General features: G+C 36.9%; 4 protein-coding genes across 12 annotated transcripts; 1 reads left to right on the forward strand and 3 right to left on the reverse strand.

Moving 5' to 3' along the window:
* Positions 1–5243: 5243 nt before the first annotated feature.
* On the reverse strand, positions 5244–13044 carry LOC104588997 (putative polygalacturonase). 2 transcript variants are annotated; one of them, XM_019196250.2, is made up of 7 exons: positions 12922–13044; positions 12552–12628; positions 10845–11159; positions 9266–9386; positions 8993–9167; positions 8806–8876; positions 5244–6400 (listed from the first exon to the last, which is right to left on the reverse strand). In XM_019196250.2, exons 2-7 carry the CDS (start codon positions 12561–12563, stop codon positions 5718–5720), a joined length of 1377 nt encoding a protein of 458 aa, XP_019051795.1. In that variant the 5' UTR covers positions 12564–12628; positions 12922–13044; the 3' UTR covers positions 5244–5717. The 2 variants fall into 2 exon arrangements, with proteins under 2 accessions (XP_019051795.1, XP_010245459.1); XM_010247157.3 differs by having other exon boundaries at positions 12898–12937.
* Positions 13045–18215: 5171 nt separating this feature from the next.
* LOC104588998 (topless-related protein 2-like) lies at positions 18216–43285 on the reverse strand. Of its 2 annotated transcripts, none has more exons than XM_010247159.3 (25): positions 42852–43285; positions 42576–42755; positions 42356–42469; positions 42032–42190; positions 41573–41747; positions 41343–41472; positions 38308–38420; positions 38010–38145; positions 37788–37897; positions 37313–37382; positions 37007–37080; positions 36818–36919; positions 36635–36727; positions 27026–27153; positions 26623–26857; positions 26381–26548; positions 25520–25615; positions 25051–25200; positions 24860–24970; positions 24570–24749; positions 24338–24466; positions 24164–24259; positions 19618–19791; positions 19334–19509; positions 18216–18648 (listed from the first exon to the last, which is right to left on the reverse strand). In XM_010247159.3, the coding sequence occupies exons 1-25, from the start codon at positions 42929–42931 to the stop codon at positions 18447–18449; spliced, it is 3381 nt and encodes a 1126-aa protein (XP_010245461.1). In that variant the 5' UTR covers positions 42932–43285; the 3' UTR covers positions 18216–18446. The 2 variants fall into 2 exon arrangements, with proteins under 2 accessions (XP_010245461.1, XP_010245460.1); XM_010247158.3 differs by having other exon boundaries at positions 19609–19791.
* Positions 43286–56175: 12890 nt separating this feature from the next.
* Positions 56176–66584, forward strand: LOC104588999 (pumilio homolog 24-like). 7 transcript variants are annotated; one of them, XM_019196248.2, is made up of 4 exons: positions 56176–58439; positions 58536–58656; positions 59672–59783; positions 65779–66474. In XM_019196248.2, exons 1-4 carry the CDS (start codon positions 58377–58379, stop codon positions 65819–65821), a joined length of 339 nt encoding a protein of 112 aa, XP_019051793.1. In that variant the 5' UTR covers positions 56176–58376; the 3' UTR covers positions 65822–66474. The 7 variants fall into 7 exon arrangements, 2 of the variants coding, with proteins under 2 accessions (XP_019051793.1, XP_088760044.1); XM_088903918.1 differs by having other exon boundaries at positions 66030–66474; XR_733887.3 differs by lacking the exon at positions 58536–58656 and having other exon boundaries at positions 56176–56844; positions 65779–66584.
* A 113-nt stretch (positions 66585–66697) lies between these two features.
* Positions 66698–68408, reverse strand: LOC104589000 (uncharacterized). Its single transcript, XM_010247160.3, has 4 exons — positions 67573–68408; positions 67427–67478; positions 67281–67348; positions 66698–67210 (listed from the first exon to the last, which is right to left on the reverse strand). Exons 1-4 carry the CDS (start codon positions 67699–67701, stop codon positions 66698–66700), a joined length of 762 nt encoding a protein of 253 aa, XP_010245462.1. The 5' UTR covers positions 67702–68408.
* Between the last annotated feature and the right edge of the window lie 3681 nt (positions 68409–72089).

Here is a 72089-nt window from a genome sequence, read left to right on the forward strand (position 1 = left end):
CAACTACTTGAGTTCAATTTCAAGCACGGTCACAGAGATGAAGGATAACGAGATTGTGTCCATGAAAACACTAAGGTCAAGATCATACACCAAACAATCCAGTAGCTCCTAAAGAAGAACATAGTAGATCGGCAAAATCTATCAAAAGTAGCTTGGTCGCAGCCGACAACAATGATGATGATGATGACGATCAGATGTTGCTCTCTATATTTCTTTCCCATGTAACTGCTAATCTCCTTTGTTCACAAAACCTGTGCTTCTCTATTATACACTTCCTTTTTAATCCTTTAGGGGAACCCACAAGCCATACACAGGAACATCCTTTCAATAGTGCCTGCTGGAAAAATATATAAAACCCAATTGAAGATTATTGCTCTAATAGACTCATACATCACTGAAAGAGAGGCTATTGCTATGAAACAGAGAAAGAGAAGCCTTTGCAATCAATTGAAGAAATCTAGTAAAATTGTGTTCATTCAATCTCTAAATTAGTTAAAGAAATAAAGATTCCAGAGAACCCAATTCCAATATCTTACCATTTCAAAGCCCTTACTATCACCAAATGCCAAAGGGTATTTTTTTCGATCATAAAAGGGTAGTTTAGGAATTTTGAAAAAAAATAAAATGTCACGTGGCATCACATGATAGTGGATATTAATGGCAACATGAATAAGGGATAACTTTGTCCATTGTCAGAAATACTAGATACTTTAAGTGATTATGCAAACCATAGGGTAACTTCTTGTCTATTTGCTAAACCATAGGGATAGTTTAAGTAGTTAACCCTATTTTAAAAACAATTTTTCTAGAATGTAGTTGTTGAGACCCAGAGTGGATACACTAAAAAATTTAGGGACTTAGGGTTCCAAGGATATGCAATATACACACCTTGCACGCATAGGAGAAAAGTTGATCATCATTCTCAATCTAAAAGCAAATAAACACTATACTTTGGTTTGATCTTTGGTGATGCAGTCTCTGGGCCCACCAACTTTAGCCTTTATTATGGTCTTCTTCTCTGTAATTATTTCCATGTTCTTATGATACCCTAATTTAACTTCTCTCATATCACTACACAACTCCTGGTTGAAAAAAAAAATTCCAACCTTTGTATCACTCTTTCCTTTCAATGGCCCTTTCTTCTGACTAATTTTGCTTCGAAAGGTAGATAAAAAATAAGAGGAATTTCCATTGTTTTTCATTTTGAAAATTTGAAAAACAATAAAGGGCAAAATCAACTATAAAAGAGTAATTTTGAAATTAAGAAAAATTATATTAGCCATGTGACATCACATGCAATGGGATTGTAACCGTAGGGGAGGATTTTGTCAATTGTCAGAAAACTTAAAATACTTTAAGTAATTTTTTAAAATAGTAGGGTAAGTTTTAGTCTATTGGGGTAGTCTTAAGTATTTTACCCTTAGGCTATGCTTGGTTTGAAGGAAAATGCAGGGAAAGGAAGGAAAAGGTAGGAAAACTTTTACAAACCTTGTATAGGTCCCCCCGTCTTTCCCTTCCTTTCCCTACCTTTTCCTTTAAACCAAGCATAGCCTTAATAGAAACTACAAACTGAACCTATGGTTGCATCCTCAAAAACACGAAGGGAGGAGTGTAATTTGGACTGATCCAACCAAACTCAACCCCAACGAATGACACAACATTAGTCATATGTGGTTTAAGATAGACAACAAAAAGGGGGGAAGAAGAAAAAAAAGGCAATTGATTGACATAATCCCTACCAAAGGACGACATAGCAACAACAACCTTATGCAATTCTCTATGCCGCATTCCATGGAGACGTCTCATCTCATGAACCCCGTACCACTTGCATAAGGTTAGGGGTGCTCACAGTTTGGTTAATCGAATCGTGGGCCTATTTTTGAAATCAAACCTGTATTACCTATTTTTGGAAAATTAGTAATCGAAATTGAACCAAAGCCCATCGGTTAATCAGTTGATCGGATCAATTAACCGTTGTTTTTATTTATTTTTTATATTTATAAAATATATTATAAAAAATATATAAATATATAATACAATATATATATATATATTATACATACAATATATAGAAATATATGTATAGTGGTCAGTTCGATTAACTGCCAGTTTTCTATATTGATTAACTGAGACCAAACCAACTTGTTCAATTAACCAAATTTCAGTTCGATTTTGGTTTTTCTTGCTCACCCCATATAAATTAGATCACATTGGACCAAATTCCATTATAATTTGAATAAAAGCTTCCCTTTGGGCCTAATAGTACTTTAAATATCACCTATAATAATTTCTTCAACCAAGATTGCCTCACAAACTTTCTTTATTTATTTCCAAAATTCTCTCTCTCTCTCTCTACTCAAATTATGAACTTCATAATTTTTCTGTCTCTTAATGGATAGCTATGATCTAGTATATGAATTTAATAATAATAGATTTTGAAGGCTTCAACGTTTTTTCTAGACAAAATTGGGGTGAACAGAAAAGCAGGGTGCAAGCCCAACAACTAGGGATTGAATGTTGGTTAGGACATCAACCAAACGAACCCAGCCAAGTAACCCTATGATTTGGATACTTACCAATTTTCTTTTTGGATGGAACACCACATGAAAGGTTGAGAAGAAGTATTAGGACAAACTTAGCCAAGCAATAATGTGATCAAGGTTCAAAATATTGATATATCTGATACGCAGGTAGGGGTGTATCGATACTTTTTTTTCATTTTTTTATTTTTTTTTCAAAATTGGTTTAGGGGTCAGTTTAAGGCTCCTCTACCCCCTGAACTGGTCAGAACTCTGATACACTTTCTGTAGGGGTGTATCGGAGAGCTCCCGGAACAATACGTATTAGCCAATACGAGTTGATACTTTGAACCTTGACTGTGATTACATTGGTGGGTGGGAAAAACTTGATTTCTTCAAAATCCAGTGCCTCTCAAGAGAGTCTGCAGATGGATAGAATGGGCTTTACTGGAAACAGGTTAGAGACTCTGAAGGCGATGTCTATCCATGTCTGACACGCATAATCCTGTTAATCATCCTATACTAACTACTTGCCCGATGAGCAGAGATGGAGCCTGGAGAAAGTCTTCATGAATTGGGACGAGGAGTTGTTTTGGTGAGTTGTTGGGTATTTCTCTATTGATTGAATCCTTCAAATAAAAGCACACTGGTTCATGGTTGTGATGTAGAAAAGATATGGTATGGGAAGAGTTTTAATTAATCAAAATCCACCCATGAATTTTGATAAATAACACCTAATTGACTATCCCATTTATGATTCCAGTTGATTGATCAGAAATTTTTCAGATATTATATCTTTTCCATATCATAGTCGAACCCACTAAAAAATAGTCCATACATGAATTTGAATACCTGGATGGTCCAACAATAGTGCTGAGAATCTGAGGCCACAGTAAACAAAAGGAAACAGGTAGTGCTGTGAAGCATGGGCACATATTTGAAACTGAACCTGTACTTTTGGTTTCTGGAAAATGTAAAACCAAAACTGAATCGAATCATTCGGTTAATCGGTTGGCCAGTTTGGTATTTTGGTTTTTATATCTATATGTATTATAAATATAGATAATATAAATTAGTGTTTTAAAAAAAAAATGTAGTATAAATTACATTTTACATGTAATATCTTTTATGTTTAATTTATATTTTTATTTTGATTTATAATTTTTTATTTATAAAAATTGCTAAAAATTGGGATTTAAGGCTAAAAAGGTTTTTTTTCCTTTTGCAAAAAATAACAGGACAATGTGCTAAAAGTCCTTAGAACCAAGATTCAAAATATCGATACGCCCGATACACCGGCAGGGGAGTATTGGGCCATATCGGTACCTTTTCTTTTACTTTTTTTTTATTTTTTTTCAAAAGCAGTTCAGGGGGCCGGTTTAAGGCTCCTTCACCCCTGAACCGGTCAGAACCCAACGCACCCCCTGTAGAGGCATATCGGGGAGCTCCCAAAATGATATGTATCAACTGGTACATGTCAATACTTTGAACTTTGCTTAGAACACATAAATGTCAAAAAGTTACCCAAAATTAATATAAAGATCACCCCAATAAATCTAATAAATGAGTGCAAAGTTATGGATTCTAAAAATTTACTTTACATACATACATACATAAAAATTGAATCCAAATACCATATATTTATATTAAACATACTAATCAATTAGGTTAACACCGGTTTTTCTTCTAGGCTAACCGCAACCGAACAAGCAAAACAAGCGACAGTGGCTGAAGCTCATGTCCTAGTGTACCTACCAAGAATGTGAATCCCCCAGCCTCTCAGGTGGCCTACAAAGCAGAAGTCATTCAAGGACAAGCCACCAAGGACCACAACCACAGGGAGGAAGGTGAAGATGACGGGCTTCCGCTTATCCTTTTCGCCTTTATCAGAAATATGCATAAATCGCAACAACCCAATCAATGAACATCGGGCTCTTGTTATGATCGAATAATGGAAAAGGATATTTGCATTGAAGACTAAGGCTCAATTAGGAATAAGTACAAATGCAAATATGTACAGTGTAAATAATACAAAATAATACAAGGTTTTGCACTCTACATATAAGCCTAAGTAAAATAAAACCTGGAGCATTATAAGAAAAATCCAAAGCAAAAGTGAAACAGGATTAACATTTTTGACATTTGCACTCTTACGCATTTCTGATTTTGTATTAGAACAAATAAAATTGCATGCAATCAAATGGAGGTAAAGGGTCAAAGTGAAGGTTTTTTTTAATGCTAGCCAGCTCCATGGATGGCCCCATGAGCCATGAGACAATCACACCACATGAAGGACGAACATGGTTGCCTTGATGGTACCTCTGGAAGGTGGAGAGTAAGAATCTCACAGTTTTGAACGACCATTACCTAGGGGCCACATCACCAATCAGCATTTACAAACTGACATTACAACCAATTTGAGCTGGTCACATCATTCCAGAGCGAACATATTATAATAAGACCGTACAAATAAGAGCTGTAAACCTGACAAAACACACAATGAACTCGATTGGGAACCTATCAACCTACTAAAGGAAAGCAGGACAACCAACGAAGACATTATAAGCTTTGAGTCAAGAAAAACCAAAGCTCCATGCTTACGGCAGGACAGGGTGAATGGGTGATCAGGAAGGCCCGTGGCCTAGGTTGGCGACCTCCATTGCCCCTACTTAATAGAAAAGAGAAAAGAAAAGAAAAAAGACAAAGCTCCTCTTAACTCATCTGTTTCTCTTTTGAATTTCAATGACAGACAGCTCTTTATTCCAATCATATTACTCCATGTAGACACCTCCGTCCCATGTCCAAAACCAATGTCCTCCAGCAAGCCATATTGCTACACATTTACAATATAATGATAAAATGATAAAAACATAAAAAAAAGGCAAATCCTATTGCTACCAATCTCACATTCACTTGGATACCATGATATCAATTCTACCAAAAATTTCCTTACACATGGATGATGAAAATAAGACTGTACATAAGCTGCCAACTGGGGCTGATGCCCAGTTCCTGAGAGTTTCCGTGCATGAAGAGGCTCACAGCATAAATGAGAACTGAAGGCTTGAAGGTTTGAGATCTGGCAATTTTTTATTGAAAAAAGAATCTAGACAAATTCAAGATGGATATGTATGAAGCATTTACCTTCTCTCTCAATTGTACAGGGGATGAAAACAATAACAGTAACAAAGAGGTATCTCACAGGACAACAGCTGCAATTTGACTGCTAGAATATAGGAGAGAAAAGCAGGGTGATGAAGAATTCAAATATGAGTTATGGAGGCTGGGACACGGCTCAGGGAATACTGAATCAGAGAATCCTGAAACATTCGAACATGACCATGAAGTGGAAGGGTCATCAGAAGTAAGTGAGAAGGAGACATTGGAAAGGCAGATAGATGTGAAGGGTGATTCTTGGATTCCAGAAAGTTCTCCAGCAATGGTGATATTTGTACCAACAAAGTTCCTCAAGGTGATCCGATCAACAACGGGGAGTGCATTAGGATCGAAATTGTCGTCTGGATGGGATCCCCATTGACCTGTGGCCCCAATTGCCCTGCGGACTGTTCTCATATCCAAGTCCAACATGAGAATGTCTCTTATGTAACCACCTCTACCTTTGGTAGTCTTAAGATTGATACCAGTAAATGAGTTCTTTAGGCTGAGGTGTTCCACAAGAATGTTGGAGATGCCACCAGACATCTCACTGCCAAATGCAAGTGCAGAACCTGAAAAGGCTTGGAGTTGGACCTTCCTGATGTGGACATTCATTGTAGGCCTACCAAAAGCAATGCCGTACTCATCCCAACCACTCTTGAATGCTATGGCATCATAACCAACATTAATATTGCAGTCCTCAATGCATATGTTATCAGAAGAATCTGAAAATACAATTTGTGCAACATGAATATTATTAGTATACATTTTTAAGTACTTATAATATAATACCCTTGAAAAAAAATCTATCAAAAAAATACCCTTGAAAAAAATCCGGACACATTTCATGAAATGGTAGATTTGATAATATTTGTGCAGTTATCAATTAAATCTAAATTCAATGAGGTCAGCTTTATTTAAGAAAATTGGTGGTAGGTAAAGCATTTGCTTAAAAGCTATGTAAAGTTGCTCTATGTTTGTTCATCAAGCAGCTCATGACTTCCAAGACAAACTAATAAAAGAGATTTTCTGTCAAATATAATAAATTGACAGTTTGTACACAAATGTGGCCAAACTGGCTTGTGATAGCCTTGGGAGTCAAGGGTTCTATGCTTCTGATGTGATGGCTTACATGCATCTACTAAAGAGATTTTGCATCAAGATGTACTCGGTCCTCCCTTTTCTCAAAGTCAGGTAGTGCATCTTTTAGAGGATCTCTAGACACTTTTGTGTATATTTTATGAGCTGGTGATCCCTTTGTATAGCTTTTCAGAGGGGGTAAGGTATTTACATCCCCCCTTCCACGATTAATAAAAATCACTGTGGATGCCCCTCCACTGAGGATATTTGGGGTTCAAAAAAGGTTTGGAGAGAAAGGTCAAATCTTCTTTTGACAAGTACACAGAGGTCAAATCCTTAAAAGCTGAAGTTTGGGCTCTCGGAAATGGTAATGGTTGGATGAATTAAGATGCATGTAGGATAAGAGATTGGTAGAAAGGGTCTAAGGTTATAATACCTGGATACCTTACAAGGGTGCCATTTCATGTCAGATACTTCAATTTTTACTTTATATTTTGTATGCAGCCATATCCGAGTAACATAGGTCTAAAGATAGATTAGAGTATAGAATCTATATATGTTTCATAAAGTATTTGTCTTGTTTGAAGCTACAACTATTTTTGAATGGGAAATAAGGGGCTATACAGAACTGGAGGTATCATTAACATGTTTCTCATGATATCATGATTAACTTGTATAGATTGAGAATATTTCATTCCATTCTACAATCTGTATCCATTTTTATTTATTTTTTATTTTTTTATTATCATGGAGGGGACTGTGACCTCATAACACTACTATTCACAATTCATCTTCTCAGGAGAAACAGATTGGATGTATAATGTACTTTAAATTTATGTACTAAAATAATGGATAGAGTAGCTTGTTTGAAGCTATAACTTGTTTGGTAGAATGAAAATAAGGGGCTACACAAAAGGGAGGTAGCATTAACATGTTTGTCATGATATCATGTTTTTCTAATGACATCATGGTTAATTTGTATAGAATGAGGATATCTCAGTCCCTTCTATAATCTGTATCTATATTTATTTATTTATTTTGGAGGGGACTGTGACGTCAAAGTACTGTTATAAATTCATCTTTTCAGGGTGTCCAGATTAGATGATGTATTTTAAAATTATTTACTAATATAATGGATAGAGTACTATTCCCATCCATGCCTTTCCTGTCTGGTTTTATAATTTCTGAAACTGTACTGTAGAACCATCAAAGTTGTGTTTGCGTAAACTAAAATACAAGTTGGAGGAGATAAAAACAATAAAATGTTGCAAAGTTGTATTGAAAATAAAATTGATTTCTAGCAATCTTCTCACACCTTGCAAAATTGTATTGAAAATAACAATACAATGTTGCTCTCCAATAATGTTTTCGAACTTTTAATGACACTAGAGGACCTAGTTCAAAGATAAAATTACACTTAAAAAATTTCTAAAGGTGCTCGATGCCCCCACCTTGCTCTAAGAGCTGAGATGGTGGCTCAAAGGGCTCCAAACTTTAGCTACCTCATCATCTCCTTATGTGGCAATTTTTAGAACAATAGTGAGTAGTTGTCATTTCTAAGTGGCACAAACAGGACCATTCACCCCATTTATTATTTCAGAGGGTAAAAGATTCACTATCAATCATTCAAGAAGCTTCTGGATTATATATTTAAGTGGATAAAGGTACAACAGACATGGCTAAGCTTCAATGCTTTCCTATTGGATAAACATTCAAAGTTAACCATGTGGTCCTTCTACATGGCAAAAACAAGAGGTCCCAATATATATATGCACTCCCACCGACCCCCCCCCCCCCCACACACACACATACATGCAAGTGGTCCCCATTATCTCATTATGGGGGCATGGCAAAACCACAGGCTTTCCTATTGGATCAATATTCTAAGTTGACTATGTTGTTTTTCCACATGGAAAAACAAAGTTTCTAATATATATACATGAGCATTCTGATACAATAACATTTCCAGAATGCAAATAAAAGCATTGTGGTACAATAAACTCTTTCAGAATTGATTAAAAAGTGGGAAAGTGGATAAATAATCACAAACCTGGGACTATTCCACTGGTATATGGAGATTCTGGTGGAGCATGGACTGTTATATTTTGAACTTGCACATTGCTGCATGGTATCCAAATAAATAAGAATACTCCTTATGTCCAGCATCTTCTTTCATAAGTAATAGAAATTTGAGAAATAGCATGATAATGAACACATAATAAGCGTTTGCTAAATACCTGCAATAGACTGGATGGATGCTCCAGGCAGGGGAATTCAAGAAGGTAATATTTGATACTACAACATTATTGCAGCCTATAAATTCCACAAGATGGGGACGACTGTAGTTCAAAGAATGAGAGTTGAACCACTCCCACCAAATAGAACCCTGGCCATCGATTGTTCCATTATCTCCTAATTAATTATGAAAAGAAAAATGTTATGCAATAGAAGCCAATAAGCATGCACAAATAAATTCCAGAATCAATGGGTTGGGAATTTAAAGTATTTGCCTGTTATCACTACATCTGTCAAGTTATATCCTGTTATCAAGCTTCGATATCTTCCACCTGGGAGTTCAATCCCTCGACCATATGATGGTAAGGGATCAACAACATCCCAGTGAGATGAATCCTGTGAGAACAAGAAATATAAGGCCATAAATCAGAAAATGCCCAATAAATCAGTCCCTAAGATACTATTATCATATCTAAAGATATCAACCTCCCCCACCCTTTAAGACAAGAGTCATCTGAAATGTACATAAGAAGCAAATAGCAAATGCTAGTAACCATCATCAATTACCATCAGGGAAGTCTAAACCTATGCATCTTGCCATACCAATTCAGACTTTATAGGGCTGAAAGTCCTTAACTGTTATCATGCTACCTTGAAACTAGCCCTCTTAGTTGGTCCCCACAAATTCCTAATGTCTTCAATCTGCGCTACTTCTAACTGGGGCCATTATTCATCTTGTTGCATATGATGAAAACATCTTATTGCACCAAATGAATATAGCATAACCTTGGATTGTTTGAACACAAAAAGGACAGATTAACAAGAAATCCATTTTTTTCCTTAGCAAGGTAATGCAACTGGGTTCTTAGATGCAACCTTTGATATCTCAAATTCAGTATCTGCTTAAATCCACACAAATATGCTGCACCAGGAAGGTGTTTGATTTTCCAATTGGGATCATAAACAAGGGTTTGTCTATGATACCAAAAAAATTTATAACCAATCAACCAGTATCATAAAAGTGGTCACCAATCAGGTGGTATTCATCAAAATTCAAGGAGGGTGGGTTGGGTTAATTGGTCATAGCCCTATCATGTCTTTCCAGCAGAATAGCTTTTCTCCTATAAACAATTTAACTCTATGAATTATCAAGGTATAAAAGGAACATATAAAAGCAAAGGAGTAGGAGATTTACTTCGAAGAAATGGTGGGTAAACAAGTTGATAAGTGGGTAACAGTGCTCAATCTAGAATTCAGGACATTGCTCTTGGCTCTTGTCATAGTTCCCATGATGCATTGGAATTTATAGAGAGCTCAGGACTAATGCTTGTTGGAAGTTGATAAGAAAATACAAAAGGAGAATTAATTTTATGGTGAAGCTATATGCTATTTGACTACATGTACCTGATCAATGGAATATATTCTGCAAATGTGAGGAAAATTCTGCATTCTAAACCAAAGGGTCTTTTCAAAGACAGGGTCATGGCCACCAAGATTCAAGAACATGAAGATAGAAGACTGCTTTGGAATGAAAGTGATACATTGGAGAGGACCAAAGAAACTATCCAATTTCCTTTTAAAATTCTATAATCCAATGCAAGGCTTTTATTTTTCCTGATAATCTGATACATCTCCAAGCAGTCTTCTAACATATTATTTATAATCAATTTGCTTAACATTCTAAATACAGAGGAATTTCCATGACCTCAGTTTACCCACCCAAAACAGAAAACTTCTTCCATCTTCTACAATGAGGAATTTCCTCTAACATTTATATCTAATTTCATGACAACCCAAACAAGGGGGACAATAGCCAAGAAAGTAAAGGAAGCCGAGCAAGACATGCATAAATACCTGGGATCCAAGAACGAGGGCACCTCTCTCCAAGAATAGTGTGAGGTGGCTGGTAAGACTGAAGCTTCCAGTAAGCCATCTACCCGGAGGAACATAGAGCTGAGCGCCCCCCTTGTCAGCAAAAGACTTGAGATAAAAGATGGCATTCTGAAAGGCAATTGTGTTCAGTGTCTTTCCATCCCCAACTGCACCAAACTCCAATATAGATACACTATGAGGCCTGGAGTCCAAAGCCCTCTTGTACCTGCACTGCCCCTCAATACTTCCATCAAATTCAATGCCATTGCTCAAAAAGAGAAGCAAAAAAAGTGTCACCTGAGAAAGAGGACAAGAAATAGATCAGAAAAAGGAAAGAGGACAAGGATAATTTATTGTCCACGGAAAAGAGTAGGTCACTAAATTGTGGAAGAAATAATGAAATAAAAAAGTGCAAAAATACTTCAAATGTTACAAAAGCCCAACCAGGAAAAAGAATGAACCAGCAAATTTTTTTTTATCAATAATCAGCAAAGATTAACAACCATAAATTCTACAAAGCTCTAGAAACACAAAACAGAAAAATGAATTCATAGAAAGAGAATATGACAGACAAAAAATCTAGAGGATAGGAACCTTGAATAAAACTCTATGTTCAGTAACTTTAGATACTAAACTGATAACAAGAAGCAGAGGTCCGCTCAGAAAAATTAGTAAAACTCATAAGAAAATTTCACCAGAGTGACTACATTGGAATCAATAGATGATGACATGAAGAAAGTTAATCAATTAGAACGAATAATGAGGCCTTGTCAGGCTTTAAAAAAAAAGAATGAATATTGAGAAACCCCAGGAAATTGAGCACCAGAACAATCTTTTCTTGATAAAACGGAACAATTTAAGCCAAGACTTCCTGGTAACCATATCTGGAATCGGAAAGTCAACTACCTAGTCCCTACTTCGGTAAAGCAGAAATTTTGATCCCAACAGAAATAGGACATGTGACTTAAAATTAAAAAGCAATAAAAACAAAAGAAAGCAATAGGATTAAGAAGAACGAGACATGACAACACCTGTAACCCAAAGTTAAAAATTTGGAGACTGATGATACATTCTCATTATTGCAGAAATAGGAAAACAATGCCACAGACAAAACAAACCACTAAAAGTAAGATTTCGATTACCAGTATGTAGGAACATGAAAACAAAACCTTGAAAAACCTCTGATTCCTAAACAAAGCAGCACAAAAGAGAAACAAGTGAACAGTCACAAAGAACAAAAGAGGAGAAAAACAAAACACAGACAAACACGATTAAAGCCAGAACACTCATCTTGAGACTCCATCTAACTGGAAGCTGAAGAATACATTATTACAATGCCCACTTTGTAAAAGCATTCCCGAGATAGCGAAAAAAGTACATTCAACCCATATCATGATTTAGAACTCAATAACCGCTACGAAAACCACAATAAATTCTGAATTGCAGAAGATCCACGAAGAAAACTCAAAAACATGATCTCAAGTAGATTTAGAAAAAGACAATAAAAAAGCAAGATTTAAAGTCCTTGGAGCTCATTGTCATCTTCAAAGGTCACTCCAATAGAAAATTATACACTAGCCACAATAAAATAAATGAAAAAAGAAACGAAAATCTGAGTCACCCCAAGTTTTGAAATTTCGTGATCAGACGACAAAAGATCTACGAAAAGAAACTAAAAAACGTACTTACTAGCCTCTTCATGAGCCTCTGCTCCTGGAACACACCAACCCAGAAAAGGCAACAGGAAACAATAATAGCAACAGGTTCTGCAACTCAGAGAAGAAGAAGAAGAAGAAGAAGAAGAAGAAAGAAAGAAAGAAACAAGTCTCAGTGTATATACATGAAGCAAGAGGTTTACAAAATTGAGGGAAACAAAAGGATGATAACAGGACCAATACTGAATGCTCTGCTAATAATAATGAGGGGAAAAAAAAAAGGAAAAAATAAAAGAAGGCAAAACTTCATGCATATATGACGCAAATCAAAATTAGAAGGTGCAAAGGGAATAATTAAAGCAATAATTATGAGTAATTACTCTCCCGTCTCTGTAGATTATTACTTAAAACGTTCCTTTTCGCCGACAATAAATACGCATGAAAACGGCTTCATCACATTCGCAGGTGGTAGGTTTTATCTAAGCATTTGTTAATTATAATTAGTGATAGATAATCGCGATTGTTCAACTTCGACGGATGGATTGGACAGTAAGATAGATAATAAAAATAATAAAGACTATAAAAACAAAAAAAAGTATATATGTGTAAATATAAGCTCTGTGTGTGTTGTATGAGCAATTGTGCATGGGGTTTCGAGTCGCATGTGGTCGCCAGGACGGGCGTGGGATCCACTCCAATCATGTCCCCAATGCCAGGCTGGCTTCATCATCTTGACAGAACAGAAGTCGTTTTGCCGTCACTCATGCCCCACCCGGCCCCACCATAAAGAAAAGAAAAGAAAAAAGAAAGGAAAGAACTCTCCGCTCTCGACTCTTCTCCCTTCTTCCAGTCAGGAATTTCAGGCCAAGCTGTGGCCTGTGGATGTGGGGGAGAGTTGAAATGACGAAAATTTCCTTATTGACAGCAATGTAAGTGTCTAAGTTTGAACTGCAATAGTAACGCTAACGAAGTAGGAAGAGAAAGCTGCTTTTCCTTTTAATTTTTTCTATTGACCGCCTCTCACCGTCACCGGCTGGGGTCGCTTCATGGGAAAATGACCAATCAGCCCAGATCAAAATTTTATAGTCCCATATTATAGGTGAAATGCATCCTGATCGTGATTTGATATCAAATTTACGGATAGAATGTGGTTTATACGGGTAGTAAAGAGATTGAAATTCAAAATTCTGCATTGGGTGTATCCGTATTTCTTCATTTATTTATTCGATTCAAAAATGACAAAGATTGCCATTGTGGAAAATTGAGTGACGGAAGTGTTCTTGGGACGGACAACAAACACAACTGCTGTGTGCAGAGTGTAGAGAATAGAATAGACTATAGAGTGTTAGGGTTAGGCCAGAGAATGATTTGTTTGGCCTTGTTTGTTGCCGGTGATTGAGATTCAATGTTGAATGTAAATTATTGGGATGCAATTCGAATCAGAGTATATTTAAATCCTATCCAATATTGTTTATATCCAATCTGATCTGAAGATTCGATCAGATTTAATATGACTTTATTTGATTTCGAATTTTATCGGTAAGTCGAATCTTCGAATTATATTCTATACAACTTGTTTTCTTTAAAAAATAATAAATTATTAAAAAAAATAAAATATACTAATTTAAATAAATTAAAAACAAAAAATACAAATATTTTTTAATTATTTTCATCATATATATACATGTTTTTTATAGAAAATAAATAATATACCAATTTTATAAAAATATAATATAAAAAATATATTTATAAATAAATAAATAATATATATGTGTATTATATATGTATTGGATCGGATCTTTTCAAATCAAATAAGAGTAATATTAAACGTGTGAGTCGGATAATTTGGGTTGATGGGTGGCTCATCTCTTAAAATTTGATTTTTGGGAGCGAGATGATGATGATGAATAAACTAATAATATAATACATACTGTAGACTAGTAAAAGCAAGAGACGCGATGGTGGGTGAAAGATAAGACAACTCTCGTATGGTCTCTAGAGACTCTTGTAAAGTGTTTACCCAAACCCAATTGGACAGGAGTCCCATCATGGGACTCTTTGCCTACATTACATAATTTAGATTCTAAGGCCCGTACCTAAACCTTTATATACGATATGTGTCAGCATCTATTCCATATCATTCCATGGTGGCTTGGGCAGTCCACAAAATCTACGTCCAGAATGACTTGGGTTACTTTACTTTTGTGTCAGAATCCTCTACGGGACCTGACGATACAGGGCCAATCACGACATGACATATCCACCTGCCATGTGGAATGTGCGGTGTGAGATCCATATTTACACAGCTGGCGTGGTATCTTTTTTATGATTTGCCGAGTATAACACGAGTACTGTGTAAAAGCTATTGTATGTGTTTTTGTTTCATTCAATTGCTTGCAAAATTGAGAAGGATAATAATTACAATCATTTATGAAACCACATCATCATAACAGTAGAAAAACACCTAACCGTGGGGAGGACTTTAAAAAATAACTTTAGCATTGCTAAGATGAATGGTGTCACATAAGCGTCATTTCAACAGTTTCCCTCTCTTGCTCTTCGGTATGAATCAAGAATGGCAAGAGTGAACTTCAATTTTTATGCACACCTATCCTTTGGAAAATTTATTTTTTAAAGCGTATACAAACGGTTAGACGTTTTTTCATTGTTAAGATGATATAGTGCCTAGTGGTTCCTAGTTGCCATAAACAATTTATAATTATTACCTTTCTCAATTTAGAGCCAATTTCCTCTCAAAATGGAATTGAAAAACCAACGATTCTTAAGCCTTCTTCAACCCATGCATTTCTTGGGATTTTAAAATTCATAGCTGAGCTAATAGTTTAAATTTATTAGTATTTGAAAAACAAAAAAAAAAATTATTAGTATTTCCTTCAAAGTTTTCTTTGTTCGACTGCACAACCATACCCGAGAGATGAATGGTGTTGATTGCTTAATCTAAACAATGCTCTTTTCACTGCATTTCTTTGGACTTTTTTTATTCTTTTCACAGTAACATGATTTTTTTCCATGTTTGTTTTGAAGGAAAAAGTAGGGAAAGCTACACAAACCATAGTTTTCAAAACCAGACTGGAAAAAACCGGGAACCAGTTCAATTTCACTCCAAAACTGCTTTTGGGCCAAAAACCGTTGGTTTGGTCAGCAAACTGTTAACCCAAGAGGTCAAACCATCAAACTGTTGACCCAAACAACGGTTTTTGGCTGTTTTTATTTTTTTATTTGTTTAAATTAAAACGGGCCATCCATTTGAACCAGATGATCAGACCATTCAACCCAAGAACCGGTCCCTAGAATGATTCCGTTTCCCTACCTTTTCCCTACTTTTTTCCTTCAAACCAAATATTCAGTATATAAAATTGATTAATATGAAAAAGACTCAAATATTTCAGTACTTAAAATTCTGTCCGATAAATTTTACCTTAAATAAATGGAGCTTTAGTACTGCTGAAGACAAACTATCACCTTTTCTTTCATTCACAGTATTCATTGTATTCAGAGTAATGAATCGCCAATGCTTGATTCTTTGGGTTATAAAAATAGCTGTTACCCATTCTAGGTTCTTTTTTCATCTTCATGGGGCTACCCATCCCCTCCCCTTAACCCCACTAACCCTGGTGGCAGTGGGATTTGATCCCAGGTTTCCACTCCAACCAGTCAGAGATCCTACCAACTGAACCACCAATATTACCTATTCTAGCTGTGCATCATTTTTGGAAACAGCGTATCCATATATTTGCATCTCTGTGTATTTGCAGGGGCAAGGCTGCACATCTATCCTCTCTCCGGACACGCATTGGCGAGTCTCATGAACTGGACTGCCCTTTAACTGCAAGGGCAAAGGACTGGTTGTGCCTCATTTTGCAGGGAAGGTCAAGATGAGATTGTTAGAGATATCCAATGATTTTTTTATTTTTTGGTAGCATTATAAATCTACAAAAAGGATTCAAAATTAAATGCTTTAAAATGATTACTGGGTTGCTCCAGGTAGACATCCAACTGTCCAAGAGAGCGTTATTCAATTACAAGTAAATTTAGAAACATCAGCTTCTCTGAACAAATGTCTTCTTCCTAGTTCTTTTTTTTCCTAAATAATCATCTTTAAGACTTCCTCAACATCATTTATAGCCTTAGCTATCTATTTCTCATAATCATTGTCCAAAAACTGAGTATATCAAAACCCAAATTGGTTATCTACATGACTACATTTCCGGTTTGACTAATTGACTAATTGACTAATTGACTTGTATATTAGTTCTTAAATTCAATTGGTATTTAATTCATGTTAAATGACCCAGAAGAATTTGTTAACTACTTAAAAATTAATAAAAAATGGTTATACACATGCCTACTGTTTTTAACTATTCCATCATGTAAAGCTCCTCCACTCAGTTGAATATGTAAATATAATGTGTTTCAATTAGCTTAAAAAATAAAAACCATGTCTCTAGGATGGTTCAAAGCATTGATACACAACGCAAAAATTGGGTTTCATGAGTTTTCAAACAGTGATAATTTATTTTTTCAGTCCAGTATTTCAAAGATAAACGCTGATCCAGAGTAGCTTGCTGCTGTGCACGATGCTGATCATTCTTCTGTTGAGTTGGGAGATGCTCCCTAGCTTGGTTTCTGTTATTTTGTTTTAGTAGTGAGTAGGTGTTTTTCTTTCTGCTGTTTGTTTCTGTGTTTTCTGTATGCTGGGTGTATTCCCTTCGGGAGTTTGTTTGCTTCCGTAATGAATCTTCTTTACACCAAAAAACTAAGTATTTCAAAGATAAATATGTTGGGAGGGGTTCTAAGAAAACCTTTATATCCTACTATATAGAGTTTTGGTGACCCTGAAAAACAATACATATCATACGATATGGTACAGGTACAATACACATTGATACTTTGAACATGGTCTCTAGTTCTCCAAAAAGATAAATTAATCCAAGACCATGATTTCTCAAATAATGAGAGAAAATGTAAAGTAAGATTAATGCATACGCATTATGACATTACACATCCATTTGTATGCGAATGTGAAGAACATCAAAAGATTCCCTTTCCTTTCTCTTTTCACTGACTATTAGTCAATGTTAAGTTTTTCAGTATAATGAAATAGGAAATTAAACTAAAATTTCAAGTCTTAACCCATCAAGGACTTAATTTTGTTTGTGCGACACAATAATTGGTTTCACCTAACATATAAAAGGACTATTACCTAATGTTGTCCCTGTTATCTGAGGTCTTAGGAGAGATGCACACCTCTGGCATTTTTTTTCATACCAAGTGGCCAATCTCTGTCAACACATGTTCTCAACTTGTCAGCCCAAGGTTTTTTGTCATTGCACTCAATATGTAACTCTGTGGCTCAAAATTTCAACAACCAATTGGAATCAAGCTTAACCCTGGTTTATTGCTTATTTTATTAACAGGTTGACTTTTTGAGAAGTGGCTCAAATTTTCTATAGCAACAGTATATAGTTTAAAATAAAGTTACAAAATCCTCATTCAGACTGAATAAAAATATCAATCATTCAGCAATACAATTAACCCAACCAGAAGAAGATTTTGATTCATTATTTTCTGCTGTTTTACATAGTTTCCAGATTCAAGATTTTTGGGGTACATATAGTAGCTTCACCCTTTTCCACTGATTATCAAGACCAAACATATTTACATATGAAATCATAAGTGATAACAAAACTTGATGATTAAATAAAAGTTGTTTTGAAAAGATGTTTGATAGAGCAGAAAAAACATACAGTATGCAAGGAAAAAAATAGATATAATATGGAGGATTTATCTTGCTTTAATGATTTCTATGATTATCTTTGAGGTACATATTTAAGTACAGGGAGAAACTACTGTACAATGCCTAAAAAGGAATTTGGGTAACATACATGAGCATTAATCTTTGGAGCTGCTAAGGTGCCTGATTGCTGGTGGTTGATCCTGCTGCTGTCCTGCCATTGGGTATCCCATCATCAACAGGTGCTGCCACTCCCCACTTCCCCTCAGACTCTGAGGGTTCTATCACCTTAACAGAACCATCTGTCAACCCAATGGCCAATTGATTTGGCTCCTGTGGGTGTGCCGCAACAACAAGTGGATACACAGCATGATTGCTACAAAAAAAGAATTTACAGGTATTGAAGGTGAAGTTTCACCGAAAAAATGGTCCTAAAGGTGAAGATATAATTCCACAGAAATAAAATATGTGAGGCGATGTAGTTCAACAAAGAAAAAATTGCAAGGTCAACCATGATAGGTCTCAAGGGTAGAGAACAGATTGAGAGCTATCATCAACTTCTAAACTATTAGTGCTTTTACGGCTTTGACATTTCATTCCAAAAGGAGTATATTTACTCAACTGAAAGACAACAAAAAAAAAAAAAAAAGACAATGTAAGAGAGAACAAATAGAACATGAATAGCAAGAGATACAAAGTATGCTAGTTGGGAGAAAGACACTCCAGCCTGACCAGTGAAAGAAGGATGATAAAGTAAACAAGACATTTTTGATGATATTAAACAAACAAATCAAATTACTGATAACAAGAAAAAAAACTCTAAAAAAACAAACCAATCAAAATTGACTTTGGAATAACTATGGTAAATATCAACAAAGAGATTGATAACATCGATACTAAGGAGAAAGTAAAAAAAAATTATTCTGTCAACCATGATTATACTTGAAGAAAGATGGTCCCTGTGCAATAATGGTGGGGGAAAATGAACCATCGGGAACTAGATTAAGTATGAAAAGGTTATAAAACCTGTGCACTAATGAGGCATAAGAGTGATGAAGTACCTATTTGACACTGCCTGGGGCAGATATGCTGATGGAGCTATCTGGCATCTAAGTCTGAGGTTATCGGCATCAAACACACCAATATTACCATCAGAAAAAGAAGCATAAACCAGTTGGCTATTGCAGGAATATGCTGCACAGGATATAGATGCAGACAATGCACCTTGAGGCACCCACTGCAATGGTAGAATACAGAAGAGAGATGTTGATACTTTATAGTCATATATATGAAGACGAATTATTTTTTTACCAGATTCTGGGGAATATATTTGAACCTGCCGTACGTGGTCCATCTTTGAGGCATCATATGTTGCTAGCTGTGTTTCATGGAATACCAACAACCGTATTTGATCAGAATGAAACTGTACTCTTGTGTCACCACCAGGTCCCTTCCCAGCAGGCAGTTGGATAGCAACTGATTTTCGCTTCTCCCATGTATCAGTGTTCCATAAGCAAATCTGTAGAGAACAACTTTATGTTGATACTAACAGAAGCAAATTTATTGTGCATGCAAATGTAAGGATACATCATTTTGTGTCATTTTTAATTGTTTTAAGAAAAAACCAAATCAACATGAATTGATGTAAAACCAGGGATGCTGAAGAATAGCAAACAAACACAAAATGGAACTTAAATAAGTAAAAATATCTCAGCATGATCTGGTCAAGGATTAAATTTCAAAAAAAAAACATAAATAAAAAGATTAAACTTCAAAGAAAAATGGAAAATGCTAACACAGAATTTCCATTCTCAGGGACCAGCACATGATGCTTAAGATCCAATTTGAATGGTTGAGGGTTTAGGGTAATTTTCTTTTTTCATTCTTCCTTTCCTTTTCCTTTCTCATTAATAAGATGAACTGCATAGTTCATGAAAAGGCACACAGACAATGAGAATAAATATGTGAATACAACATATTGAACACATGTAAAGACAACAAGGACTAAATATATACACATGCATCAGCATCATCTTCTTCTTTAGTCCCACTTAACAAACTGTTAAGCAGCATAAACTTGTAATAAAGAAAATGTAATCCAATTTTTTTCTCGTTAACAGATCCAAGATTTTTTTTGTTAACATTCATCTTGTCCTCTCATAAGTCATAACCTTCATATTGCAAATCCTTCTCCTACCAGTATGTTCTTCCACCCCCCCCCCCCCCCCCCCTTCTTTCAATTTGTTGGTTTTCTTTTTTCTGGTGGAGAGCCTCCAATTTTCCAGGTCCTTTTGGAGCAACCTCATGTCTAGAACACTCAAAAATTGCCCCATCACACCCCCTCTTACAGCATGCTCTCCCGTTCTACCCTACAATATTCCACCCAAACCTTGTTTTTCACATCAAGAGTTTAGCTGGTTTTGAAGTCTTTTCATCTAAAGGTATGATGCCTTTTTTTTTACTTTTTTAAGGTATGATGTTAAGAGTCTTTTAGAGTCTTGGAATTAGGAAAAGAGTCCATGTAAGGTCCATAATGTGGCTAAGTGGATCATGAACTGCAGAATTACATTGAGACTTCACTAACAAAAGGCAACTTTCATTTAACAAAAATGACACAAAAAGAGGGAAGGATATACAAGATGTATAAGAGATACACCTCACCAGAACCGCTAAAAAAACCAAAAGAATCCTCCCAATCATTTACAAAGGAATCATGTCACTATACAAAAATTCCCTGCACACCCCAGATTTAGCTAGAGCATCTGCCACAGTATTCAACTCTCTAGGGATCCACCTGAAGGTACAGAGCACCCAAGACAGAATTTCCCTGATTTTGTTGAACTGATGAGAGTATCTCCAAGGCCCCTCCTGCTGGATTAGCATCCAACTGATAACCACCTTTGAGTCTCCTTCTACCACCACAGAAGAGATATTCAGAGACATCACAATCCTCAGACCCGCCAGCAAAGCCTGCACCTCAGGTTCAATTGCTTCAGCCTCCTCAATGGGCCCACTGAAGACCCAAACCAGATTTCCAGAGGAGGTTAGAATTCTGCCTCCTATTCCTGCCTGACCCCTGTGAGTTAGCCTGCTCAGACAGCTGCCATCAAACTGGAGACTACTCAGAAAAGGGTCCTGTGAGTTAGCCTGCCCACTGAACAGTAGCCAGGCACGAAAAACTTAAAACCTGCCCCAGGTTTCTTTCTAAATCTCCCATAGAGATGCCTCTAAAAAGTTTTGTAACCTTCACCAAGGAGTTGACACAGAAAACCACCCTCACTTTTTCCAAAGAGGAACACTTGTCTTCAATGATTCTTCTGTTGCATTCCTCCCAAATGCACCACCACACCGCATGGATGACAGCCTTCCATACAGAAAACCTCTTTTACTCAAGTTACAACCTGGCCATTGAATAACGAAATCAGACACAGTGTTGGGAGGAACCCAGTAGAAGCTGCAGCTGTAGAAGGTATCCAGGAAAAATTGCCAAAGGATTTGGCTGATCTTATTCCACAATAACGAAAGCACTTTTTCACTCCTTCATTTACTAGGGGATTTCACTTGGAAAGAAAATGTTCCATACTAATGGATTCAGGTCCATAACCATGGGTTCCAATGCACAAGTTTCACAATTTATAAGAAGATGGCCACATGACTACCCTTCAAATACATAACACGAGCATGAGGAGCAACATAAAGATGCCCCTTCCTCTTCCTCAAGATCATGTCAAAAGTGTTGAAGCTGACACAAGAAGCCTCCCACACAAAAAACAGACTCTAGGAGGGATTGCTGAAAGCCATATCTTTTTATGGGGAGGAGAGTTAGTTGACCCTGCCACCAACTTACAGAAAAGGGATTTGATGGAAAACTGACCATCCGCAGAAGGCCACCAAATTATCTTATCCCGAGCCAGGGAGGTAGGGAAAATAGAAGAGAGGGAGGACAGAAGAGAAGAGATATCTTGAGATTCTACATCAGATATAATCCTACCCTCTTCAGCAACATGTATTAAGCATGATACCATTTCAGTATCTCTACTATCTGTTTTTGACTCCACAAAGTTATTACTTAAGCAGAACTTGTGCACTCATGTAACATAATACAATGCAAGTCGTTATCATCCTTATAATAATAGGTCAGTATATTAAATAATATAACTATTTTACACTTAATGCTATAATCTGAAAGAAATAATATTACTCTTCACCAAAATCAAGTAATTTTTCCTACACATAAACACATAATTATTTATCCCATAAATGTATAGATACCACACACCACTTGGCTGCCAAGCATTAGCACAACTAAGGCGGGATAAAGAAGGGAGGAAGAACAAGTATGTCCATTGTCTAGTTTTTTAATGCATTAACCTTCCAATGAATTGATGCTAACAAAAAGCTCGTTGCTTCATACATCCTGACAGATGTACAGGTTGAAGGTGACTATAAAGTGATCATAAAATGGACGAGGCTTCATGATAAAGTCCCTTGAACCTTCAGAGTGTTAGTTAAAAGAGACTGGAGCTTTGGTTGCTACCCTGAAGCGCTCATTCAGGTACCCAGAGCTGCTAATAGCCTGGCAGACTCACTTGAAAGAAATTGAGTCTCAAGAGATCAACTCTGTTGGGGATCAACTTGTAAATCACTTCTTGTGAATTTTGGGGTGGGCGAGCACTGCTAATTTCTGTACTTCATAACTGTTTCTTTGCTGTTATACTTCAACAGCATTTTTGCATCAATAAAATCACAGTTTAGTGTTTCTTATCAAAAAAATACCATCATAAATTATCTTTATTCCATCAAAATATCTTATGATATGTGCATTACCATCTCTAGACATTCATCAAAACAATTTCAATGTCATCATTATCATCATCATCTAATCCTTGTCCCAACTATATGAGGTCAGCTACATGAATCCTGTTTTGCCATTCTGTTCTGTTCAGTGCCATATCCATGGTTAAATTATGGGTGCTTAAATCACATCTTCTGTCTAAGTTCCTTTTTGGTCTGCCCCTAGATCTCATTTCCCCTTCAACTTGTAACAGATCACTCATCATATCTCAGTTTAATGTTCCTTATAAAAAAAATACCATAAAAAATTACCTTTATTTCATTGAAATATATGCAATTACCATGTCTAAGCATTCATCAAAATAATTTCAATATTTGAGTGTGAAATGGTGTAAGATTGTCTGTTATTGTAATTCTTAGGGTATTCTCAACGTTGAAAAAAGAAATTGCTTTTAAGCCAATAATCTAATTCTTTTAAAATGTATACTTAGTATAAACACAATATACACATGCACAGGATTACTTTTCTGGTGTTATTTTCCATTGAAACTACCTCAACTCAACTAAACATGGCCCCAACTACATGGAATCAGCTTACATGGGTCCTGTTCCACCATTCCACTTTGTTCAGTGCCATATTCATTGTTAAATTATGGTCCCTCAAATCATTTCTCACTACTTCAACCCATGTCCTCAGTATTTTCCATCAAGAATACCTAGGCTCAATAAATCATCTGTTAGCATTACAGTGTACTGAATGTTTCCCACTACATATTCCAATTCAAGATTGAGTAGCATATGGTTGAAAGAGGCCCTCTAACAGATCAAGTACATTTAACTAATTCTATATCAGAATAATGAAATCTCAAGCAGTTGAGAAATACTGAACTTATAAAAGCATATAAGCTTGGTCATACATCACATTTCCATATAGACATGAAGCTAGGTCAATTTCCCATCCATAAGGAATAGAAATAGAAAGGGAAGTTCAAAGCAATAGGCTAAAAGGTTCAAATAAGACCATCATGAATTAGATGATTAGATACTATATACAACAGGACAAAAAAATATGCAAGGGAGCCATGAGCAATACTTACCTGAGCATCAGACCCAGAAGAAACTAGAATGTTAAGGTAGGTGGAAAAGGCTAAACCAGTTATGCGTTTCTGATGACCCTTCAATTTTGTTTTCACCTGAAAAATAGTAGTACATGTTACTCCCACTGCTGGAACTAAAGATCCCAGGATGAGACTTCACATAGAAGTATTTACCTCATCCACCCTAACATTGTAAATGTGGATGGATGAATCCTCCATTCCAATTGCTATTATGTTATTGTCTTGTGGATGAAAGGCTAGGAAGGTTGAAGCAGGTGGAGGTGGCATGAATGTTGTCATTACCTGTGTATAGATGCATTTTAGTTCCCAACAATACAGTCAACACTGAAAAGTTTGAAGGGAATACACAAACATAATTACCTAACTTATGCATAATTCAAGTTACCTTAAAGGTCATCATGTTGAATAGTGAAACCTTTCCACCACAGGCAGACATTACATATGAATCATTCTTTGAAAGTGCGATGCATGGTACCGCTTCTTCAAGAGTCACATCTGAGACATCATTAGTCATGAGAAGACCACTGTTTGGTTGCCAATGCTGTGGAGCAACACTGGCAGTGGCCTTTAACCCTCACTTGAATCAGATGTTTCTTCTTCAAATGAAAAGTTTTATGTAAATATTCGACATGAATCACAAAGAGTAAATAAACTAAATTCTATGTCAATCATTACCTTGCCACTGGGATTTTGTTCATTGCGGCTCCATTTCCACAGCCTTTGGATCCCATTTGACCCAAGAGCCAAAATGCCAACACCAGAGTTTGTGTAAAGAAGACGAACAACCTGGATCATTCAATTATTAAAAAAAAATGCTGAAATGTTTTATATAGGACAAAATTGAGAAAAACTAAACAGTGAGACACCTTGCTGGAAGGATCTGCACTGTCACCCAGGCTTACTGCTCGACACTGAGCAGGTTCCAAGATCTCGGTTAGTTCCCATGGTTTGGTTTTGTCAGATAAATCTTCCAAAGGTCTCTTTTCAATGCTTCTAGCCATAGAATCGACTCCATTCTACAAATAAATAAATAAAGAACAAAATTAGATACATCCACATAAAAAAAAAAATATATTGACTAGATGAATTAACAACTTAGCCTAGCCATAGATGTAGGAGCTGCTAAAGAAAAGCTTAGCCTAAGAAGCAAGGAGATATTCTAATAAAAACTAATCCTACTAATTCCCCGACGTGCTCATGATGGAAATGCCTGGACCCAACATTCAGGAATCAGAGCATGGCACCCTTCCTGCTTCTGATATGCCAGTATGTCAGGTTAAGCAGTACTCAAAATAATATAGCTCTGCAGATTTACATTCCATCTATCTGACATACAAGAACTGCAGAAGGTCTTTTCGGAGAGCTTGTCTCCAAGCGTTCTACTTTGCTAATGCTTGGACTGATGTTTGCAGCTGTAGCAGCAGTAGTAGCCTGATTGGAAAGAGCAAAATAAAATCATGTAAGAATCTAAGTAAAATCCTATAAGGTTATAACATATAAACAATGATGAAGATGGTGAAAGTGACAGTTATCGTGAATTCATGATGGGTTAGGACCAGGTTGGGCTCATCATCATGAATCCTTAGATTCAAAATTAGCAGATTAAGGTTAACTCACCTTAGCCTGGGGTGAAGCACAAGGCGCACCAGGCGCACACCTTTTTGAAAGTGCTGCACCTGGGACCTAGGTGAGGCGCATATGAATGCGCCTAGGTGCGCCTTTTAAATCACTGATGTATACACACACACAAGCATGCATATATAAATATCTATATCATTATATGATATTATACATATAAAATAAAGACATGGTCGGGTTGATATGTATATATAGATATATACATTAATGGATGCTCAGTTACATAAATACATAAAACATACACACACATGCATGTGTACATACATACACATTTATATCATTATATGATATTTATACATACAAATATAAAGACATGTCAAGTTTCATGTTGGCCACGAGATCAACCCTAACTCAACCAACAGTTAAGCCAGATTCATATTTTTCAACCCTAACCTTAACTTCAACCCAACCCAAAACAGACTTTTTATGTTAGGTTCAGGCTAACCCAGCCCAATTTGCAGCCCTAGGCAATGGTGATGATATGGTTAGCAGTGCTGGTGAATGGTGATGGTGATGATGATAAATGATAATGATGACAATGACCACAAGAATCTCTACCTTAATTGCAGTAGGTTCAATGGGTGCTTTTAATGCTTCAAAGGATCGGCTTTCAATTGCTCTTAGTGATCTGAGACCATCAGAATTTGCAAGGATCTTGAAACCATTATCCACAGTGGTAACAGCAAGAAGATTTCCGTCCTTGTTGAATTTCAGGCGAGGAAGATTCTGAAATAGTCAAAGCAGTGACTCAATGATCTGATTTAACACAAAGACATTAAAAACTTAAATATAATACTCACTGGGAGTCCACCCTCAGCATCTGTGGTTGTGAGAATGTTCACATTGTCCATATGCCAAAATTTTATCTGGCTATCTTCACCAGCTGCCAAGAAGTGATTCCGTGTAGTGTCAAACTGAACAACCCCAGCTGACTTCTTTCTAAACCCAGAATATGTCCTTTTTATTGCTCCCTCACTTTCATTCCATTCAACCAGAAAAGAGTCCCCATCCTTACTTGTCCCACAAGAGAATAATCTGAGAGATGGAAGGATCTTAAGTCATGCATCATTTATGTGTCTGTATGTCAGAATATTATCAAAACAGAGTTCCTGACTCACTTAATTCAATACGGTTTTTGACTTTTTTCTTTACACATAAAATATGCCAACATATAACAACAACATAAAGTTGGATTTCACCTACCTATTTCCATCAGCACTGTAAAGCATTGTAGTGCAAGAATGTCCAGGAGCATCATAGTCAACTCTAGAGCCCACATTGTCATACAACCAGGCCTTAATTTTCCCATCAATAGCAGTTGAGAAAGTGAACTGCAAATTTAAAAAGAACCATAGGTTAAGTATTAGAAGTATAATAGACATTTTTTTTGTTAGCCACAACTTTTTTATGGGAGAATAAACAAAACATTATAGAGAAGACCTTTTGTTTTTCTTTCTCTTGGGCAAATAGAAAGAAACAAGATCTTTCCTTACCACTCCATCCCAGTTTTTTTCTTCCAATTGTTAACAGATACTTTTAGAGTAAAGAATGAAGAATACATACAAAGATGCCATGCATCCCCCAGATTAGGCCAAATTTCTCTCACCTGATAACAAAACAACTATCCTCTACTAACTCCTCATTTTGCTATTGCATCAGCCAACTCATTGTCTGATCTGTGGATCCAGCTGAAGCTAACTAGATCCCCTGCCATTAGGGGTGTTCGAATTCGGTTGATAAACCGAAAACCAAACCAAACCAAATAAGCTAATTCAGCTATCGGTTCAGTTCGTTTTTTTTTAATCGGTTTTTGGTTTCAGTTCGGTTTGACTGAAATTTTCAACCGAATCGAAAACCAAATTAATGCTGTTATTTAGTTAAGTATATTAAACATTTATGTTTTATTTAATACTTTATGCTAATTAATTATTATATTTACCAATGAACAATTAATAATAGTTAATTAAAACCTAGACTCATTATTAATTGTTTATTAGTCATTAATTGTTCATTAATCATTAATTACTTTTGAAAATGGTCAATTCGCCAATTCCCCATTGGCATAGGGCTTTGGGCCTATTTTAGCTTTTAATTAATAATAGCTAATTAATTAAAACCATTGGGCTTTGGGATCATTCTAACTTTTAATTAATAATAGTTAATAATTAATTAATTAAAACCATTGGGTTTTGAGGCCATTTTAACTTTTCATTAATAGCACTTATTAAATGCTTGTCATTTATGTGGAACCAGGGTCCAACCAAACCGGATTTGGTTAGCATCAGTTCGGTTCGGTTAGAGGAAATGGTAAAATCGAATAGTCGGTTAGATCCTCGGTTTGAACCAAACCGATCGATTGTACACCCCTACCTGCCATCAGTCTTACCTCTTTCATGGTATTTCTGTACTGCCATGGAATCAGGGTCCAGACCATCATTTCTGAGCCAGATGGCCACCACTGTATCTCCTTCCACTTTCAGGTTTCTATAATTCTAAGACCTTGCCATCTTCAAGCCTTCTAAGACCAAATCTAGTTCAACTTTGTGGAGTTTGCTTGACCAATCATGTCTGAGAACAGTGCCATGATATTTCCATTGCAATCCCTAAAGCTTCTTCCAATTCCATCTGGGCCGGGATTGCCTCAACTGCAGACATCAAATTTCAAGTTAACCATGCTCAAATATACTGGCCCCCACCTAGAAGCAACCGCAACTCTGGCTGAAGAGGGTTCAACCACCCAATAATCTCACTGTTTTAACACAATGACTCACTCTGATAGTCTGATTATGATAGATTCTATGATTGCATTTCTCAACCACTCTTGGCCGTTAAAAATTCTGTCATTCCTCTCATCCCAAATGGTCTAAAGTATAGTTTCAATTGTACATCTCCACATGATTTCCCTTTTTCTGTGACAGACTAAAAAAATGAGGAGTTGAAAATGTCATGTAAATTAAAAAGGGGGTTCCACCTGCATCCAAAAAGGCCAAAAAACAATTCCCAAATTCCAGCAACAAAAGGACAAGAGATTGGCAAGCGATAAGTAGTTTCTCCACTTCAACCCTGTTGAGAACCTTATACTTTTATATTCAAGTTTAGTTAAGGTACTGTTTAGTTTATGTTCTTTTATAAAATTTTATTGGGCTATTTGTTAAGAGTAGTCGATCAAGACTACAATCAGTCTTGAATCCCAACTGATTTCGGATTGAGAAAATAGAAGGAAGAGGAAGAAGAAAGGAGAAAAAGCAGAAGTGCACATGGGTTTTGAAAGGAGGGACAGATTGAATGAGTCTTGCGCCGCCACTCTCTTAATATTTATAGGTTATGTTCACTACATGTAGGAAAGGACAAAACTGCCCTTAATACTTACATGGCAAATAAAAAAAATAAAAGACTGAAATAACAAGCTGTCTAAGATAACTACCAACTAACACTGACATGACGAACAAAGGTTACACATGCTGTCATACGAACACAGTGGGGCCCACAGCCGTGGGGACCACAGCCGTCGGGCCCACATCAGTGTTCTCTACACTCCCCCTCAAGTTGGGAATAGATATTTGTCATTCCCAACTTGAATAGGTCGGCCTCTAACTTTTTCCTTAGTACAGCCTTGGTGAGAAGATCTGCGAGCTGCATGTTGGAGGTGATATACGGGAGACACACTTCCTGTGATGAGACCCTCTCTCTGACAAAATGTCAATCAACTTCGATATGCTTAGTTCTGTCATGCTGCACCGGATTGTGAGCTATATTAATAGCCGCCTGATTATCACAATACAGCATCAAGGGCTTCTCATAATCAATACCCAACTCTTCAAGTAGTGATTTCAGCCATAGGATTTCAGCAACTCCATTAGCCATTGACCTGTATTCAGCTTCGGCACTAGAGCGGGAAATAACACTTTGTTTCTTACTCCTCCAAGAGACAAGATTACCTCCCACAAGGGCACAATATCCAGAGGTAGACCTCCTGTCATCAGCATTCCCGACCCAATCAGCATCTGTATAGACCTCCACCCTCATGTGATTATTGTTCTTGAACAGTATACCTCTACCTGGGCATCTCTTCAAGTATGCTAATATTCTCTCTGCTGCAAGAAGATGAGTAGTTCTAGGGGAATGCATGTACTGGCTGACAACACTGACTGCATAACTGATATCTGGCCGAGTGAGGCAGAGATATAGGAGCTTTCCAACCAACCGTTGGAACATAACTTTGTCTTCAAGAAGCTCCCCACCCTCTGCACTGATCTTGTGATTCTGTTCAATGGGTGTATCAGCAGGCTTGACACCTAACTTTCCAGTTTCCGTCAACAGATTTAGAACATATTTCCTCTAGGAGATAAAGATCCCCTGTTTAGATCTAGCAACCTCAATACCCAAAAAATATCGCAGTGCACCAAGATCTTTCACCTCAAACTCTTGATGAAGAAGCTGCTTGAGGGACTCAATCTCGCTACTATTATTCCCTGTCACTACAATATCATCCACATATACAGCAAGCAGGGTCAAAGAAGAGTCCATCCTTTTAATGAACAGTGTATGATCTGACTGGGCCTGTACATAACCGAATTTTCCAAGGGCTAGTCTGAATCTATCAAACCAAGCTCTAGGGGACTGCTTTAACCCATACAATGCCTTATTCAGTTGGCAAACCTTCTTACCTGTCTCTGTATCATAGAATCCAGGGGGCAACTGCATGTAGACCTCTTCCTGTAAGTCTCCATTCAAAAAAGCATTTTTAACGTCCATTTGGAACAAGGGCCAAGAATAACTTGCTGCATGGGCTAATAGAATTCGAATAGTGGTCATCTTGGCTACTGGGGCAAAGGTCACCAAGTAGTCTATACCATAAGTCTGAGTGAACCCTTTTGCAACCAACCAAGCTTTGTACCTTTCAATGGAGCCATCAGCATTATGTTTCATAGTGAATACCCATCTACATCCAACTGGTTTCTTTCCTTTGGGTAGGTCAACTAGCTCCCAAGTATTATTTTTCAAAAGGGCATCCATTTCAACTTTCATTGCATCTTTCCACTCTGGAACTGATAAGGCTTCTTGCACTGTTCTAGGGATAGGGATATTAGCAATGGAAGTGAGATAGGACCTGTAAGAGGGAGACAGGCGATCATAGGATAGAAACTGGGAAATGCAGTGAGCTGTGGATGTGGTGCAGCGTCGTTTCCCTTTACGGACCGCAATAGGGAGGTCAAGGTCACCCGAAAAAGGAGGGGAAGTAGCAACAGTGGAAGGTATCTCAGTGGGCCCTGGGACTGTAGTACCTGAATCTGGATCCGCAGAAGGAGCTAGGGCTGGCCTGGATTGCTGATGACCGAGATCAACCTGCCTGCATCGCCTGTGATAGACTTTTAACTCCTGATCCCTCTGGCAACCCTCACCAGTACAGCCTTCATCACTCAATGGAATGGGTAAAGGAACAACCTTAGATGAGTTAACCCCACTCTCACTGCACTCCCCCTGAGGAAAAAGACCCAAATTCTCATTCTCACTAACTCTCCCCCTGAGGAGGAACCCTAGGATAATAGGGTGCCTCCTCAAAGAAGGTGACATCCATCGAGACAAATCGCCTCCCTGAAACAGGATCATAGCAGCAATAACACTTTTGAGTTTGTGCATAACCGAGAAAAATGCATTTGGAGACCTTAGGGTCAAATTTTGAATGATGAGGTCCAAGAAGCTGAACAAAACAGGTGCACCCAAAGGTTTTAAGAGGAACAGTAAACAACTCCTCGTCTGGGTATAGAAGGGTAAACGGAGGCTTCATATCAAGAACCCGTGAAGGAACCCGATTAATGAGATACATTGCTGCGAGGATAGCATCACCCCAGAAACGGATAGGCACATTGGAGGTAAACATAATGCTTCTAGCCACCTCCAAAATGTGCCTATTCTTCCTCTCAGCAACCCCATTCTGCTGTGGTGTATGAGGACAAGTGCTCTTGTGAATAACCCCATGATCAAGTAGATAAGAGGCCAATGGCTTAGCAAAGTATTCTGTTGCATTATCAGATCTGAAGACTTTGATTTTGACCCCAAACTGGGTTAAAATCATCTTATGAAAGTTTTGGGTCAGAGCGGGAACCTCATCTCGAGAACGCATAAGGTAGACCCAAGAAAAACGGGTATGGTCATCAACAAACAACAGAAAATACCTGTACCCACCCATAGAAGGGATGTGATATGGCCCCCAAACATCGGTATGCACAATATCAAAAGAATTATTACTTCTTTTATTACTCAAGGAATAAGATGTTCTACAATGTTTGGCAAGCTCACAACTCTCACATCTCAAATTTGACATCTCAACAGACTCAAATAAAGTAGGAAACAGACTCTTCAAAGACCGAAAAGATAAATGACCTAATCGATTATGCCAAAGCATAACCGGACTCACACACTGAGAAACAAAAGACTTCTTATCCACTTGCTCTTTCCAATGAGGACTCTCTCCAAGCAGGTAGATCCCATTCGTCTCACGGCCAGTCTCAATCACCTTCCTCGTCTCCAAGTCCTGAAAAACACATCGGTCAGGGAAAAAGGTTACTGAACAGTTTCGATGTTTGGTAATACTACTGACTGAAAGCAAATTAGTGTCAAGTTTAGGAACATGCAAGACAGAGGATAAAGAGATAGTATCAGATAACTTGATGTCACCCTTGCCAGAAATGGGAACAAGAGAGCCATCAGCAATGGATACTTTATCTCTATCAGAAGGCAAGTGATAAGTAGTGAACAATGATGGCAAGCTAGTCATATGGTCAGATGCTCCTGAGTCTATTACCCAACAATGTTCAATATTACCTGGAGCTTAAGCATGGTAGGCTGAGGCCCGGGTACCTGAATGAGCAAATGCAGATGTGGCAGAGATTGATGGTGACTGAGATGACTGGGCCGAATTCCCAACCTCCTTTTCCAACTGTATCAGGGCAGCCCGAACAGCAGCTAAGGTATCTAGGGGTGTGCCTTGTGTGCCTGACGAGGATGTAGAATCAGTATTCACAGCCATATGAGCATTACCCCTTTTATCCCTCAGTTTTGCTGGGACTAAATGAGGATGGAGCTTCCAACATGTATCTTTTGTATGCTTGGGTTTCTTGCAATGTTCACATACCATATCCCATTTGTCTTCCTTCTTCATGTCTCTTTCTGTATCACCCCCAGACTTAGGTTTAACTACTGCTAGGGCTGGGGGAAAGGGCTGATGTTGCATCATAACCTTCCTCCTAGTCTCTTCACTATGCACCAGGGAGTATGCTTGAGAGAGGGTCACACTGTCTCTTGCCAGTATCTGTTGTCTCACAATGTCATAATCTGAATTCAGGCCAGCCAGAAATTCAAACACCCTATTGGTCTCGACTTGCTTTCTATGGGTCTGTGCATCTTTCGGACTTTCCCACTCAAGAATCTCCAGATGGTCAATTTCATGCCACAATGATTTCAGTGTAGAGAAATACACAGAGACTGGTTTCTCTCCTTGTTTAAGGTTATTCACTTCACACTTTAGTTCATAGGCCCTAGCAACATTAAGGGGTTGGGAGTAGGTCTCCTTCATGACGTCTCATATCTCCTTGGCTGTCTTTGCCCACAAGTAATTTCGACTGATATGTGGCTGCATCGAGTTGCACAGCCATGTCATAACCAAGTAGTTCCCGAACCCACTTGGTATACATTGGGTCCTCCTTGGAAGGCTCTTCCACATCTCCCAATAGATAGCTAAGTTTTCCCCTTCCCCCAATAGCCATCATGGCTGATTGGGCCCATTCCAAGTAATTGGATCCATCAAATCTCACAGTTGTGATCTGAAACACAGTCTCAGACATACTACCAGAACTGTTGTTCCCAAACACACCTTCTCCCTGATTTTTGAACTCCATTCTTGGTCAAGAATCAGTAGTTAAGAACTATTAGGGTTTCCATACTAGAAAACAGCACTGAAGCAATCGATCACAATCAGAAAACTGTATGAAATCAGTTCAGATCTGATCTGAAACCAATCGGCAATCAGAATATATGCAGTTTGATAACAGTTCTCACTCTCAAAACAGGCTCGGAAGCCAAAACCAGGTCTGAAACTCACTTAGAATGTACTCTGTAGAGCTGAGGCAGAATTAGGGTTTCAATCGTAGGGTTAGGAAGACCCTTGTGAGAACATAAACAGTGCTCAGCCACACTTTCCAAGAGAATTCACAGTCAAGTCTAGCCGTAGGGTTAATGACAAACCCTAAAAAACTGATCACCTCTGAGAGAAAATAGGAGGGTTCGGCCGCTCTCCCCCTAGATAGGTCCAACCTATCTTGACTGACAGCAATCTTAAGGGAAAAATAAAGACTTACCCAGAGAGTTCTAATTGCTACCTTCAATCGTGGCCTGAACCCTAACTTCCTCTGATTCTTCCTGATTACCAAAACACTCTGCAAGCCGCGACAAGTCTTCGAACAGCTGCTAAACTTTTCTGGTAACCTCCAAGAATCAGCCAACGAACAGTCCTTTGTAAGCTTCCAGCCCTAGATAGTTCTCATGTGGTCGGCTGGACTAGACTCACATGAGAAACCCTAGATAGGCTCTGATACCAAGTACTCAATCAAGACTACAATCAGTCTTGAATCCCAACTGATTTCGGATTGAGAAAATAGAAGGAAGAGGAAGAAGAAAGGAGAAGAAGCAGAAGTGCACAAGGGTTTTGAAAGGAGGGACAGATTGAATGAGTTTTCCGCCACCACTCTCTTAATATTTATAGGTTATGTTCACTACATGTAGGAAAGGACAGAACTGCCCTTAATACTTACATGGCAAATAAAACAAATAAAAGACTGAAATAACAAGCTGTCTAAGATAACTACCAACTAACACTGACATGACTAACAAAGGTTACACATGCTGTCATACGAACACAGTGGGGACCACAGCCGTGGGGCCCACTCAGTGTTCTCTACATTAAGCATGGTGGCAGTGGGGGGAAGTTACCATTTTCTGTCTTGTTATGACCAGTATTTTTTTAATATTGAAAGACAAAGCTTTATTAAAAACAAGAATTGAATACATCCAGGAGGTGTCAAGGAAACACCTCCAACACCAAACTACAAGACTAATCAAAAGATAATACATATTTGAAATGACCAATATATGTATGAATGAAAGGGCAGACACCTAGAACTGATGCTCTTATTATCACTTTTCTTCTCTACCATAGTCTCTTCTACCATATTCCAAATCTCTCTATGTTTCTTGTTCTTGAAGTCAGCAAACAACTTGACTATCTTCTTAAATTAGAAAAGCAAGTTAATATGAAAGCAACTCTATCTTGGGTGAAGATCATACAGTTGTAGGATACTAGGATCAGAAAACTACAAAATGATTTGGAGGTTGACCAATATATGGTTTTTGCCTGAATTTAGATGCCTTTTAGATTTATTGATTGAAGATTGGTTACCAAGTTCCAGATGATCAAGAAAAGTTAGATAAAACATTGGAGGTTGTTTTGGGGTGCCTTTGTAGGTGGCAGTGTCACTATGCTCTCTCCCAATCTATTACATCAACAACAGGGAACTATTGATTTTGGGATTATCTTGGATCCTCTGAGTGAATACCCCAACTTCCTCTCTTTTCTACCAGTGGTGCCACTGGAGATTTCTCCCTAGGGTGCAATTAAGTGTTTGGATCTTCCAGTTGAATTGACCAGTATATGCTATTTGTCACCTTTGATATTCTTAGTAGGTTGTGTTGAATATCAATGCTATGCACTTATAGGGTGTTGATGAGATGTGGGACCAATCCATAAACCATAATTCCATAGCAATCTGACTGAAGGGCAAATACACTACAATAGATTTCATCCTACTGTACTTTTTCTTGAGAAGATTGGTTTCTTGCCATAATGACTTTTGACATAGAAAAATACACTATGGCATATTTCCTCCTTTGCTTCAAGTTGTGCTTACCTCCCATTTTAGCTGGTATGCTCTTGCTGTATCTAGGACTTCTAAACACATTTTAGAATCTGCTCCAAAATTTTGGCAGTTTTCATCCACAAGTAGTTCCTTTTGATGTGTAGGATCATAGATCCCATCTTGCACGACTTGGATCAGTAGCTTTTGGATCCTTTACTGCACCGGTTAGGTAACCAAGTTTACCACATCCTCCTATATAGATATGTATAGGTTGAGACCATTCCAAATGGTTTGTTCCATCTATAGTTTCATTGTAGTGATCTGTAGTCTAGGTTCCCAACTCCACTAGGAACACCTTAGAGATCTATGCCCATCTTGATTTTTACTTCATGTACAATCCATCTTACACAATAAGACACAAGTATTATTGACATACCAATTACCAAACATCAACCATACATACCAGAGAAATATTCATTTGCATCCTATAAAGTATTTGATGCGTTATTCTTCAAATTACTTCCTTGTCAAGAAGCATAAAAAAAATTATTATTTGTTATTACTTATTGAATTATTATGCTAGCACTAGAATTCAGAGAATCGATCTCTACAACTATTGAAACTTGTTTTGTCCTTTGTGGGTAAACAGGATAGGCTCATTAAATCCTAATTGTTGAATGCATGTGATGTCCTGAGAATATGATTCTAAAACTTGAAGTGGGAGCTGTGCAAACAACAAACTGACAAACTCTAGGGGATCAAATATACCAAGTTATTAACCATGTTTCTAGTGGTAAGCAACCCATCGTTTTGTGCCAAAGATTTTATACCATGTCATGTTGCCTTTCATTTGTTTAAAAATCCAATGGTAATACCCAAATAATATTTGATGTTGTCATACCTGAATGTTCTCCTTATGGTGAGGGCATATAGAATGAACAGGTGCTTCATGTCCTTCAAAATTATAAAGCTTTCGCCCATTCAAATCCCATACCTGCCATAAATGTGTTCCTTCATTTAGGAAACATAAAGGTAGAATAAAAATTCAAATGAAGTACTATTAGAGCTACCTTTCTTTTCTCACCTTTATTAGTTTATCATCTCCACAAGTTACTATACATAGTTGTTTGTTTGGATTTGGATGAGAAAATGCCAAGTCATTTACACCACCAACATGAGCATCAATCTGCCTCAGAAAATTGGCAGAGAAAGGTCAACCTGCACTTAAAATTATTTTAACATATTAGACAGGTAGTAGAAAGTTATAGCAGACCTCTAAATGTTGGCGCAAGTCATTAGGCCCATGATAAGCATACAGGTGAATCAGATGTTTGGTAAAAGCAACCCCTGTAATAAGAAAAAGAAATTGTAAGAAATAGTAAGAAGCACCTGATCATAGATGATCTCAGTAATCATACTTTTTGAGATATAAGGGTGTAATTGGGCTTAATGGGCATTTATATAACAAATACACTTTTTAGTGTAGCAGATAGACAGATCTGTCATTATGCCCCAGTGAGGGGTATTTATGTCTTTCTCCCCTCTAATGTTTAACCTAATAAAATATTGAGTGGGTTACCCATCAAGGTTCCATCATGGCTCCATGTCACACGACTGATAGATATTGATGAATCTTTCATAATGTCAGCCTGCAAAATGATATTGGTTTCATCACTTTTCCTTCATAAACACAATTAATTTCCTCAAATCGTCATATTGATAAAAATTCAATCCAAATATAGAACATAATGAAATCCAACAAGCTTATCTCCATTTTAAGGCTAAGATTGTCAGCACTCAGGCTATAGTATTAAGGATCTTGAGAGATTAAAAAAAAAAAAAATCGAATATGAAAACCATAATCCAGCTTCTTAGATTCTTTTTCCATGCATTGATCACCAAAACCAATAAATAGAAAATGCACTTTTTAAGAAAGACATTAAATTCATAAGAACTTGAGTAAAATAAACCAAGTTGTTCAACAAAAAAAAAAAACAAACAGGCACTGTTTTTTCCTTTCTAATGAAGCTTTGACTAAAAGAGGAAAAGAAAACCTGAAATGGCAACGAACAACTTGTCATCTCCCATATCTTGAACGGCTTCGAGATCAACCTCTCACGCAGACCAAGTTCCCATAGTGTAATTTCACCATTGCCAGAACCAACTATTCAAAAGATACTCCAAGTCAGGAAAAAGAATCAAAGTTTTGTGCTGGTTAGACCATACAGTAAGTTTCTAGATAGATTTACAGGGGACAAAGGAAGATCATAAAATACCAAGAAGTAATGTCTGATGAGAAGGATGGAAATCGATGCTTGTGACATTTGATCCTTGATGAATGGTGCAAGCTACTGTCCGTGGCAGATCATCCAGTGACCATGAAGTTTGTTGAAGAGGAGCTGAATATGTAACCTGAATAGAACAGAAGAGAAAGTAATTAATGACAATCAGCTGCATCAATCCATAACAACCAACAAGACAAGAAATTTCAATTGCATAATCATTAAAACCATAACATGTATGCATAGTATCTAAGAACTGCAGATGTGAAAATTCTGAGTTCTTCTCAATTACCTCATCAATGGGTTGTGCCCGCAGACGTTTCATTAGTTGTTCATGATCGGTATTTTGACAATCAACCATTCCTAAAGCATTAGGAGGTGTTCTTGGACGCTTCAAGATTGAAACTGTTACAAGGAAAATCTAGATGAAATTATAATATGTTCATGTAGAAGGACTTGAATTTGTTGCCAACAGAAGATAACACTCTGTACAAGGGTTATATGATTCTAACATATGTAAAATAAACACATAAAGTGCAGTAATTCAGAAAGGATCATATTGTTATTAATGTTGAACAGGCAATATCTCTAATTTGACAATGAAGATGGCACTGAACAGAACGGAATGGCGAAACAGAATTCATGTAGCTGACCCCATATAGTTGGGACAAGGCTCAGCCAATATCTCTAACTGAAAGGTAGATAACATTCAAAACGTTATGATAAATATCAAGCACACTTTCTACCTTTTTTAAACCAATGAAAAATACAAATTAGAACAACTTGAAAAATTAGAACATTATGATAAATATCAGGCACACTTCCTTCCAATCTCTTTTTCTGAAATTGATTTATTTTCCAAATTTTCCCTTCATATCAATCATTCAAAGGAAAAGTTGCAACTTTAAATTCTCTATTTTTTGTTGTTTATAAAATTTGTATTGCTTTTTCTATAGAAACCAACCTCAATAATAATTGCATGATATTTTGGACGTTTTTGTGACTCTTTTAGAAGATTCTAATGAAGGAGGTCTACTTACAACTATGTCAGAGAGTTCAGGGGAGGTGATTGCAATTATCAAGCTTCAAGGGAAGTTTCAACAATTGACCCTTAAAACTTACTCAAAAACAAAACCGTTCTTTATCCAAGTGATGACTAACCAATTCAATCATTAGAATCAAATTGATCAACCTATGAAATCATAATTAGATAATAAAATTTTTAAATAGAAATAAATATAGAAAATTACAAAAATGTAGAAAAATTAGACAAATTTATGATATTTTTATTTAATCAAATTAAAAAATATATATATATATATATATGTGATAAACAAGAATTATTTATAGTGATGATGAAAATGAAATACATAATCTGAAACTAACCAAAAATGAAATTATTTTCCCATTTGGTGAAGATCAATAGTTCAACTTTTGGGTCAAAAGTGTCAACCTTTAATGTCATAATTAAATAAATAAATAATACAAAATAATAAAACATAAAAACACATAAATGAAAAAAAAATACATAAATTTTACAAAAAGCATTTGGGCACATGTGTAATATCAAATATTTATCATATTAAACAAAAAATAAGTGTACATAACAGAATTATTTTTACACATATAGAAATAAAAAAAATTATAGATAAAATTGAACACATCTATAATTCTATATCTACACTACTATAAAAATATAAATAAGATTGTAGAACTTTCTTTTGACTAAAATACCCATTTTTTGAATTTAATTCATATTTAATTGTGAGGTTTAAAATGTAATTTGAACTACTATTTCTCACATCATTCAATTCCCTTTCTTTAAATCTTACATTTTTTTTTTATAAATGAACAAAAAAGATACAATAAGAACTAAGAAGATAAATCATTACAAAAAGAAGAGTTCAACCAAGTAGGTAGGTTTGTCAATGATACCCAAAATTTGTAGCCCAATATGAGGTGTTTACATAATCGGATTCGGATTTTGCAATTTGCATCTGATTAATAACAAAAAATAAAAAAATACATGAATTTTATAGAAATTTTTGGATACATTATTACTATCATTATCATCATCTAGAATTGCCACGTGCAAAGCACGTGCACACTTACTAGTGCTTTATAAAATTCCCAATCTCTCCTTTATTCTTGTACAACAGGAGTCTACAATGTTTTTTGTCTTTAGATCTTGTAGCACATCATTGTTTACCAAGTCAAGCCAACCGATCCCATGCAATTCCAAACTCCTATATCTTTGTCACAACTTCTTTAATTAACAAATCATTCAAAAAAATTTACCGACGAAAAGTTACTATTCATTTACTTTCATCTAATTTTCATAAAAAAAGGAGGCCACTACCAAATGTTGATCCTCATTATCTAGGGTCTTGGGAGGGCTAGACTGGTACAGTTGTAACCTTTTGCATTTTTAGCACAAAGTGGTCACCCTCAGACTCAAACTCAAACTCTCAATCTCACACTTTCCAGCCCAAGATTTTACTAACACCAAGCAATGCCCCCTTCTAATTTTCATCAAATAATCACTAAAAATAGCCTTCATCACTTGTCTTTAATCTCATACTGCACCAGAAGTCTTCAATCCATAATGCTAACTTGATCTACATCTCCACTCTTCTTTTTATTCTTATAAGTTTGTAAACATTTCTTCCATTCTGTTGTTCCCAGATTTAGGCTAAAGATTATTATTGCTTTTAATTTTAGATTAGCCTGATTAAGAAATAATAGCTTTTAAAAAAAAAGATAAATAATAAGGCCTAAAATCTAGGAAAAATTACATATAAGAGCTAAAATATAAATAGTAAAGATGTTTTAATTTCAATAGAATTTTTTGGTGCACAAAAGTGGATGAACTGATAAACAATCTACTCAGCTGGGTTCTATGGATAAGATCGGAGCAAGGAACAAAGCCTTTTGGTAGTTTCCAATCCACCAAAGAAAGAAAAAAGGTTGAACTGATAGGGTAGTAGAAGGGCCAAAACCTTTTTGGAACTGGAACTTCTCCTTCATTGGATACCTGAACCTCAAAGCTCATGTACATGAGATCCTTTTGCTTTGCAATCTCTCTTTTGGACAAACAAAAGAAACTAAGATCAAGGTAGTGAAGGGTAATCCCAAGCCACTCCTTAAACATTTCTAGGCCAACAAAGAAATATATTCTTTAAGTTATGTAAAACATAGATGAGGAACGAAAAAAAAAGAATAAGCATGTATCTCAAACAGATAACCCTTTTAGAACTTTTGGAGCTTTGGTCCTGTCTTGAAAACCAACTTCCACAATGTCAAGTCAAACTGCAGGAAAGAACTGACCTTGGTTAGGTGGTACAGATATTGATGATGCAGCAACAACAGCAGACTGAACAGATGATGAAGCAGTAGCATTCGCCATCCAGCCTACCAAAGCATTAGCATTGGGAGCTGCTGCAGTGGGTGGAAAGGGCTGCATCAAGTAACATCATTAGAATCCACTTGTCAGAACACCATAAGCTCAGGTACTTCATCTGAACAAATTAAAAATTCCGGGATAATTAAAATCATACCCCATGTCCCCCAAGGGGTGCATATGTGACAGGCTTTGGAACTGATGCAACTGGAAGAGTGACTGGCGTAGGAGCACGAGCCCCATTTGGAGGTGTACATGTATGGTCAGTGAATAAGGTCTTAATATCTGGGTTTGGCCTAGGATTCTTACAGAGTTGGTGCTGCCAGTTCAAACTACATAACCATGATACAATACTTTAGGAACCAAACAAACAATCATGACACTCCGAATGTTCAATAATATTTGAAATAGGAAACAATATCACATTAGGGATTATAACAATTGTTTCCAGCTTTTTAGGAGGTTTTTTTTTTCTGAAGTTCAACATAACTAACTAACTACAAAACAGAACTTCTTTTTCCAAGAGAAAAAACCGGAAGCAGCGAGAAAGGGATGTAAAGAACTCAGGCGTTAAGTTGTAAGCCAGTTAACTTGCCACAAAAAAAAACAACTATACCTTTGGTTTATTAAAGTACGCAATCTAGACGTCTTAAGAGTGGGAAAAACCAACTTATCGCGGAACAGAGGATTTGCTTCTATTAGTTTCTTAAGCTCTATCAGCATTATGTTTCGAGCTGATTTAGTATCACCATACTTGGACAATTGTTCATTTTCCCTGTTTAATACAAATAAGATACACAGAAATACAAAATAAAATGAGTCTCTTCCAGATGAAAAGTTGAGGTTAGCATACCAAATTTTCAAGTAAATTCTTTACCAACCAATATGAATCCACGGCATTTATATAACTCTTGATGATGTACTAAAAGCATAAAATCACCTGAAATTATCAAGCGTTAAGAGCTGAGTGATTTCTTTATACAATTCCTCGTTGAATGTGCAAAATACTTTCAAATCCTTCACTAATATTTCGACCGCCTTTGCTCTGTCATGTCTGAATAAATAATAAACCAAAAAAGAAAAAAAAAGAAAATCATACAAGTCACAATTGTTCAAATAAAAGGCAATTACCAAATATTTAAGCAAAAAAAATTACATACCTATCTAGCGCTTCAAGATACTTCTGCTTCCTGATCTCGAAGAATATCTTCATGGAGTATCTGTTGTCGTCAACTTTCGTAAATCCAGAAAGGTACTTCTCAACTTCGTCCCATTCGCCAGCCTGGGCTTTCTCCTCGAAGTATTTCATGTTGAAGAAAAACCCCGACTCTTGCTCGAGCCTACCTCAGAACCATCACCCAATCAGAAACAGAGGTGTAGAATGATAATAAGAAAAAGAGGAAGAGAAGAAGTCAGAAGATGAAGATTGAGCTTACTTGTGTACAGAGTCTTTAAATTTCTCCTCTTCGAGAAATTGCAGTATAAGAAATACCAACTCTCTGCTTAAAGACGACATTTTTTTCTTGTTTTTTTCTTACAAACGGAGCTCAATTTGAAGAGGAAAAGAGGGAACACAATCCTTAGAGATGCTCAGATTATAAATATCATGAAAACCTCAATTATAAGGTAGGGCTTTGATCCAGAAGGCAGGCGGAAGAGATGAAATTCTACATTGGAAATGAAGCGGAAATGCAAAATAAAATTCACAGAAGACCGCGGAAAAAGGAGCTAAAACCGAAATTTGGTAGTTTTAAGGAGGAAAGTTGCTCGTATTCCGAGAATCGTCTAGGGTTTCAGCTCCCATATTCAGCTGGAGCGAAAAGAAAACAAAAGCTGAGGAGAAGAAAAGATAAAGGAGAGAGAGAAGAGTGACTTCGTCTCACTTTCTTCGATGCGTTTTGCAGGAGTCCTTTACACACCGACTTATCATATATAAGTACGTCTACTTATCTGATAAGTCGATTGTTGGATAAGATTAGGCGAACGAGCGAGAAAAAAGCGTGGTTTTGCGGAATCGAAACAACAAACTCAAATCTAATGAATATTCTTCATAACGTCCACCACATTGCTACGGCTGTCGCTGTCGGGAGCTGACGTGGTATCGCTTTCCTCATTTAATACTCATCAATTTATCGCCATATATATTAACTTGATGTGTAACGATACATTACCATCTCAAATTACATCAGTGGGGACAGTGGCGGGGACTGAGAATTGTGTACCATGTTTTTCATCTTGCCTCGAACGCTTCAACTCCACATATGGGCTGCCAGCGGGTCGGGTCTTGTCCAGGTTTGGATAGAACTGCATCCGCTTTGATCATAAATATCAAAAGACCAGAACCGAATCAAACCTTACAGGGTCTGGAATACCCAAAAAAACTTATAGGGTCTGTAATTATAGACTTTGAATCGAACCCATCAGTTCTCCAGACAATTGGGTCAGACCTAATGGATCCATCTATAATAAATATGTTAAAAATATTTAATTTAATATATATGTCTCGGTTGGATATGAGTCGGTTTAAGACTGGATAGAATTGATTTACAACCAGAACCGACTTATGGATCAGCAACCAGAACCGGCTCAATTGATTCGAATCCATCGGATCAGAGCTAACCATTGACGGCCCTATTCACAAAAGGATTTTCTACAATCAAAAACTCTATATACAGTGTCGGTACATACTATGCAAGCAGCCAAGCACCAGCATGTGTACAGAATCTTTGCTTAGAGGAGATCTGTGATTCCCAATCTACATATTGGGAACATCTATCATATATGCATATGGATTCCTATGCTTTTTGAGTGTGTGTACAGCTTTTGCTCGCAAAGAATCTATCGCGGCTCTTGGAATTCATTGAACACGTGGGAGCTTTGTACAATTGTACTTGGAATTCATTGGAACACATGCGAGCTTTGTGCAATTGTACTTGGAATTATGTGAATCCCTCCGTTAACTTTCTCCTATCTGCTCAAAACAAAAATCACCTGGAGCGAAGACTAGAACCCCATCCACTTTGTCATATTTAAGGCTCCGTTTATTTTTTAATAAGTTATTCATCTAGGTAAATGTATTTATTCATATTATTTTATTTTTCATGTAAATAAGGCAATGACCATTTTAGTCATAAAAATCTATTATTAAAAGGGGTATTTTTGTGTCATTCAAGTATTGGCAAGTTTCTCCTAGGTGGAAAAGTTATTTACCCACCTAAGATCACTTACATGAAAAAATAAACTTTTTCATTGACCAACTTTCCCTAGTCCCCACATAAATCTAAAAAAATAACATGGGTTTCTTGGTTAATGGGAACTAAAATCCCATTGACCAACTTTCTCCCCTCTCAAAATCCAAAAAAAAAAAAAATTCATATGGTCATACCAACTGGGGTGGTTAGGAGTCATGACAGATCTAAATAGAATCTTAAACCATATGGTCACACCAAAGTTGTCTATCTAGAATTTCTCTATTCGCAAGGCTCAGTCAAGGCAACCTAACTAAATCATAGAGTTTCATTGAAAATTATGTTATATTTTCAATATAATGCTAAATTTGATGAATAAAAAAAATTAAGATTTTGGACCAAAATGCTCACCCATAAAAGGGCTCACCTATACTGAAAATCAATGTTTTAAAAATCGACCCGAAATCGGAACCATTTTGGCCACCAATTTCTGGGTCGATGGTTCAATCGCTCAGTTCAAACAAAAGGCACATTCTATAGGGGTGCAAATGGATCAGATCATGATCCGATCCAACCCAAGATTCGATCCTATTTGATCGAATTCGGATCACCCCCTATTCGATCCGATGTGTTATATTTATAAATATATATAACACACATATATATGTTATTTATTTATTTATACATATATTATTTATATTGTATTTTTTATAAATTTATTATATTATTTATTTTTTACAAATCATGTATATATATATGATGAAAATAATTAAAAAATACTTGTATTTTTTTTGTTTTTTCTTTATCTAAATTGGTATATTTTTTTGTTTAATAATTTATTGTTTTTTAAAGAAAAAAAAGTCGGATCTCAGATCCGATAGGATTCGAATTCAGATCAAGTCCTATTAGATCCGATACGTTTGCATTCCAACCATTTTGACAAAAAAAATATATAAAATATAAAATAAAAATGACCAAAACCGTTGAATGGGTCAAACAGATCAATGGTTCAACTGCATGGGTTAATGGGTCATTGACCAATTCAACAGTTTTTGGCTGAGGACTGGATTTAGGGTAAAACGGAACCAATTGCCTAAATGGTTTCAGGTCCAAATAATCCAACTGTCCAAATCAACGTTTCAAAAACATTGCTAAAAATACATTGTATTGAAAGAACTTTTAACGTTTTAATCAACCCACCGATATTAACAAAAATTATATTCAATCAAGTGGCATTTATCAAAATTAACAAGCATATTTTATTAGTCAAATCGAAGCATGGATTTTCCCATAAAAAATATAAACTGAACCAATTTTGGAGGCTTTACTTTCTTTATATTCCAAAACTCAATGATTCTTTCTCTCTTTTCTCTTCTTACTATTAATTTATCTCAAGGGAAGAGATGTTGGTAAAAATGAGTATGATTTTACCAGTCTCAAATAGGATGTAACAAGAATTCCGTTTATTTGGAAGGAGACGAATACCTCAAAAGAGATAATTCTCAATTAATAAAAGATAATTCTCATAATATTTAATTAAGAGGGAAATTACAACTTAAATAGACTCTTGAATAATAATCGATTTCTAAAAACTTAGCCCCTAAAATTAAGTAACAACTTGACCCACTCATCCCAACCTCAATTTGAAGAAACACTTCTTGCCAAGACCATGACTAACCCAAATACTAGATAAACCCACTACTCACTACTTGTGACCCATTATGCTTTTACCCAGCTCATGACACAATAACCAATTGTAGTCATATCCCCTAAGAAACTTGATCTCACTTCACACATACGATTCTTTATTTATTTACAATTAACAACCTACCTAACATCACCCCAAATATATATAAACCCACTAATGGGTATGTGATAGATTTTCTCTTCTTATTATTAATTTTATCTTTTTTATATAATATAAATTATATCTGATGAGAGTAGATTTGGCCCTTCGCTGATATCATGACACGTGGCATCTCAGAATAGCTAGACGACCCAGCTGGCGACCTACCTCCACCAACTTGATGGAGTCCTAGCTGGCGACCTCATGCACAACTCGGGCACCTCAACAAGGTGGCTAAGAGCACCAAGGCTGACCTGTGGTACATTGTCGTTATCGGTCCAAGGGACCTCGACATGAGGAATGACCTCCCTCGAGGACTTGTCAACTCGAGAGGTACAGGTGACGACCTGCGAGATGTGCTTGTTGACCTCCTCCGTGTGTGCATCCCGTCATTCTAAGGTATTCTAGAAGTTAGCTCCTACAATGAATGTTTTAAAGGAAACCAAATAAGGCACAAAGCCTGGTCTATGTGTGACACTACCTCTAAGGACTTTAAACCAGCCAGCCACATATTCCCGGAGATCTTAGACGCAGTGTGTGAAGCCCACGCAAAAGAACACCTATATAAAGGTCTCATTTCCAACCTCAGAAGGTATGCGCAATTTAGCTCTCATATTCTCATACTTACAAACAATCTAGCTCTATACAAAATTCTTTACTAACTTAAGCATCGGAGTGCCTACACCAAATAAAATACCATGGGACCTCTGATACCACTTTCTTATCATTCAACCGGCCACATAGCAAACAGACGTTCAAATTATCTTCCAGCAAGACTAGATCGCACATCATCAATATCAACATACAAATGAAGTTGTTCATAATCTGGCATAATGCATGTAAATATAACCAGGTGGTATATATTGAAAGCAATCTTGCTTTTCAGAGTCATTTTTGAAAAAAAAAAAACTATAATGCAAGAAAGACATATAATACGGAAAAAGCATATAACCAATGTCATAAAAGTGAGTTTTCATCAGGTGTTTTATTTGGTCAAAGATTTCCCAGTATTATGTTTTTTCGGCATCATAGACTTTTCCATCTATAAAATATTCGTTTGCAAGAAAAAGAAGGCATTGAGCTATGTAGTGGACAATAACAGTCTTAAAATTTCTCGCGAAAAAATAGAACAAAAATTTGCAAAACTAAATATCCCTTTGAAATCAAGATCCCCACCAAAAAATCGTGGAATTTAGCAACTGACAAAACTGTTGGCATGCCTTTCTTTCATATAACAACAAAGAAAAGAAAGAAACAGGGTTTCTTAACGAGTTATTTTTTCTTTTTTTTTTTGTATCGCGATAAATAGTCGTGATTGGATCAAAACCCAAAAGTTGTTTCTCTCCGAGAATTTATATTCATATACCTGTGAGAAAACAACACTCGACCGATAGGGTTACTTATCATATATTGATATAGTCGTGATTGGATCTACGATGCAGTTCTCAATTTCCCAGGGCTCGGCAATCAGATGAAAATTCTTTCCCGGTAGGCCCACTGAGTTGTTATTTCTGAGATCAAATCTCCTCACGTAGGGCGCCTTACACTGACCTTACATGGAGATAGGATCTGCTCCTCACACCTGGCGCCTCACGGGCACATCCTACCATGCATTGGGAACATCTTCCATACTTATTAATTATTATTCACGGGAGATGTTTTCAATGCATGGTGGATATGCATGCGAGGCGCCCATTTGTGAGGAGCATATCCTATCTCCCTTACATGCACATCACACTATACATTGAGAACATTTTCTATGTTTATACGTTATTATTTACAAAAGATATTCCCAATGTATGGTGAGATGTGCATGTGAGGTTAATGTAAGGCACCCTGTGTGAGAAACAAATCCCAATTCTTTCTTTTGAGTATCTTAGATCTGGGTTTGCCACACGAATGCCACTGTAACTATTGAATTAAAGTCCGAATTGGCTTTTTACAGAGCGCGCCTTACATCGACCTTACAATATGTCCTAATCAGGAACATCACCGCCACCTGTATTTATTATTTACGAGGAAATGTTTCCAATACAAGGTGGATTGTGACTGTGAATTCGAGTGAGACGCGTTCTGTGAGGAGCAGATATAATTGATTTAACATTGCTAAAATAGATAGGACAATTAAAGGCAAGCATAGTATAATGCATTGATTGGGTAGAGACGTTAATTATATGGATCAACATTCTTGGATACCATTTGTCAACAGAAAAAGAAAAGTAGATGGTGTGATGTCTAGAAAAAGGTGTCGGTTAATTATCCACCAAAATTAATAGCCCCAAATAAGAAGTGAAGATAAATCATGGGTAGAAGAAAAATAGAATGGGTGAATTAAAGGCGAGTTGAAGCATAATGGTCTGAAAATGCGAGTGAGGCATATACCTCAAGGCATTGCATGTATAAGTTTCAAAGTTTGCAAATAAAATTAATTAAAATTTATAAGTTGATGCTTATCAAAAAAGTTTATAAATTGATAAAAATATCATATAATATATTAAGTTAGGATGATAAAAGGCATAAATATCTATAAAATAAATGTTTATAAGTAATAAGTTTCAATTGTTAAGTATTAAATAAAATATCATTTTCTCAAATAATTCAAATGACCAATTTGAAAGAAAGCAAACAAATGAAGAATCATTCATATAATTGGATATTAGATTTATGGTCATTCAATAGTTTAGAAGAAAGAAAATAACTCGGTTAATTTGGTCTATGTAAAAAAAATCAATAAAAAGAAAATAAATCCATTAAGAAAAGAAATGAGAAAAATAACAAATCTAAGATGTTATAATTAAAATAATAAAAAAAAGTCACTTGATATTCAAGTGAAACTAAGAACTTTATTGGCCCATTTTGCATTGAAATCTCCTAAAATACTAAGAGAAACTAATAGAACTTGATTTCCCCAATTGATCTTTCATTTTTACTTTTCTTCATTAAACCAAGACTTGAATCGCCCAAGCTATTAAATTTGATCTCCCCAAAAGGAGAGCCCCAACTGCTAGTAACCACTTATCCTCTCTCCTCTTCCTCCTCTTGTTCATCTTCTTATCTGCCCCCCCTTTGTCATAGTCATCATGACATCAAACCAGTGGTGATTACTCCCCTCTCACTCTTCTCCCTCTCTCTCCCTCCTCATTCCTCTTCATCCTCTAGAAGTCAAAGAACACCACCATCATCACCAATGTCCTCAATACTTGGAGAAGACGTGATACATGCAATAATGGCAGAACATGGTGTTCTCTTCTATTGCTCAATAAGAAAGAAGTCGAATTAGGGCTCAAGATGGGTTTAAAAGAAGGGGCGGCATGGGTCATTTAAAGAAAAAAAAAGAGTTTAGAGACATTTTGTACTTTCGTCATGATCTGAAGTAGGGATGGCAACAGGGCAGGTTTGGGGAGGGTTTAGTAAATTCAAGACCCTACCCGCCTCCCTAAACCTCCCAGCCTGTACCTGCCCCAAAACCTGTTGATGTGTGGGTTGGAAGCACCGTTTTCTGAGAAAATGGTGTCTTTTTTTTCTGTTTGGAAACATTGCTTCCAGATAGGAAGTTTCTTGGAGCAACAACAACATTTTCTGTTTAGTACCAATGCTCCAGGAAAACGTTTTCAGCACTGTTATCCACTGCCACATCATGTTCCTATTGGTAGCAACGAGCTGCAACTCTAGCAAACACCAAATTCGACATTGCTCCAAACCACGCCTTCTCAATTTCCAAGGCATGTCTTGGAGCACCATTTTTTATGAAAAATCGTTCCGAACAAACAAGCATTTCTTGGAGCATTGTTTTTTCCGACATGGCGCTAATGTGTCACCGTTTTTTGGAGCAACGGCAACGATGCCAAACAGACGCTGGAGCAACGACAACAATTCCAAACAGACGCTGGAGCAACGACAACAATGCCAAACAGACGCATAAATGCATGGTTTTTATCAAATTCATCATCTACGGCTGCATTGAGTCTGTGATTGGATTGTTGATTTTGTTTGCTATATTTGTAGCAAATCCCATAAAGAAAGAAGATAAACGAATATAGACAACATGCCATAGTGGTTACTAGCACCCGTAGAGGTGATGGTAAGGTGGTGATAGTGGTGATGATTGTAAGGGTTAAGGTTGTTGTTTTACCCTAACATTAAAATTGATCTACAACTGGTTGCATTTGAGAAGCTTTTGAATTTGACATGCAGTGTTTGGTTTGGATTTGAAATAAGCATATCCCTTCAAGTCTAAACCAAAACAATCCGAACTAATGCAGAAAGGGTGAGCAAGAAGAAGGAAATAAGAAAAATGTATTAATCATTTCATCAATACGTCAAAAGCCTCAAGACTGCATGTCAAGCCAATCTATTTAACATTCACGAGAACCCATTTTGAAGGCTTATGTGTTGATTGAGTTGCATTGACTGAATCATTTTGGATATGCTATCTAAGATGGCTTCATTATTCGACAGTTGATTTTTGACTTTTTGATTTTTCACCAAACATGATTTATCAACTTTCCAAGTTTCTGATAAGCTCATGTAATGCCATATGCCATTGTGCGAAAGCTACTTTGAAGAAACATGGAAAGAAGGGGAATTACGAGCCCTTGGAGAAGAGGAAAATAAATCACTTTGAATAAATTTGTTCAATCAAAACCTATAGTACCTACAAACAAGGGATTGGATGTCGCTAAAATCCCCAAAATGCATGTATACTTAAATGAGAACACACTCACACACATCCTGTCTAGGCGAAAAATGTACATAAAAAAAAAATAGAATGTTGAAACCGAAATCGAAATCCATGGCTTAGTTTGGAAGGAATACAAATACAAATATATAGAGTACAAAACTTTGTATTTTATATCAATTTGTATTATTTGTACTGTACATATTTGTATTTTCATTTCTTTCAAACCGAGCCTTGGAATCAGAACTACAAATTTGGTTTAGATGGGAATCAAAATTGGACTCCATAAGATATGCAGATTCCCAAAGAGGGTTGGCGTCAGGTAAATAGAAATAGAATTAGGGAGATTTATAAGTCACTCTTTTTTTTTGGGGGGGGGGGGTATTTGGAATATTGAGATTATTGTTCCCAAGGGGGAAGGCCAGAATAGCCATTCCTTCAAATGGGGGAATGCCATTCCAACTTCAATTGTATACCCTTATTAACCAAACAAACCCTTAGATTTTTCTTGTATTAATTATCATTGAAGAAGGTTTAAATCATAAATAGAAATGCCTTAATGCCTTTTAACAAAAGAATAAAAACTCTCCATTTCCATCTATATTTGTTGTGTTACTTGAGCCTCATTCATTTTTCTTTTGGCCAATTACCCGAATAAGTGTATTTACTTAAGCTCCATTTGGTTTGTGGGAAGATTTGGGTGGGATGGGATGGGAAAGTGTAAAAAATTACACTTCCATTATTTGGTTTTATATATGGAAAAACATTGTTACGAGGGAGAAGAGAGAAGAGAAAGATGGAGGGAGAGATAGAGAACTCCATGAATGAAGCTTTGATTTGTGTCTACGAATCCAGATCTAAGTTCTACCATGGCAGAAAACCCAGGAAGATGGTGGTTACTCAGGAAGGTGGTGGTTACCAGGAACCTAGATCTAAGCACCGATTTGTGTCTCCGAACCCGGGAAGATGGTGGTTGCCAGGAACTCAGATCTAAGCTCCGATTTGTGCTTGCAAACCCAAGAAGATGGTGGTTACTAGCAGCGGCAGTGGTGCAGCAGAGGATGAAGATGAAGAAACTCAAGTTTTCTCGAGATTTTCCACCAATGTTGCACGGTTTTGGTGCAACCCCGATTCCACAATTTTGAGATATTGCATCCCACTTTTTTCTCATCCCATCCCCTTATTTCCCTTGAAACAAATGAGAGAAAAAAGAATATTCCCTTTTTCTCATCCCCATCCCACAAACCAAATGAAGCCTTACATTCTTTTATCTTCCATCATGTTCTAGCTACTTTTCCCCAGGTGGGAATGTTACTTATCCATCTAGGAGTAGGGTATCACTTACCCGAGTAAGTGGATACCCAAGGAAAGTAACTTTTCTTTGGGTCTTGCATGAATCCGCAAAAAAAAGAACTTTGAATTTTTCCTATTGACCAACTTTTCCCCTAACATTTACCAAAAAAAATAAACATACCCTTGGAAATAACCTTTATAGGAGACACATTAGGTTTTAAGAAAGTTGGTTAATGGGAACACCCCTAACATTTACCCAAAAACAAGCATGCCCTTGGAGATAACCTTTATAGAAGATGCATTAGTTTTTAAATAGATAACAAAATGCTTATACAAAGAAATTTGCAAGTCTATTAGATTCAAATATGTAGATTGTAAAACCTTGTATTTTGTATGTATTTGCACTATACATATTTGTATTTGTATTCTTTCTATACTAAGCTATTTTTTGCCTTTGCCTAGAATGATGAAATCACAACATATAAATACTAGATGTTGGATTTATTTCAAAAATTGATATAAGCAAGGGGTAAACAAGAGAAGCGAGTCAGCCACAACCGCGGCATTACACTTAAGTTTTGAGCAAGCAAAGATGTAATAAAGTCAAAGGTAAATTATAGATTAGTATATTGTCCTTTGTGGATAGTCTCATTTTAGTACCAGAACCATAGTTTTCAAAACTGGACCGGACCGGAAAAATTGGGAACCGGTCACCTGACCAGTTTCGTTTTCCCCAAAAACCGGATTTCCCCCAAAACCGTTGATTTTGGTCAACGAACCGCTGAACCGGGCGGTTAACTGTTCGAACGGTTTTGATCATTTTTTATCTTTTTGAATTTTTTTTTCTGTTAGAATGAGCCGAGCATTCGGTTTAAACAGTCAGACCGTTTGACTCAGTAACCGGACCCTTGACCGGTTCGATCACCGAGTTAGTTTTAAAAATCATGACAAAAACTTTAAAACATGCCACTACAATACTTAAGTTTTGAAAAAAAAAAACTATCACTTTAGTCCCTGTTGTTAGCATTCCATCTGTTATTTAAAACTTTAAAAAATGCCATAACTACCATTCTCATTATTTTTAAGAACATTTAATCCTTTTTTTTTCAAAACCATATAAGCTTAGAGTTGTTCCCTATTTTTTATTCAAGATCATGGTACGGGGTTCTTGAGAAAGTTAAGATTTTGATGAAAGAGGTTTTGAATGAAATCAAGTTTAAAATTGCATTCATTTGAAGAACAAATGTGGTTTTTCACCTTGATTTTCTTCTTGGCAATGGCAACAATGATTCATCTTTTTTAGAAATGACAAAAGTTTAAAACTCCCTTCTTCTCATGTGAATAGCCGAAAAAAAGATTAATAAAAAAACCTCTATGTTGTTAGCGATGATAACTAGGGATGACAACAAGATAGGATTGGGGGAGGGTTTTGTAATTTATAGATCCTACCCACCTCCCTAAACCTCTCAATCCATACATGTCCCAAAACCCGTAGTGGTTTGGATTTTGAGAATCCAAACTCTCCCCCAACCCTTCCCTCCCTGCATTCAAGGGTAGGAGCGGGTTGGGTTTAGAGCTCACATCTAATTTCCTATTATTTCTGGTCATATATAACCAATAAATAAGTAAAATAATACAAACAAACAACACAATTTCCAATTATTTGATTAAGACATGTAAAAAGCATATAAACTATCAACTATCATTCACATAAAATTCAAAATATTATTAAACTCAACACCTAATACATAAATAGATATGACAATTTGACCCACCCCCGTGGGGCCCCACCCTACCTCGCCCTAACTATATTATATTATAACATTATATATAACTATTAATATATGTTATATTATATTATAATATTCTAGATTATACTATAATATTATATTACATATTATAATATAGCTCTACGTAGGTTTCAAAAAAAATAAAAGAAATAATTTTGTATGTATACAAGTAGGAATTGATGGGGCAAGGCGGGACAAACTCGGAGATCCTCGTTACCCACAAGGACAAGGATAGGGTTAGGATTTCTAGTCCCGCCAAGTTTTAGGGGTGGGACATTTAAGTTCGATGTCGAGGATGGGGCAGGCAAAACTTGGCCCCACCTTGCCCCATTGCCATTCTTATACATAAAGTTTATATACTTTCCAATAATATGTGGATAAGGGAGGATTGGGTTTAGCCTAATATCATACCCTACTGGTATGTGTATGGATTGTAGAATCCCAAAACCTATCCCCATCCTAAAACGCATCCTCCAAGCAAAAATTTGCCATCCCTAGCAACAACAATGTTCTACATCAATGGGAAATACCAAAAATAATGTGAGGATGGTTAGCTTTACATGATAGATATTGATCGATCAACCTTAAGGGTATTTTTGTCTTTTACCTACCATCTAATGTTGGTTAACAGTACTAACATGTGACACATTTTAGCTGGTGTTTGGAATGGGTGATGGGATCTGCTCCTCACAAATGGGCGCCTCATAGGCACATCCATCGTGCATTGGGAACATCTCCCATAAATTATAACTAATAAGTATGGGATATGTTCCCAATGTATGATAGGATGTGTGTGAGGCGCCTGTGAGGCACTAGGTGTGAGGAGCAGATTTGGTCTCATGGAATGGATGCCTTTTATTTTAAAAACAGTGCCACATCAGCAACATTTCAGAGAACAGTTGTGTATTTTTCCAAACCACGCCTTGTATGTGTTTAAGAAAATACTTTTTTTGGTGTTTTCTCAATTTTACTGTTGTTAGTGTTAGCACCCGATTTTTGCTCGATCTGCCGCCTGAGCCTTCAATTCACCCCAAAACACCCGATCAGACCCATCTGACCTCTTCAAAACACCCAAAAACCCAAAAAACCCAAATTTCACCCTGGGAGCCCTCAGATCCACCGTTAAACTTACCCGATACCTATCCGATAGCCCCGACTGACTCGCACTCACACCTCAACCATTAGATCAAGTACAACCATCAGACCCAGGATCTCTCAAAACACCTACCATTAAAATTTCAACTTAAGTTTCCCCTGTTTACCCTCTCATCAAATGAAGATTCCATTTCGACCTCCTTCATCAGCCTAAACACCTAGAGTCCAGATTACCTTGAACTTGACACACCCGAACCAATCAGACCACACTCCTTTAGACTCCGGACACATTAAAACACATTTCCATGAAGTTTCAACCCTAGATTCCCTCGTTTTTCCCTTCAACAAACCAAGATTCCATTTTGAAACATATCATTGACCCAAACTCCTATGATCTTGACCCTTTAAGACTGGTCAGACCTCATCATCAAATCCCGGACCCCTGTGAAATTTCAGCCCCAAACACCTTCATTTACCCTCGATCACACAAAGATTCTATTTTGAGGCTTTAGATTGACCGGATTCCAAATCTCCCCGATTCAGGTCCAATTGGCCAATCTGACCCCACAATCGACTCAGAATGTTCAAAAACCCCACCCTATGAAATTTCATTCAAAACTACCCCCGTTTGCCGCTTCATCTAAAAAGATTCCATTTCGGCTAATATCACTAGCCCTTACACACAGAACCCCCATCTACAGTAAGACCCATCTCAACCCTCCATTTTCTGACCCAAAATCCCCACCATTGAACAAAAAATCCGGCCTAACCCCTTTGACCCGGTTTGACCAAACTTTTTTAAAATTACCAAAAATTACGAAAATGCCTTCATCTCCATATAAATGCAATGTAATCTTTACATTCGTCCTAATGACAATTGACCTTCTTCCCCTGTTTGAACACATAGGTGGGCGGCGGCGCCAAACTTCCCCATCTCAGGCATCCATCTCGCACAGCTCTCTCCCTCTCTTGTTCTTCTTCTCTTTTTTTTTCCTATGCTTCTTCTTCTCTCCCCTCCGCCCTCTCTCTCATTTTCTCACTGACGCCTCGCCTCTGCAACGAATTGCAGTGGCGGCAGTTCATTTTCCTTCCTCCCACCACCACCGGATCTCTTACTTCTTCTTCTTTTCCTCCTCCTTCATTTCCGAAGGTCCGTTATCACCAATCCCATCACTGGATCTCTCTCCCTTCTCTTTCTTCTCCTCCTCTTCTTCATTTCCGAAGGTCTGTCATCGCCGGATCCCTCCTCCTTCTTCGTTGCAACGGAGCAAGACCGGCAGCAGCTCCGCGTCTGTCAAGAGAAGAGCACCTGAAGTTGAAAAGGGCTGAATCTTCCCTGTTGTCTTTCCTGTTCTCTACATCTGAAGACGACGAAGAAGAGTCAAAGCTCAGCCACCGTCACCTGAACCAGAGTCACTCTGTTGTCGTCGCCTAAGCTCTCTACTGCCTTCGTTTTTTGTTGTTCTCAGCATTCCACCTGAAGTTTCACATCTATCTCTGTGTTCCCTCTGTAATCAGCAATCGGCCATACATACTTAGGTAACTGCAAACCCAACTTTCTTGCTTCTATCAGAGAAGATTAGAGGTGGGAGACACATCGATGGAGTAGGTTCCATTAGATCCACCCCGGTAGATCTGCTCTTCAACCCAATCTGGCCTAAATTTACTATATGCTCTTGTGCTCGTTTGGATAATCCTTTTTTCTGTCTTTTGTTTTGAGATTTAATAGGGATAATGGTCTGATGATGTTAGTTTTGTTCAATTTCAGTTTTGATTCTTGTATGGATATAGGTTTACTTCAGGTTGATGTTTTTTTGTTTTCTTCTTTCCTTCTTCGGTTATTTTCTCAGGCATGATTACAGAGTTTATGTTGGTGTTTGCATTGATAATTGGGATTAATTGGTTTTTGACAGGGATATCAGCCGAATCTACCTAGCTATCTCTGGTTAAATTCATTAAGGGGATTAGCTTCTAATTCCCTTAATGAGCTTTTGCTTAGCCAGCTTAATCTTCTTTTCCATGTAATGAACCTCCTTTTATTAGTTAGTTATCTTTTATTTGTTATATTACTGGTTATTTTTGTTTCATATAGCTTAGGCTAATATTTCTATGTGGGCCCCATCTATTGGACCCGGGAGAGGGGGCCTAACCCCTTCCTTCTCCCATTCGAGACCTATTCGGACTGGTTTAGCCAGTGCTTTGTGTGTTAGAGTCACTATAAAAAAAAATACTCTTTCAAAATTATTCCCGGAGGTCTCATCACCTCCGGTTCCTAAACTGATGGGTGGGACTTTTCTGACACTTACAGTCAACAACATTAATACAGAGGTGAGATATGCTCCTCACACACGAGATGTGCCAGCGAGGTTAGTGTGAGACGCCATGGTGTGAGGAGCAGATCTCTATCCGACATGGCATTGAAAAAGCCTTGCATTCGGAATATCTTCCATGACCGAAGTACATAGATGTTTGTGGTGCAAGGCTGTAAAGGCTGTTCGAAGAAGTGGGATCTGCTCTTGACAAATGGGCGGTTCACAGGCACATCTACCGTGCACGGGAAGATCTCCCGTGTGTAATGACTAATGAGTACGGGAGATGTTCTCAACGCATGGTAGGATGTGCATGTAAGGCGCCTCACAGGCGGCAGGTGTGAAGAGCAGATCCGGTCTCCTGTTCGACGGGTAGAAGCAAACCTTGCACTGACTGAAGCCGATCTCTTGAAAAACTCCTATGTAGTAATGTAGATGCAACATCAAAATTTATTACCTGTTTGCTCAGAAGACAGCTCTCAGTAAACGGCTCCAAACACCGCTCGTTCCGGTAAGTGAGGTTACCCCAAAATTCATATTAAAGCTAATGGTCGTTGGACGGCAGTTAGTTGCTCCTCTTGTTGTTAATTTGTTTCGATTCAGAAACTCGCATCTCTATGGGAATTGGGAAAAGATGAGGCGCCATAAATCCATAATATTGCCAAAGAAGAGAGATTCAATTTGCCAAGCATAATTGATTCTTTTTTCTTCTTGTTGCTCCCCGCCCCTCTCTGAAGGTTGGTGGGTAAAGCCTTACAGAAGATGAAAGGTAAATATCAAAAAATTGCAGGTTCTCATGCTGCCTCCGAGTACTGCAGTCTGCAGGTACAATCCAGTTGTTGTTTGCAGGCCCCTTTTTGGATTTAAAGCTTTTTTCTCTGTTCCCATTAAGTTGTAATAGTTACCTTCCTTCCACTTTAGATTTTCATTAAGTATTGTTCACAAGATGGAGATTCTGTCTTCGAGGAGCTCCGGCGACAACTTATCACACTTGCATGTAACACTTGTGCGATAAACTTAGTGAAGAAAATATTAGATAATGGTATTCTTCAACTCTGCATAAGTGTAAAGATATTGAAGAACCTCATTATCTGAAAACTTGTTTCTTTTGTCCTTGCTAGGCCATCTAAATTCCTCTATTTGCAGCTTCTAAAAAGTAGTTGGAAGTAGGCAATTGACCTGGTGGTTCATATAAATGTTTGGTGCATTCAATTGTTACTCATTCATTTCTCAGAGTCACCTTCTTTGGTGTTTATTCATATAAGTGTACGTTTGAATGTGTATGACGACGCATGTACTTTTCTTACATATTTCTTCCTGTGGGAAGATAAAGCTATATTTTAATTCGTGTGAAAGAGTGGTATGAAAAAGAGGATGTACAGCATTATACAGAATATGGGTTGGAGCCCCATTTCTTGATAACAAAAATTAGGCAAGGATAGAATTATCACTACAAAGAAACCTTTTTGACATCATCCCTTGCAAGATCTTTGGTGATTGAGTTTCACCTTGAAATCTATGTTTTTTGGGATTGAAATAATTGATGAAATAATCTGTTAGCTCATCATAAAATGTGCTAACTTCCATGACCTTGACCACAATTGCTACTCTATCTTATGACATTGGTTGAATCCCTTCAATGGAAAATGAGAAATGGTGTCATTGCTTGCCAATTTGAATGCTTATAAGGAGGGACATCACCTCAGTTTTATTCGAATCTGTATCACCTATGGGACTGCTAAAACCCCATAGGATGTTCCCATCTGCAGTAATGAAAATCCCAACAGCACCTGCTGTCCAACAGTTGCCTAAAGAGCTTCTCGAAGACACAATGGCTGAAGTAAATTCTCTTCAAGTGAAAAGAAACTTGGCACACTAACTGCATTTTGTTTAGGATTACTTGACTATAAATTTTATGAAAGCATGATGTGAAGTTTAGTGAGAACAAAAGGAGAATTTTATTTTTCTCTCATGAATTACTTACAAGACCTATTTTTTTCCTGGGATTTAATGGTTTAACCCTTCAGTTACGCCACTATTTTTTTTCTCTACTACAGTTATTGATCATGTGCACCAGTTGGGAAATGCATCTCAGAAACAAACCCTTCTGTTGGAGTTGTATCTGACTGAGCTTCAGTTTCTAAGGATTTGGTTTCAACAAAAAAGCAGGTATTAGTTCAATTATTTGAGATACTTTACTATTTACATTGAACTTTCTGCAGGACATTTTTTCCTATTCATGATCTTTACTCTCTTAGGCTTCTACATCCATGAATTATGTAAATATTATTTTGGTTGGAATTTCTGATTTCAACCTCCACAACAATGTCTCTTTTGGAGATAAACATGATGCTTAAAAGTGGGTCCAGACTCCAGATTGGTTTCCTATCACTTGTATCTTGTTCTTGTTCATCTTTTGGTGTACACCATTGCTATGGATTCCTCCTAGTTCTAATCTTTATTAAGCCTAAAGTAATATCCTCTCACCTTTCCAGAATACCCGTCTCATCTATAGTTCTGTTGCAATTGGATGGGCTGTGTTAATCTAGGGATTGTAGTCATATCACTTTCCCTCTTTTTGATGGAGGAGAAAACAAGTTTAAAAAAGGATTTTCCCTGAATAAATAATTTTTTGTTTTTTTGGCAGTAAGGGTACTTGCTTATTGTTTATGGAGGGCTATGTGTTGGGTTTCAATTAGTCCAGTTATTAGTAAGCTATGTTTACATTTTCATGGTTGCTAATTGGGTAGTTTAGGAGCTGTTAAATGGAAAAATATTAATTTTGAGTTTTTCACTTTTCCTAGTAAAAGCCTAAGTCCAAGTGCCCATTTGGGAGGGCTTTCAAGCAGTGGCTCCTGGCATTACATGAGCTGAGAAACTTGGAACTCCATGAAGTCATATTTGATAAAAAAACTGGATAGCTGAAAATAGGCTTACATGAGCTGCAAAATCGACTTTCTGGTGAAGCTATCACAGGTAGCTTCTCTGAAGCAGCTCAGTCAATCCAGAAGCCCTCCAAAACGGGCCCTAAGTAGAAGAAGCTAATTATGGATTTTTTATTATCTTTAAGCTATAGAAATACATGGTTGATGTTTGGCCTTTGAGTGAATTCTTATTCTTATTTCTATGGTCAGTGTTTTCCATAAAATCTAGAATAACTCAAGGTGCTCATTGAGTGATTCCAGGCTCTTTTCTCTTTCTTTCTTTCTTTCTTATTTTGTTGGTAATTTTTCTGACTTCAGCATTGATTAGCCATCATTAACTATGGAAAATATCATTATTAGCTTAATTAGAGGATTATTGATCCAGGTACATTCCTACAAAGTCCCAGTTTCCACTTTCATTAGAGAAAGAAATTTATCTCCCTAAGTTGCCCTAGTGAAACATTAGTAAAAGGGAATTGTGGGAACTCAGTTTCTAGAATTTCTTGAGTTCTCTTGATGAGAACAATTTTTTGGCCTTTTGTGCAAAACCAACTCATATTACTCCCTTCTAAACCATCATTACAATTTTCTTGATTTTTCTTTATTTTTAAAGCCTTTAGGGATTTTTGTAGTTTGCTGAAAATTCAACTCAGAACCCTTCTAGATTTAGTTGTCCCCTCCTATTAGCCTTAAATTCCATGTTATATGTATTTCTAAGTCCATTGTCAATCCCTTATCCCTAAACCCTAGACTGAATTCTTTTCAAGAAACAGGTATTACACTCTGGATATCATAACTGCCTACTCCTACATCAATTGGTACAGAACACCTTTTAGCCATTTTTGTGAACTTTCCTAAGCAACCTTAAGTTCCCTGTCCTCAATGACTGCATGTGCACACACTTTTTGCAGCTTTCAAATTGTACCATGTATAGACTATAGAGTATATAGACTTGACAGTGCAAAGATTGATGGTTGATACTCCCTCGTCCACAAAAATACTGAAAATTGGCAATCAAAATTCTGGAATTTATGAAGTTAAAGTTGACAAGTATGTTTAGTAATTATGGCACTCAATGATCTTAAGAATACTAAAAAAAATGATCTTAAGAGTACTATTCTAAGGTCACATGCTATGCACGTGTGCAAATTAAGGGTAAAGATATAAGTTCACATTATAAAATCAAATTTAACTTTATCACCTGCACCAAATCCGAGGCAAATATCCTAGTGTAAGAGCATGTGCTATGCACGTGTGAAAATGAGTATTAACCATATATGATATATGGTATTTGGATTTAACTTTTATGACCTGCATGGAACCTAAGGCAAGCACCCACTTTATATAGTATAGATAGTTGTAGAGAGAACGATAGCAAAATATGTAGTTGATGACAAGATCATTGACTGGATTCAAGTGCATCCAGAAGTTGAAAATGCAAAAAAAAAAAAAAAAAAAATCCGAATCCTCCTTTTGGTCTACCTTGGAGATGCCCACACAAGTTATTATCTAATAATTCTGCTGTTTTTAAAATACTCCTTGCTTTGTAAGAATTGGGCTTGGGTGCTATCTTGTCACCTCTTCCATATTCTGTACCTTATTAGTTTTATTTAATCAATTTCTTTTCTTTTATTATAAAAAGTGTAGCTTATTTACTGGATCCATAGACAATATTTGGATTAGTAATTCCTTAGCAGAAAGTAGGTAATCATCCTCATATTAAATTCTCACGTTCCTTTGATTAGAACCTTAGTAGCCATACAAGTCCCCTAGGGGGGATGTGCCCACTTAAATCCATTTTTTCTCAGAACTAGGAAAGGAACACATTTGAACCATGGTCCATAAAATTCAGAACCACTTTTTACATAGTTGAGAACTGTAACTGCTTCTAAAATATCTCTTGAAATTAGGGGTGATCATGGGCCAGGTTCGAATAGAAATGATGACCCCTACTTGAAAAATGTTTAATCAGGGAATACTTTAAACAGAAAGTGGGTATCAAGTATCCCTGCTTTCCCTCCTTTCACTTGTGCACTGCATGACTGCAAACTGCAATCTAATAAATAAGCTTACCCAAAAGGACATCAGTACCTTTGCTTTTAAACCAAAGCATGGGCAATCTTTTTGTGGTTTAAAAGTAGTGTAACGGCAAGATTTTTTCTGGTTACACCCAGACCTTAATGAGAGCAAAGAACCAATTGAAAACAGAAAACTGGAAAAAAGGACAATCTAGCAGAGAATAGGAGGTGAATAAGATTGGTGGGGGGAGAGTATATTCTTTATCTTTCTTTTTTTTCATACACTATAATGGAGAAAAAGAAGTAGGAATATGTTATAGCTAATCTTTTTTGTTGGGCTTGCAAACAAGGTTTAAATTTTAAAATATCTACTTGTGAAAGAAATTGCATACCTGTGTTTCAAACAGTGGATATTTAACTTAAAAAAAAAATATTCTGATGATTGACAGATAAGCTACTGAGGATGACTTATAACATCTGAACATTCAAAGCCCCTAAACTCTCATTATTTCAAGTATCGGTGACCTTATATGGTACACATAATGCAATGCAATACATATCAATATGTTAAACCTTGTGTTTCAAACAGTGGATATTTAACTTAAAAAAAAATGTTCTGATGATTGACAGATAAGCTACTGAGGATGACTTATAACATCTGAAACATTCAAAGCCCCTAAACTCTCATTATTTCAAGTATCGGTGACCTTATATGGTACACATAATACAATGCAATACATATCAATATGTTAAACCTTGCTTGCAAATAGAAAAAATGTACTCATGAATGATATTTTGCTTTTCTCTTATAGAGTATGTAAATGAATTTATTCATAATAGAAATAATTTATATACAATGTACATATATTACATAGATGCCAGGTGTATATAATGTATATCAGTGCTTTTAACCCGACGTTGACCCGGCCAGTTGAACTGCTCAAATCGTCACCCGATCAAGATTCTAGGTCTGGTTTGAGTAAAACCTGAAGAAAGGTCAAAACCCTTTGACTTGGTAAAAAATCGTTCAACCCGAACGGTTGGACCATTGACCCGGTGACCGGGTCGCGGGTTGCATACTGTGTATGCAAACTTTGGGAGGCCATAACTTTGCACTCTGATGTCCGATTGAGATGATATTTTTTTTTGTAACTTTTTTGAGATCTATGCCTCCCCTTGCCCTGCTATTTGCACAAAAAAACCCTTTTTTGGCCTCAAATTGCAATTTTTAATATTTTTATAAATAAAAAAATTAAAAAACATAAATTAAATATAAAATAATACATAAATCATATCTAAAACATAATTATACATTATTTATTGATAAAATATGTATTTGTACATATATATACATATATACACATATATGTATATAAATATACATATACTTAAAATATGTAGATGCTGACATGGCATAGTCTGACCTGTTCGACCTAGATGGTCGAACTGGTGAGCTGTGACCAGAGGCAAAAATGGTTCGGCCTCTAGGTCGGTTTTTAAAACACTGATGTCTATTGACCTTTGTAAATTTCCCAATGTCTAATTGGACATAGGGTTTAGGAAAATTCAAGAGGGTTTATTGATATACTCAAGGCAGAAGTTCTCTGGTGTTGATAAGGTTGTTGGGGGAAATGACTTACCTTATGTAGGGGCAACATAGGGCTTGGGAAAATCCTAAAGGGTTTATTGATATACTCAAGGCAAAAGTTCTCTAGTGTTGATAAGGTTGAAGGGGGAAATGACTTACCTTATGTAGGGGTTGAAAACCAGGCCTTGGTTGTGGTGAGTCCCCTTGACTTTCGCTCTGAAAGGGTAGGCTACCAAGAGGAGGTATAATAGGACATGGTTAGAAGAGTCAGTCTTATGGAGGGAGAGGTTGAGCTTGACAATGACTTGGGATTAGGACTGCAAGTCGGGCTGGGTTAGGTCGGGTTGTGGCCAACCCTAGCCCAACCCTAACTTCTAAACCCCAACCCTAACCCTAACCCAACCCTAACCCAACCTTAACCCTAACCCTAACTAAACTCCTTCAACCCTAACCCAACCCAACCCGAAGTCAATTTCGGGTTGGGTTGGGCTCGGGTTGGGCCCAACCCAGCCTTCTTCCCATCCCTTAAAACCTCATAGAATTTCTCGATTTTAGATCTTAACTCAACTTTCACTACATATATTAATCCTATATTTCATTAGTATTTGTTTGTTGACGTTTTTTTTTTTTGTTCTTTTGGTACAAAATTCAGAATTAGAAATGACTATAGTTTATTATGAGTTATGACTTACGATAGATCTTTCTTGGGTGGCAAACAACATAGAGGAGATGAAGAATAAAATTTTCAAAAAAACATAAAATAATGTTATTAAGGTTTTATTAGGATTAAGTGAAGTGATTATCTTAAAAAAAATACATGATACTATGTGATGGGGGCTATACAAATATCATGCATCTAAACAAATCAACGTATATTATATATTACATATAACATATATTTATATATTACATGTACTATAAAGTTGGGTCGGGTTGGCTAAGGGGTCAACCCTAACCCAACCCGAAATAAAGTCGCATGAATTTCAACCCTAACCCTAACCTGAACATCAACCCGAGCCAACCCAGCCCAACTTTTTCGGGTTGGGTTCGGGCCAACTCGGCCTAAGTTGCAGCCTTACTTGGGATCACACAATGACTTGAGTCATGGGGGGTAGAGCAGGACGTGGTTAGAAGAGTCGGTGTCATGGAGGAAGAGGTTGAGACTGAGAATACTTTTGAATAACAGAATGGCTTAAGAGCTTCCATGTTGGACACCTATTGACACCTAAGCATTTTCAAGTGTCTGATTGACACTGTCCTGCAGTGCGCATCAGCTCCAAATTGGTTCCCTGCTGAATTGATAATAGCCATCTAGAAATTTAATTTTTTTTAATTAAAAGTGGTTCATTAAAAGGTATGTTTTGAACACCAGGCATGCTCTTTCACGCCAACTTGTTTTGTATGAATAGAGTGGGGAGAAGAAGATTTCTGCCACTAAACTAAAGTTGCCATGTGGAAGATTCCTGTTTGATTTAAATGTCTTTGTTAAACAACCCAAAAGGCAGAACCATTCCCTATTATTTTTAGTGCATCAGTTATTACCTTTTTTTCTACCTGGTCTGATGTTATATGCTGTAAATTCGTAAAATATGAAAAAGAAAATAGCTAGACGGGTTCTCTGAATGCATATGCAGGTGGGCTATTGGTGGAGCTGGTGGTGTTGTTTGGCCAAAATAGAGGAATCAGAAGAGGGGCTTGAGAATTTCCACTCAAGCCTACCATTAGAAAACTGGCATTGAATGCCTTTGCCTCCACTCTCTGGAGGAAAAAAAAAACACTCTGGAAGGGAAATGTGAAATATGGGCTTGTGCAAATATATCAAGCCTACACCAAATAAATGCTTGAACTCGGTAATTATTTTTGGGTTATGTTATGCCATTTGCAGTTGCAAGATTATGTCTGCGTTTCTGGAATCCTCAAATTTCAAATTACAAGATTTGGTGAAACCTGAGTTGCAGACTTTGAATAGATGGTGGCATTTTGAAAAATCCCTGAAACCAAGTTCAGTGGGAAACAAGGTCAACTTGCAAGAACTGCCCAAGTAAGGGGGCCGACTTATCTCTATGAAACAAGCAGGTGCCCTGGCGGTTGACTGGTTTACGTGCATTTGGTTATGAAGTTGAGTAAGGTCATTCATCAATGGGGACCTTATACACAAAGAATAGAGCCCTTTTAGGCACGAAATGGCCTTGGCGCAAAGCAATGTATTAAATATAACTTGAATTTCAGTTACGTCATACGTGGGTCATAACTCATAAGTTTTTCAAATGTATAATAATTTAGTTAAATTTTTTGTTCGCTAATGGAAAGGAACCGAGATGCCTGACTGAAAACTGCAAATTTTGTTGTTTATTCATTTTGATGAAAGGAGGGATCTTGGTGAAATTTAATGAGATAAAGGCAAGTCAACACGAATTTAATGGGATTTGTTTATATTTGGGTGATTTAGAAATTCTTCTTTCAAATGATTCAATGACATTAGAATTTGTGTGACAACACCTGTTCATGATATTTACGCCCTCAAAAATTAGAATTGATGCAGGCCGATTTGCTTCATAACATTCTCCTTTCTGATCTGATTTCATAGATGGGAGACTCGCACTTTTCATTCCTGCCCTCATATCTCCAAGAGTTTCCTTGTGGCTTGCACTTTGTGGTTCTGTGGTCATGTTTCCGAAGATTTTCTGGTTGCATGTACCCAAAGACCTCATGTTTGTTGTAGTAGATCCGAGTTCTCCGGTGTGGATAATCTTGGAAGAGACGTTCAGATGGATCGAAAAGCGGAGACTCTTTCTTAGATGATTCATAGGCTCTCAGACAGTTCTCTATCACTTTGGCTTCCTCTTTGAATCTGTCTCTAACTTCTTTCAGACCCTGCAAGATTTTATTATTGGATTTGGATCTACTCCAGCATCTGGGATCCAATCTTCTAGGCTTTTCAGTATCTGATCTTCCTGGAACATTGCAAGCCCTGTGCAGGCTTTGGTTGCATTCTGGGCAGAAGTTTTTCCATCTCTGAGCGTCGAAAGCTTTTCTTTTTGCTGCATCAGATAGGCATGTGTATGCCTGAAAGATGAATTCTTTCATTAAGGAAGCGAATAAACTTGCATTCTGAACGTGCAAAAGAAAAACCCACCTCTAAAACAAGCTTAAATGCAACTTCAGCCTTGGGGTGTTTGTTCTTGTCCGGATGAAGTTGCAGAGCTGCACAGAAAACAAAACTCACCAGAAAGGAAAAAGAGGACACTGTCTGTACATATTAATTTGACCAAGTAGACCTACCAAGGTTCCGGTATTGCTTCCTAATAACATCTATATCTGCATCTTCTTCGACCTATCGAATGACTCCATAGAAATCCAACCAAGAACTCAAAATGAGCAAGAGAAAGATCGAGATCCATGAGAAGAGACTACGTATAAAGACTTACTTGAAGAAGACGATACCAATCTATGTAGCGGAGGCGACGATGATTACAGCCATTGGAGTGGGTAGAGATGAAGCAGATCTCTGTCACTAACCGTGACTTGAAATCTAAATCCTCTTTCACTATGACCATTTTGCAGAATGGAGTTGGAATGGTCAAGGAGAGAGAATGGAGTTAAAATGGTCAAGGAGAAGCAGAGAAGGAGAGTAAGAGAGAGAGCGAGATGAGCAATTCAGGAAGTTTGGTTTTGCTTGTTCTTTTGATTTTTAAAAGAGAAGAAGAAGGTGGAGCGGTTAAGGTTACAGGGAGATCACTAGTGCATGGTTTGCGGATTAGAATTTGAAAGTGGACGAGTTTCATGGGAACAAGCGAAAACCGGAGAGGCTACCGTTAGGTTTTACACGTGGCATATTCTAGTATGGCTTTGGACCTTCGATTTAATCTATGAAATATTGAAATTCAATTCATTCACGTCTATTTAGTTAACCGATAGATGCGAGTACGATGAAGATTTTGCTGAGTTGTGTCCGGGGACATAGGACACGTAGGTGGTTCCATGGGGCCATAACTTGCCACCTGTCTAATTCTTAGGGAATAAAGACTCGGCATTAGCGATTAGGCCATTAGTTGTATCCCACGATTCTTGACCATCTGATTTTGACCAAGAAGATTCACCATTTCATCATTTCATGGACAGTGCCTTGTTGTATACAAGCAACGCGTGCAGCAAAGCAGGTAGGAGAGTGATAGATTTTCAGAGTCCAGACACGCTCTCTTTTCTTTTTATTTATTTATTTTTAGGGTAAAATATAAAAATTTCCCCTGAGATTTCTATCAATCATAAGAACTTCTACTGAGGTTTCATGTTCACAAAAGCCTCCCCTGCAAACTGCAGTATTGAAAAACCTGCAGTTACTTCTTTTTTGTTACATTAGGATGTGTTTGGTTTCAATGCAAATAAATTTTTAATAGTAGTGCAAATGATTTGGGTGTAAATTTTGATTTATTTTTGCTTCAAAATTTATCTTAGTTTTTTTTTATTATAGTACAGATAAGATAAAATAAGATCTGAAGCAGAAAACAGTAAAACCCAAAACAAAATTAAACCAAAATTTACATTATTTTCATTTGTACTTCTATGCATTTGTACTAGTGCAAATAATAAAATTGTACTGCAATCAAACACAGTCTTAATTTCAAAAGTACCCATTTTACTCAGATAAAAATTTATTAAAATACTCTCAAAAGAAATTTTCACTTTTAATTAAAAAAATACTCAAATTAGATTGAAAAGAATAAAGTAATTTTATTCTATAAATACATTAGGTCATCTAGTAAAAGTTTAGAAGGGAAAATCTGGTATTTTAAATTATATTGAAAGATTCCCTAATAAATTGTAAAGGTAATTTTGTATTTTTGAAGTCTCTATTACCGGGACAAAGATGAAAAGAGAGGTAATTCCAGGTTTTTTATGAAAATGTAGTCTATAGGAAGGTTTTTCCGTTTTATTAAAGTGAAACATCAGGGGAGGTTATTATGATTGTTAGAAACTTGAGGGAAGCTTTTATATTTTATCATATTTTTATTTTCATATAACCACATACGAATTTTCCATATGCTTAGTTCTTTTATAGTGTTTTTTGCTTAGCTGTAAGGAATTAGAAAGGATTTGTACTCCCGTCCCTACAGCAAAGCAAAAGCTTGTCAGCCACCAATCACGGGGGCTATAGGGTGTAGCAGGGTGGCGGTGTGATTAGAGAAAACATCCTTGACTCAGTGTTAAGGAGCTGAGAAAGAGGGGGAAAAATCAAAATTTGGTGCCCACAGAGGCCATGATATCAGCCTTCAGTCCAACTAAATACGTTGAAGTGAAGTTATTTTGTCTTTCAACTTATAATAAGACATGAATAACCAAAGTCAGAAGACTCAACACAACTCAACTTGACCAAATCCGTTCCTTGGTCAAACAATTAATCACCTAATCTTAGCTAACCACGATAGTCTTAATCACCCGAAATCTGCAAGTTGCTAGTCAAGATCCACGTAAGAATGTTTCGGTGCAAATCTTGGTTTTCAAAACCTGACTGGGCCAAACGGTCGGACCAGAAAAAACCAGGAATTGATCAGGTGATCAGTTCTGTTCTACTTCAGAACTGTTATTTTGCCAAAAACCATTGATTTGATCAGCAAACTCTTGACTCAGGCAGTCGAATCGTTTGAACCGTCTAACGGTTTGACCATTTTTTTTTATCAGAATGAGCCATCCATTCGATTCAAACGATTGGACTGTTCGACCCTAGAACTGAACCTTTGACCGATTCGTTGTCCGATTCAATTTTAAAAACCTTGGTGTAAAGTGTTGAGTCTTTTATGATGATATTATAATCATGCATCTTTTCCAAGTATCAAAGTGAAGTGGCTGCCTTTTTCAAGTATCAAAGATTAGACTCTATTTGCGCTGTGAATTTCATTTGTATTTATATAAATGCATGGAAGTGCAAATAGGTTGAATGTAAAATTGTGGTTTAATTTTTTCTCATAATTGACATTGCCTTATTTGTTTGGGAGTAAAATGAAGTGACCCTCGCTTTATATTAAAGAGAATAGAGATAGAAGGAGGATTATTTGTTTGGAATGGTATAGGAAACAAATGATATGTAGTCTCTATATTTCATATGAGAGACAATTGAAGTAGGAGGGAAGCGATGTAAAGTTTACATCAGTTTGTGGGATGTAGAATTTGCACTACCAATAACAAGAAATGCAGATTTGGTATCAAGTAGGAATGCAAATTATAGTTACAAATAAATGGATGCAAAACTGAACCATGTGCAAAATAAGTATACAGTTTAGATTCAACGTAAACAAATAGAACCTCTAGAAATACCAAAAGCTTATAAGCCAAATATCCAACTTGTTTGCTAACAATTTTGGTGTGTTCATTAATTATTTGTGATTGGTCATGTAACCAGGTTTGCACACTTGTATTTGTAGCAAATCTTGTAAGATGGGGAAAATCTTCCCATGAATCTACATCTAAACTACATTAGAAAGTACGAATGCTCACACATGATTTCTGGACTTTTTGATGAATATAAAATACCCTTCCCTCCTATTATTTATTATAGGGGTGAGCTTGGGCTAGTTTAATTAATTCAGTTCCAAAGGTAGAACCTGGAATTGAACCTACCCTCAAGGGGTCCATTCCAGTTTTTCGGACCAAAACGTACCTTGTCAAGATCGATTTTGGCCTTGGCAATTATAGGGTCTCTCTACCCATGGAATCTATTCTCTCTTTACCAAATAAAATGCAACTTATTCTTTCCATGGCATCAAGAACTAAATTAGATACATATGTATGTTGTTGAGATTAATATAGTAATATATGTTAAAGTTATGTTTTGTTAACATTAAAATTTATAAATGTGACATAATTACATAGTCAGAAATTGTGTCACTATCAATATATATCATTGATTAGCAACCATAATCATAAAATGATTAAATTTGATTTTCAATAATAATAATAATAATAATAATAATAGTATAGTTCAAAACTTATATTAACCTTATTAATTATATTGTGAAAGCCCTAGAGAAGGACCCTGTTTTTGTAGAGGACCTTCCTAAAGAAGAACAAGTGATCGTTGTGGTGACTCATGGATGGCTAGAAAGGCGAAGTTGTTCCGGTGATAGAGACGGGGCTCTGGTAATGAGGCGTAGTTCTAGCATCTTGTCAGAAATGTTCCAACGAGAGTTTTCACAAAGAAGATGTTTAGGGAGATGAAGATGGAGGCTGACAACTTGTACAATAGGGGAGATCTAGATGCGAGGACGAGGACAAATTTCTCGTTCAGCATGGCGGTGGTGGTGGCGGTAGGAGTGTGGTCAGAGTATGGACAATCGGAGGTCAAGATAAATGAAAAATTGGTAGTTGTCACATACATTGCTGGGGTGGAAGCGTAAAGAGCTTTTCAACGCAACTGCTTAGTTGGTTCGGATGGGGGAGGAGTTAGAGAAGTTGAGGCATGGGCAAGCCGTTCATGGAAAGAAATTGAAGGGGTTAGAGTGAAGACAATGGTTGACGAGTTCTTCCTCTTCATCTTACCCCCGAGGACCGAAGCAAAGTGAGTTTTCGAGAATAGACCATGGTAGACGGGTAGAAACCTTTTACTACTTGACTGATGGGGGGCAAGCACAGGGTGCTTCTACCCAAAATCTTAGACTGACTTGAGCAGTGCCGAGCCGACTTGTATAAGAGTTTTTGGCCTCCCGTTGATATTATGGTGCCCAAGTATCATGAAAGAAATTGGAGACCGCTATGGAGGATTCATAGAACTGATGGTTCGCCGGTAGAGCTTACTATGTGTGAATGGGTTAAGATGAGAGTGGGAGGGGGTAGTGATATTCCAGAGAAGGTGGAGATTGTTGTGGGAGAGGTAGCATTCTCAATTCACATCTGGTCGCTCCCCTCAGCTCTCGTAGGTGGAGAGAAGAGGGTTTGGGGACTGGAGTTATCT

The sequence above is a fragment of the Nelumbo nucifera genome, chromosome 4 (genome assembly GCF_055504915.1).
Source record: "Nelumbo nucifera cultivar China Antique chromosome 4, China Antique-T2T, whole genome shotgun sequence".
Classification (NCBI taxonomy): Eukaryota; Viridiplantae; Streptophyta; class Magnoliopsida; order Proteales; family Nelumbonaceae; genus Nelumbo; species Nelumbo nucifera.

Bases quoted from the DNA above. Each gene is read 5' to 3' on its own strand.
- LOC104588997 (XM_019196250.2), bottom strand. The intron at 9,168-9,265 runs GCAAATACTTTA...ATAATTAATTAG, and splicing joins GACAGATGTAGTGATAACAG to GAGATAATGGAACAATCGAT. The intron at 6,401-8,805 runs GTTTGTGATTAT...TTGTATTTTCAG, and splicing joins TACCAGTGGAATAGTCCCAG to ATTCTTCTGATAACATATGC.
- LOC104588998 (XM_010247158.3), bottom strand. From the start codon at position 42,931: ATGTCGTCTTTAAGCAGAGAGTTGGTATTTCTTATACTGCAATTTCTC. The intron at 36,728-36,817 runs GTGAGAAAAGAA...CATTTATGGCAG, and splicing joins GAGATGATAAACTAATAAAG to GTATGGGATTTGAATGGGCG. The intron at 26,858-27,025 runs GTAGGTGAAATC...TCCATCTCTCAG, and splicing joins TACAGTGCTGATGGAAATAG to ATTATTCTCTTGTGGGACAA.
- LOC104588999 (XM_088903918.1), top strand. From the start codon at position 58,377: ATGAAAGGTAAATATCAAAAAATTGCAGGTTCTCATGCTGCCTCCGAG. The intron at 58,440-58,535 runs GTACAATCCAGT...CTTCCACTTTAG, and splicing joins CCGAGTACTGCAGTCTGCAG to ATTTTCATTAAGTATTGTTC. The intron at 58,657-59,671 runs GTATTCTTCAAC...TCTCTACTACAG, and splicing joins GAAGAAAATATTAGATAATG to TTATTGATCATGTGCACCAG.
- LOC104589000 (XM_010247160.3), bottom strand. From the start codon at position 67,701: ATGGTCATAGTGAAAGAGGATTTAGATTTCAAGTCACGGTTAGTGACA. The intron at 67,479-67,572 runs GTAAGTCTTTAT...GTCATTCGATAG, and splicing joins ATTGGTATCGTCTTCTTCAA to GTCGAAGAAGATGCAGATAT. The intron at 67,349-67,426 runs GTAGGTCTACTT...TTTTCTGTGCAG, and splicing joins GAAGCAATACCGGAACCTTG to CTCTGCAACTTCATCCGGAC.